We start from the raw sequence: 72,089 nt of genomic DNA on the forward strand, positions 1-72,089 counted from the left end.
ATGTCTCCGAGCGGAGAATTATGACTACACATCTCTCAAGATTAACCGAAATGTCATCAATGTACATGCATGATTGAAAAGCACTTTCATTCCATGTGATGAGGAGGCAATGTAATTAGGCATGACTTAATAGACTGACATGGGTCTCATTTCAGATCTTTAAGAACTGATAGGAAAATCACACTGAAGTTCATAAATCATTATGCAGGTCGAAACTGGCTGGCTGGTTGTTTGAGCTTTAGGTCTATTAACTGCCAGGGGTCATTAAGGCCGTCAACATCCACCAATCGAAAAAAAAAAAAATCTTTAACACCTTCTTCAGGTGGTAATGATAATTCTAAGGCCTCATACACGCTGCCTACTATTGCCCCTTGTCGAAACTGGACTTCAAGTATTCGTAGCATTGATGACATCCTGAGAATGGTCGACGTTTTCCATACTCTTGGTATGCACAGGAGTATTCAGATCCTTTGTAATAGTTGATGTTATCAATAATCATGGTATTAGAATATGCCAAAAGCATTCAGGTCCTTTACAGTTGAGAGGCTACGTAGATTCAGTCGAACTCCTTATGAATTCAAGTCCCGAAGAACTTGCCTTCAAGTATTCTTCAGGTTCGAACGTACACCTTCCTATCCTATATATCTGATTTTTATCTTCCGTTTTTTGCTGCGAAGAGCACTTATTTGAACAACATCTAAAGTCTGCTAAAGAGCATTTTGGACAACACTGAAGTAAATTTCTTTGCCTGTCTTCTTGGAAGGTTTCCAAGATCAAACTTTGTAGGTACTGCGTGTCGTAGAAGGCGACTAAAAGGGGAGGGAGCGGGGGGCTGGAAATCCTCCCCTCTCGTTTTTTTTTTTAATTTTCCAAAAGAAGGAACAGAGAATTGGGCCAGGTGAGGGTATTCCCTCAAGGCCCAGTCCTCTGTTCTTAACGCTACCTCGCTAATGCGGGAAATGGCGAATAGTTTGAAAGAAAGAAAGATGATAATGTTTCTTACTCCAGCATGGTACTGTACCGTCCATGCAAACATACTAAAGATGTCTACTGACAGCCCAATATGTTATATGATGGCATAAATTTTGCTGTAGTTACGGAAGAACCTTACATAGCAAAACTATGATAAATCTTCAACATGCAACGCCGAATTATGTAAATCTAATCTTTTATATAGAATTACTGAGGAAAAAAAACACGTTACAAGCTACTTCGATTCCCATAAACTCTTACAATCTGTATCACAATATAGTCCAAAGCACAATTCATAAAGTCGGAAATTAGATTGTCAGAATACACTCAAAGCACAAGAGTGTATAATTCTGCTTTTGTCCTGGATATGTTGGTATCAGCGGAAATGATATAGCAAGTACTGAGGCTAAAGCTACTACATATAGCAAAATATATAAGAAAATCAATCTTCATGATTATTTCATTGGCAAATAAAGTGATTACGACTTGTAAATGTCAAACTAGACAGTACTTGGAAACCCATAAAAAAAATAAACTATGCGACATAAAGAATGGTGTAGACACTTGGCCTTCCATTTCTTGAGATATTGCCATTATGAGAGACTTTTTTGCTAACTGAGGAGAAGTCATTCTGTGCTAACCCATGGTCACCTAATGGAGAGGAGACCTGCTTTACTATGACAAAACTGTAGTTGCAATAGCACCGTGGAACATACACTGACGGACTTCCAAAAAATATGAATTAGGGGAAAATGGAAATAAAACATTTCGGAAAAAGATTAAACGATACTCTTAATGTGAAAGTATTAATGAACTTTTCATAGGAAGCGAAAATATATAGTTCTATGTAATCATTTTTAGGTTCATATATATCTTTATTTTCATGATCAGGAGCGGTGCATGACCATTAGGTTCTCTTTTCTAACAATTTCCACACATTCATTCAAGTTAATCCACCACAACATTCCATAAATACCTGGTATGATACATCATAATTGGTTTCATCCAAACACAGCAACCCTCCCGCACAGTATGAGTGGCAAGAAATATCAGTAGAGTTTTCGACACCGTCCTCCGACGAATCCTCATACAGCAGTGACAAAAAGTACTTCCCCAGCTTCATATCTGTTCTCAGAGCTAGAGTGCCTCACCATGGCATCATCTCCAAAGCCTTGAGGAAAAGGTCTCTTACCAACCTTTTTCAGTCTCTTCCTACGTGACTCGGCTCCTAAAACCAACAGTATAAAAAGGACCTCTCACAGGCAAATGTCTTCACAATAATGTTTTAGCATTGTACGATGACGCAAGCATCAACTACATGGCAGTTAGTCCTCTGGTTTACCCAAAGCAGAATGTTTGCATCACTTCATAAGCTTACCGTTACTCTTTCATTCCCTGACGGATATAAATCCAATAACTTGCACCCTCCCGTCACCCTGAATGGTAAAACTACTTCCAACAGACAAAATTGTACTAATATTTGGCATCACATACGACACACATGATATTCAACCTCAAAATTACAAACGTCAGTATAATTCATACCCCATCAGAACACATACTGATACCAGATTTAGATAAGAAAGACAAACCCCTGGAAACTTCTACATACAATTTGTATTCCACCAGCCCACGAGACAATCACACACTCCTCTGACACTAAGGTCTTACGACGAACGAATTACACTCTCTCGTGTATGCTGGGGACACCACCCACGTCTCCACCAGTACAAACTCCAGGACACCACCCACGTCTCCACCAGTACAAACTCCAGGACACCACCCACGTCTCCACCAGTACAAACTCCAGGACACCACCCACGTCTTCACCAGTACAAACTCCAGGACACCACCCACGTCTCCACCAGTACAAACTCCAGGACACCACCCACGTCTCCACCAGTACAAACTCCAGGACACCACCCACGTCTCCACCAGAACAAACTCCATTTCAACATATCACAAGGGTCGTCACGCCCAAGATGCAATTTTCACCCTGGCAACATTGAATACTTGCTCATCAACTGTCTTGTCCTCACCCAAAAGCGACGTAAATACATCAGCTATTGGGTCAAGTACAAAAAGAGGATGAGAAAAAAAATCTATGGGAAACTTTCCCGAAGAAAGAGGCTGAGAAAATTAAATTTTTTTTCTTTTAAAGAAGCGCAGACTGAAAACTTTCATCAGTAAGAGCAAAAATCATGAAGATCTGTAAGAAATATAGAGCAATGGAGTTACTCTGACAGATGGATTGCAACTTAAAAGGTAAAAGAATACATTAGAAATGTTTGAAAAGTTTCTTCACAAATAAACTTCTCCAATATTGGAACAAAGTTTCCCTCAATGTTGCTCATAAAAAATTGTACCTACAAGAAAATCTGATAAACGTTTAATCTTAATGACAGTTAATGAATATAGTGATAGACAAACTGATTTATACTAATGTATTTAGAATAGAAATTACATTAGTCTTCGAATATCATTCGGTAAATAATATCTTAAGAGGACAATATGCATATTTTCAGTTTTTCTATGTATGAGAATTTACTCTCACCCATTTCTACTAACCCATGTCTACTAACTGCTTTACGATTACGATCTATTGTTTTCTTAAGGCTAGGAAGACACAAGACAGCGCAGCGAGAGGATAGTGGCTCAGTAGCACCGACCATGGCAACAGGGAAGCCGTTCCTTAGGATAGCGGCGGGAGAGGTAGGATTATCATGCACTCGCACTCGCTTTTCCTGATTATATAGATAGTACATAATCCCTCTCTCTCTCTCTTTCTCTCTCTCTCTCTCTGGAATGCTACGCCTTCTGGCAAACCCTCGTAATAGGTCCTCTGTCTCCTTTCCCCATCTGAACGAGGGACACCTGGAATACTATAAGACCTTCAGTGCAGGCTGATGCGAGCCACTGTGAATCGATAAATGCAAAACAGGGATTTGGAAGGACATGACTTTACAAAATTGGGCCATAGAAAACGCAAAACAATGGCTGTAAATATACCAGCTATAGATGCAAGTCACATTGTGACATACAGACCGCCAAAGGCTAGGATGGAGGAATCTCTTGTGCTACTAGCAAAGGTAGAGCAATCATTGAAAAAACACAGACAAAACCATATCGGATAATGATTTGTTCAACGATACACGCACGAGTCTAAAACTGTAAATATAGCATCGCAAAATGAAGAAAACGCTAACAAAGATAACAGATGTATACGAGACATTCACATCTAGTTTAAGTCATCCCTAAGCAATGAGATGTGACAATACAATCGAACAAATTTTCACATTATACCAAATGGCATTTAACCGACTGAAGTCGGTAATCCATACAAAAAGAAAGAAAACATTGATGCTGAAATATTCAATTAGTGTGATGATCATACCTTCACATGTATTAAAGAAAAACAGAATGGCACATACCTGAAGCAATTGACTGGCTGGGCCTTGATAGGAATCGCACTTACCTTTCTGAAAAGGACAAGGATTTCAATGAGACAAAGCATGGAGTCGGTTCGTTATGGCATGTGTACGCAAAAGAGGATCTAGAATAATACTAAAACTATATGGACGAGTTAGCCTTATATATGAGTATAAATAGTATATTATAGCACATGGAGCAGTGATATAGAAGCAGAGGATCTAGAATAATACTAAAACTATATGGACCAGTTAGCCTTATATATGAGTATAAATAGTATATAATAGTATATGGAGCAGTGATATAAAGAATTTCATAACTAAACTAATGATTAACAACTCTGTCAAAGTGCCAGCATGGATTCACCCTAGGTATACAAGCTCAACTAACAAGCTCACTAGTGATAGATATGAAACTGCATTATGAGGAAAGGAAAGGGACACTTTCTCCAGATTTTCTTAAATTGACGATATAAATTGTGCGATTTTGTCGGGAATGAAGGAATAGAAAACGGTCAATTTAACCTGAGAAAATGGGTCAAAAAATGTTTAGCAAAGGGAAAATTCCAAATTTTGGTAAATGAAATCGTGAAGTGTAGAACATTCTCTTGGAGTATCGTCTGGTACTACAACAGATTCAGTGATGTTCTGGATAATAATCTCAAACAGTTAGGTGGTTGCAGATGACGCGCGAGTAAGACGATGGTATCAAAAGAAGACACAATAAAACTGTAAATAGACAAATATACTCTACAGATAGGTAGACGAAAACATTTTAGAATTTAATGAATGGAACATTGAGAAAATACTTAGTGGAATGATTGACAATATAACAGCTTCTACCAGCAAAGAACCCAACGGGTAAATATATGAAGAGCGAAGAGAACGTCAAAGACCAAGGGGTTCACCATACATGAGAAACTTAGAGTGTTCATTTAGCTTACAATTAAGAGGGTACAATGATAATAGACAGCGAGTGGTATGATAAAGAGAACTTTCACAATAATAGACTTAAATCTAATGGGAAAAAGCATAATTTAGTGTATAGAGAGTAACGAATATTGAATACTGTGGCTGAGTTTTCCACAATACAACATAATAGACAACAAGGGCTTTGCCATTTCTGTAATCAGGATTCAGTTTTCCTCATTATCTATCTAGCATCGGGGAATAGTTGTTCCCTTTTTTCTTCAAGAAAGGCTTGTAGCTTTCCTTCCTGGAAAAATACATTCCCTTTTGCCTTTACCCACAAATACTGCTGGCAGTCTTATATAGAATTAAGATTACCTCTCATCATGTGTTCCCTTTTGCATTCCGTGCAAATAAGAAGTGTTCTATCCTTTAATATCAAGGAAATATTCTTACAAGCACACCCTGCATGGATGGGCAAAATCGCTTTCCATTTTGTCAAGATTTGCCAGTTGTTGTTATCTTGGTATGAACCCTTGCCTTTCAGTCAAGGCCTGTCCTTCCCCCATAACCAGAGGAGCTCTCTCCCTCCACACAGTGGGTGCCCTACTCCAAGATCACCGTTCGTGATGACGGAAGCTTCAGCATAGACGGACCAATGAAACATCTGCTCGAACTTCTTGCTGAGATGCTCAGTTTTACGTAAGTTAAACCATGACGCCATTCGTTATATGATTTCATCTAAACGATTGTCCATGTATACGAGGGCGCTTCTATTTGATGCGTGCATATCAATGATATTTCATTAATTAAACGAAGGTGCACCATCTCAATCCATTTTCAGAGTAATTCATACATAATCAGCCTTTCGGTGCATCACATCCCCCACTCATGAGATCGCTCTTTTCAGGTACGAGCTGTCCTTGGCTCCAGGTAACCTGTGGGGAGGACCGATGCCCAACGGCTCCTGGACAGGGATGTTGGGCATGCTCCAGCGACAGGTGGGTGCAAACACAAGTATTTCATGTTCACTTAAGCACTTCCTCGAAGGTACAAGAGAGCTTAGCCTCTCTACTCAAGGTCTTATCAGTCTTAGGTGTTTATATTTGATATGCATTTCGGACGCAAACCAAATATGCTGCACATCAAGACGTGATGATAAGAAGTTACACAACGGGATATAACACAGCTCAAATAGCGACAGTCGCAATGAAGCAGATCGTGATAGTAGATAAGAACAGAAGCTCATGTATTACCAGGAGGTAATAGAAAGACATACCTATGTTTTAAAGGGGAGCAAATATTTCACCGTTTAAGTCTTCATGACCTTGAATACTGATGCATAGACACACACAAACTCATTTCGATCTCATACAAGAGGTACAACGAGACACCTTCCACACTTTTTTCCCTGATAAGTACCACGATCCTGCAGTATACTTTTAGATAAGTGGTATCCAACCTTTTAAAGAAGACGCCCCACCACAACTGATTCAAAGATATAAACCACCTCTCACTCTGCTATGCTAGGGTCTGTCAAGTTTATATTAGGCTTTATGGCAAATTGTCTTTATTAACGTTTAGCTACTTATTGCCACAACAAGCAATCACAAAGTTGAACTCCCCGGGACTCTAGTATAGATGATAACATATATTGTATGTTCATATACGATGGTAACATTCTGAATCTCCATGTTCTACCTACCGACCGGATGACAATCAGTGATCTCTACCATACGCTTCGATGCCAATGCATTGGTGTCAAAGACTTTTAATAAGAGTTTCAAATCTTATGATAATCTTTCCTCAGCTTGAGTTGCTGTGTGGAGAATTAGACTACATATAGTGTAATACCAATACCTGAATAGAGTTTCATGGTAAAGATTACGTGATCTTTGAACCAAATAGGTCAAAAGGAAACAGTGCCCTCATCTTTTGTAAATGATTACATTGTTCACATAAAGCTGTAAAAGCTCCTGCATCCCAAGGTTTCATTGTTAGTAAATGCTCCTCTCTAGTTCTTACACACACACACATATATATATATATATATATATATATATATATATATATATATATATATATATATATATATATATATATATATATAGATATCTTCTTTGTCAACCTCTCCTCACTTCATCTCTCCACAAGTCTAAACCATTTCAACACACCCTCTTCAGCTTTCTCAACTACACTCTTCTATTCGCACAACCCTCTTTATCATTACATAATAGATCAACCATTTTCACATCACAAAGTGTCCTGAAACATCTTATTTCCAACCCATTTTTAATTTTCTTTTACTGTAAAACAACAGTCACGATCAAGAGTCCTCCTAGAGATCAGACCCGAAATGAAAAACAACAAAATGCTGAAGGAGGAGGGAAAGAAGAGGAGATATACCTTAAAAGTCTTTCAGGAAGACTTATTTCAGAAGTTGCCTTCTGAAATAAGACCACATAAAGGACATCAGACATTGCAACGTTCCATCCTTGATCTACCATTGCATACACAACATTCCTGTGACGCCGATTTGAAACTAAAGAATTTTTTTGTTTGTTATGATGATTAAAAGATAAATTTTTTGTTTTTTATAATAATTGAAATTTTTTTTGATTTTTCTTATAAAGATTGAAAGATATCGTTCCCTACCACGGGCAGAATGGACGAATAACCTAACTCAACTAAAGACATTTATTTTCCACGATCCATCAGGAGGTGGACCTGGCCATCGCGCCGTTCTTCGTGACACCACAGCGGGAGAGCGTGTGTGACTTCTCTGTGCCGGTCTATAGCGACAACCAGGCGATCCTGATGGTCAGGCCCAAGATACAGAGCGACGTGTCCGGCTTCCTCAAACCATTCACCACCGAGGTAGGCAGATGACAGTTTCAAAAAGTTTAATAAACGTGGATATAGTTCAGGGAGTATGGTAGCTTTACATTCTTATACTTACATAAGTATACTTATGTAAGTAGGAGAGATGGCCAGAGAGCGTTACTGGATTACGTGTTAATTGACAGGCGCGCGAAAGAGAGACTTTTGGATGTTAATGTGCTGAGAGGTGCAACTGGAGGGATGTCTGATCATTATCTTGTGGAGGTTAAGGTGAAGATTTGTATGGGTTTTCAGAAAAGAAGAGTGAATGTTGGGGTGAAGAGGGTGGTGAGAGTAAGTGAGCTTGGGAAGGAGACTTGTGTGAGGAAGTACCAGGAGAGACTGAGTACAGAATGGAAAAAGGTGAGAACAATGGAAGTAAGGGGAGTGGGGGAGGAATGGGATGTATTTAGGGAATCAGTGATGGATTGCGCAAAAGATGCTTGTGGCATGAGAAGAGTGGGAGATGGGTTGATTAAAAAGGGTAGTGAGTGGTGGGATGAAGAAGTAAGAGTATTAGTAAAAGAGAAGAGGGAGGCATTTGGACGATTTTTGCAGGGAAAAAATGCAACTGAGTGGGAGATGTATAAAAGAAAGAGACAGGAGGTCAAGAGAAAGGTGCAAGAGGTGAAAAAAAGGGCAAATGAGAGTTGGGGTGAGAGAGTATCATTAAATTTTAGGGAGAATAAAAAGATGTTCTGGAAGGAGGTAAATAAAGTGCGTAAGACAAGGGAGCAAATGGGAACTTCAGTGAAGGGCGCAAATGGGGAGGTGATAACAAGTAGTGGTGATGTGAGAAGGAGATGGAGTGAGTATTTTGAAGGTTTGTTGAATGTGTTTGATGATAGAGTGGCAGATATAGAGTGTTTTGGTCGAGATGGTGTGCAAAGTGAGAGGGTTAGGGAAAATGATTTGGTAAACAGAGAAGAGGTAGTAAAAGCTTTGCGGAAGATGAAAGCCGGCAAGGCAGCAGGTTTGGATGGTATTGCAGTGGAATTTATTAAAAAAGGGGGTGACTGTATTGTTGACTGGTTGGTAAGGTTATTTAATGTATGTATGACTCATGGTGAGGTGCCTGAGGCCTGGCGGAATGCGTGTATAGTGCCATTGTACAAAGGCAAAGGGGATAAGAGTGAGTGCTCAAATTACAGAGGTATAAGTTTGTTGAGTATTCCTGGTAAATTATATGGGAGGGTATTGATTGAGAGGGTGAAGGCATGTACAGAGCATCAGGTTGGGGAAGAGCAGTGTGGTTTCAGAAGTGGTAGAGGATGTGTGGATCAGGTGTTTGCTTTGAAGAATGTATGTGAGAAATACTTAGAAAAGCAAATGGATTTGTATGTAGCATTTATGGATCTGGAGAAGGCATATGATAGAGTTGATAGAGATGCTCTGTGGAAGGTATTAAGAATATATGGTGTGGGAGGCAAGTTGTTAGAAGCAGTGAAAAGTTTTTATCGAGGATGTAAGGCATGTGTACGTGTAGGAAGAGAGGAAAGTGATTGGTTCTCAGTGAATGTAGGTTTGCGGCAGGGGTGTGTGATGTCTCCATGGTTGTTTAATTTGTTTATGGATGGGGTTGTTAGGGAGGTGAATGCAAGAATTTTGGAAAGAGGGGCAAGTATGAAGTCTGTTGGGGATGAGAGAGCTTGGGAAGTGAGTCAGTTGTTGTTCGCTGATGATACAGCGCTGGTGGCTGATTCATGTGAGAAACTGCAGAAGCTGGTGACTGAGTTTGGTAAAGTGTGTGAAAGAAGAAAGTTAAGAGTAAATGTGAATAAGAGCAAGGTTATTAGGTACTGTAGGGTTGAGGGTCAAGTCAATTGGGAGGCGAGTTTGAATGGAGAAAAACTGGAGGAAGTAAAGTGTTTTAGATATCTGGGAGTGGATCTGGCAGCGGATGGAACCATGGAAGCGGAAGTGGATCATAGGGTGGGGGAGGGGGCGAAAATTCTGGGAGCCTTGAAGATTGTGTGGAAGTCGAGAACATTATCTCGGAAAGCAAAAATGGGTATGTTTGAAGGAATAGTGGTTCCAACAATGCTGTATGGTTGCGAGGCGTGGGCTATGGATAGAGTGGTGCGCAGGAGGATCGATGTGCTGGAAATGAGCTGTTTGAGGACAATGTGTGGTGTGAGATGGTTTGATCGAGTAAGTAACGTAAGGGTAAGAGAGATGTGTGGAAATAAAAAGAGTGTGGTTGAGAGAGCAGAAGAGGGTGTTTTGAAATGGTTTGGGCACATGGAGAGAATGAGTGAGGAAAGGTTGACCAAGAGGATATATGTGTCGGAGGTGGAGGGAACGAGGAGAAGAGGGAGACCAAATTAGAGGTTGAAAGATGGAGTGAAAAAGATTTTGTGTGATCGGGGCCTGAACATGCAGGAGGGTGAAAGGAGGGCAAGGAATAGAGTGAATTGGAGCGATGTGGTATACCGGGGTTGACGTGCTGTCAGTGGATTGAATCAGGGCATGTGAAGCGTCTGGGGTAAACCATGGAAAGCTGTGTAGGTATGTATATTTGCGTATGTGGATGTATGTATATACATGTGTATGGGGGTGGGTTGGGCCATTTCTTTCGTCTGTTTCCTTGCGCTACCTCGCAAACGCGGGAGACGGCGACAAAGCAAAAAAAAAAAAAAAAAAAAAAATTAACTATTTTTACGTAACACTACATTTCATGCAGGTATGTGTGAGCAAATGCTTATGTAGAGAAATATAATTATAGCGGCAAGCAAACTTCACTTAAAAACCTAATCTAACCGGAGCTGACCTGACCGAACATAACCTAACGTAACCGGAGCTGACCTGACCTAACATAACCTAACGTAACCGGAGCTGACCTGACCTAACATAACCTAACGTAACCCGAGCTGACCTGACCAAACATGACCTAACGTAACCGGAGCTGACCTGACCTAACAACCTAACGTAACCCGAGCTGACCTGACCTAACCTATAGTAACCTGAGCTGACCTAACCTAACATAACCTAACGTAACCTGACCTAACCTAACCTAACGTAACCAGAGCTGACCTGACCTGAACTAATCTGACCTAAACTGATCGCAATGAATAGAGCTATCGTAGTACTATACGTCGCCAGGTTTGGCTCATGATCTTTGCGAGTTTCCTGTGCATCAGCGCGACCATGGGTCTGGTGGCGAGCAGAGAGGCCAGAATCTTCAGCCTAACCCTCAACAGCGTCTGGTCTAAGGCGACGATGTGGGCCATCCAGGCTCTCTCACAGGAGAGTAAGTATTTTGAAGTAAACTTTATGAATTCTTTTGTGCTTGTGAAAACTAACAGAAACAGTAATAATACCAATTATGATAATGACAGTAATTGATCATTATCCCTGGGGATAGGGGAGAAAGAATACTTGCCACGTTTTCCATGCGTGTCGTAGAAGGCGACTAAAAGGGGAGGGAGCGGGTGGCTGGAAATCCTCCCCTCCCTTTTTTTTTAATTTTCCAAAAGGGGAGCAGAGAAAGGGGACCAATGAGGATATTCCCTCAAAGGCTCAGTCCTCTGTTCTTAGCGCTACCTCGTTAATGCGGGAAATGGCAAATTGTATGAAAAAAAAATATATATTTATATATACATATATATATATAAATATATATATATATATATATATATATATATATATAAATATATATATACACACACACACACACAACTATGCACATCTATCATCCCCGTCACAGGCTCCGAGTGGCTGCCCAGGAAGGACGGAGGCCGCGTCCTAGTAGTCACTTGGCTCCTGGCGTCCTTAGTGTTCATGTCTTCCTACAGTGGTATCCTCACAGCCATGCTCACTGTACCTCGGGTCACCATCCCCATAGACTCTCTGGAAGACCTCCTCTCACAGTCCAAACTTCCATGGCGACTTGAAGCTGCTTCCATGATGTATTCTTTCTTCCAGGTAAGAATCCACGAGTAGAATTTTGCCTCCAGTGAACTCTAGTATATTTCGAAGCTGTAGGAATCATGTCTTTTGCTATACAGTAAGCTGCGACGTGGGTCCTGTGGCCATATATCTTGTCCAGTCTGGCACAAACAGTTTCAGACAAAAAAAAAACGTACAAACCCACATATATACGCATATGTGTGTGTTTATATGTTTGTGTTTCTAGTAGTATTTGATCTTTCCAAGGAGCTATCTGTTAAGCGATTTCTCATAATTGCCTTGTCAGTCTTGATGTAATCATGCAAAAGCTCTCGACACTACGTAATTTCCTCCTTTTGGTTTTACAAGCATTCGATGCACACTCAGTACTTGTGTACTTTTTGCACGCGCATATATATATATATATATATATATATATATATATATATATATATATATATATATATATATATATATATATATGTTACTATCAAAGCCTTTTTCACCACCTGTCCTCACCCATGTAATCTCCTCTTTTCCAAAAGCCTCTACAAATCTTTACCCTTGTCTCCAACAGATAATAATCAATGTTCCACCAGCTGCCCACATTCACATCCAAGAACTTTTTTTACTCTGCTCTCAACTAGTGCGTAATCCAATAATGCCAACTGACCACCTTTCCTATTCCTTTACGTATGTAAATCCGTCCTTTTAAAGCAGGTATATCCCTCACCTGCCCCTTTTCAGCACAAAACCCTACAATCTATTCATTTCCATTCACTCTACTGAATACCCAAGGTCTCCCAGTTATACCCACAACTACCACGTTACTTTCGCATTTGAATCATCCACCACTACTGCCCAGTCTCTTGTATCAAATTCTTTATACACTTGGTTATATTCTCCCAAAACACTCTCCCTTCCACCGCTTTCTTCTCGCTGGTCAGGTGCACAAGTGCTAATAATCACTCATCTCTCGTAACTCACTTTCATTTTTACCCACACCAATCTGGAGCTCACTTCCTTCCACTCTTTCACACACTCCTACAACTCCTGCTTCAGCAGTCGTGCTACCCGTTGCTGAACTCTAGTCTTCTCATTAGCCCCGACTTTATCCCAGAGACATTCCCAAACCATTCTTCCCCCTTTGTTACACTCAAACATAGAACATCTTAGTTCCTTACCTCAAACATATTACCCGTCTCTCTATTCTCCTCATCTCTGTTACATCCACAACCATTCAGAGAACCAGTGTGAGCCTTCGAGGTGCACGAGCGCTCCCTGCCTAGCTCCTTTTCCCCGTCGCCCTCTTTGTCGCCTTCTACGAGCCGCAGGCAATACATGGGTCGTATCTTTCCTCTTATTCCTCACCCGCTCCCCTACCTAGCTTCGATCACTCTTACTTTTTGCCATTCTACCCTCAATACCTCCTGGTATTTTTTCACAGACACGCACAAATATTATTATATATATATATATATATATATATATATATATATATATACAAAATGGACAATAGGGATCAGCCTATAGCGCTCCAACGAACTTTTATCCTTCCAGTGAAATTTTTCGGCGAGAGAAGTTTTTGCTCGTCCTACGTAAACCTCTAACAAACCATTCTTAAAAAGAGAAAGTTGAGCTGTAACATGAATCACTTGGCAACAAGTTTGATATCTTTACCAAGTAGAGTTTGAGATGGACATGTGAACAGCCGTGCTAACGTTACACCTTGAACTATACATAGGAATCAGAGGACGAGACAGGCCAGCGAGTGTTCGCCGAGAAGGCTGGTACGTTTCAGGACTGTTGGGCGGCCCGAGAGAACATAGCCAACGGAGAGTTCGCTGCCATCTGCGACAGCATCACCATGATGAAGGCCATGTCCTGGGACTTCAGGTGAGCTTACACAGTAGATACGACTGTGATGATGGACGTGTTATGATACGAACTTAGAACTACTTACACGATGATGGCCAAATCAGGTGACATCTGAACTTGAAATTTATTCAACTATCAATGTGAAGAATGAACGCCATATAACGAGTCTTAAGATAATAGATTACGCGTCTTCACGTTAAGGGACATATATCATATGTGGTCAGCGTCGTGATTTTATATTATCTTCCTCATTCACGAGGTCATCATACCTCTGATTTTACATTCAGGGTTCTAAGCCCTTTCGGAGAACAGAGGATTGTTTATACTCATATGGCGGTGACTAAGCTCTTCCTTCTCTCTCTCTCTCTCTCTCTCTCTCTCTCTCTCTCTCTCTCTCTCTTCGCGGTTTATGCTACTGGTGTAAATGATGCAAACTTTTTGCAGTACGAGCGGGAGGTGCCATCTATACATCTCCAGGACAAAGTATACACGAACGGGATCTTGTCTATTGCCTTCAAGACCAAGTCCACGTACCTTCCTAAAGCTAATGAAATGTAAGTGCCTTATTTACCTTTAGTTATGTGATGTAAAGTAACTGGCTTGATAAAAAATCATTACCTGAAGTATTCACGACCTATGATAAGGCAAAGGGATTAAGGCTTAAGCTTCTATTCGTAGATGTTTAGCGATTGTATATGTACAACATCACATGTTCTACTTTCACTGGATAGGAGAGGGATTATGAAAAGACAGATTACCTTCATATTTACGACATGTTGATCACGTAGCCAATAAGCTCTAGAAATCTGATGGTGTGAGGTTCTACAATATACGCGTCCAAGGTTTGCATAGCCTCCTTTGTCCTCACAGACAGTGACCTCTCTTTCCACACAAGACCTTAGTGCGCCTAGGACCTTCGTCTTCTTACCAGCTCTATGGCTTATCTCCCATAGATCCATCCACTGCTAAGTCCACTGTGATGCATCTAAAACACTACACTTCTCACATGATCTCTCGATTCAAACCACACTCCAAGCATCCTGTCTCTTTCCTCTGTTAAACGTATCAATCTTACCTATATTCACCTTAACACTCATCAGTTTTGCATTATCTCTCTCTCTCTCTCTCTAATCTGCCACCAACACCGTATCATAAGGAAATACCAACTGACTCACCTACCAGGGCCTAGCCCCTCACTCTAATAGACTGTAGATCTGCTGCTCGCAGACCCTTGTATCTAGCTTCCTCACAACCCCATCTATAAAACTGAACAACCATGATGACAACACACACACGTGATACAGACCAAGCCTCACTTTCAACTAGTTACCCTTCTCTCTTCCTATTCACACAGACGCCATACTCACTCAGCTTTCCTCACACACCGTATATTTGTAACAATATCCACAGATCTTTTCTATTCTACACTTTCTCCAGATCCACAAATGCCACAAAAAAATCCTCCCATTTCTCTAATTGCTTCTCATACATTTTTCAAAGCAAACACCTGATTCACACATACTCTACAGTTTTTGAAGCTATATTGTTCCTCCTTGGTATGAAACTGTGCATGCCATACCCTCTAGGTCATCTCTGTTCCTTACAAATTACCCGCTACACTAAACAACACATACCTCTGTCGATTAAGCATTTACTTTTGACTCCTTTATCTTTAAACAAAGATATAATTTACGCAATTTGCCAATCCTCAGCCACATTGCCATGAACCATACGTACACAAAATCCTAATCAATAACACAGTCACTTCCTATCTTAAGAAATCCAACTGATATTTCATTCTCTCCATCCGCTTTGCCGTACTTCACCTTACATGATAATGTCACCACCGCTTCTCTTTTCACCAACTTATTTCTTTTGACTCATTTTGCATACCTACACGTCCAAAACATCCCAAATTTTAATGATCATTGCGTTGCTCTCGACAGGCGAACCTGGGATTACATGTTAAATGAAAACGACATGAACGTAGCTTGGAAAAGCTTTAGTAAAACCTTCAAAGCAGGAGGGGAAACGTACGTGACTGCATAGTATACAGTCCATTTCTAAAAGAAAGCCAAGGTGGTGAAAAGTGATATAGAAAAGTGCCTGTTGTCTAAAGAAAAGCAGCTAATTAGAAACAGACTGATAACAAACATAATAGAGCAAGTTATGTAAATCTCGTAGAGAAAATAATTAAGAGACAAAATAAACGTCAATATGAAGCGTATACTGCTGAAAGCTATAAAAGAATCCCTTGGCAAAACTCTTAAATGACATTTCTATCTATGTACGATCGAAGACAACCCATATCCCGAATCCAGGGTTATTGATAAGAGAGAACATTATTCAACCATGACATAAAAGCTTATCATCAACCTTCTTCTGGTAAGGGACATAAGCAGTGATAATCACTCATCTCTTGTTATTTACTTTCATTTTTAGCTACACAAATCAGTGGATGACTTCACGACACGCTTCCACACACTACTACAACTCTTGCTTCAGTAGCTCCTTAGCTCTTGCCGTCTCATCTAGCTCCTAATGTTACATGTTGGACATTTCCAAACTATTGTTCCCTCTTACCCTTAAGGTTTGTTTCACTCGTAGCCTGAACATACAGGTTTCTTCTCCTAAACATAATGCTTATCTCTCCTTTCTTTTCATCCGAGTTACATCTGCACACTTTCAGACATCTAATCTCAACAAGAGTATCTTAATAGGGAACGTGTTTATTAAGATGTGCTTAAGATTTAATTCTTATTGCTGTAAGTGCAACGTATATGTAAATACTTAATACCTGTGATGAAACAGTCTAAAATGCTCCTCATTCAGAATGGGAGAAAATATCCTCCAGAATATGCTTGCAACATTATTTTTTTTGCAATCAACTGCCATTTGTCCTGAAGCTATATATATATATATATATATATATATATATATATATATATATATATATATATATATATATATATGTGCTTCCCAGCATCTCTGTCCTGAAGGAGTCTGGACTTCTGAACAAGTGGCTGGGGGAACAGATCACCAACACTACCCAGTGCCTCAAGCCGCCAACAGCAGATATTGGCGAGGGCATCTCCCCTCTCAGTCTTCAATCCATTTCTGGACCACTACTTGTCCTGACGGCGGGTAAGATTTTTTTGATGTTAGCCTAGACGGCAAGGGCAACTTAGCGCATCATATACCAGGTACCCAGTAAACTGACCAACCCAGAGGGGAGGATGAAAAGCTAGGTGGACTGTGGACCAGCTACCGCAACCAGGAATCGAACCTATGCGGATCCGATACCGAACTGCCCACGCACGCATGACGGTCAGTAAAGCTACACCAGGGAGTGTGGTGTGTGTGTGTGTGTGTGTGTGTTGTAGGATTGTCTACCTAAGGTTACATACATTGCCCGTGAAAGATAATTCTTGGGGATGCTGTATGACTGCTCATCATCTGGCGAAAGAAATTACACAATCTTGTTAAAGAATGTCTCCCTTGTAAGGAGTCAGTGTTGTCCTTGCTACTGACTGTAGCGTAGCCTTGAGGCTGCAGGAGTCCCTGGATGAGGGTTACAGGGGCTTTAGTCACAGGATCCCTGCATCGAAGGCGTCTTGGTGTTGCATGATATTTCATAAATGCTCGCCATTGTCTGTGCAAGAGAGGTAGTGCCAAAAACAGATGACTGAGCCCGAGAGGGAAAGATGCTCACTTGGCTATTTGCTTTGTTCCTTCTTAGTACGTAATACAGGAAGGAAGGATTTACGGCCACTTCTTGCGCCCCCATGAGTCACCCACAACATCAGGAATATGTTGGCAATATTCTTTCTTCCCTTTCCCTATGTAGTGTATTATATATACATTATATATATATATATATATATATATATATATATATATATATATATATATATACACGGACTTCCTCCGCTCCGCTTACTTATGCAAAGCAGGACTGGGAGGCTAAAGACCTTCCAATATTTAGCAAGAAACAAGTTAGGCATGTCTTCTGTTTGTGTTGCTGGCGTTGCTCGTTCTTTGCGTTTGCTGTTTGCGTGTTACCGGGAGAGAGCTTTACGCTTGCGTTACCCCGTCTGTTATTCTTTTATATGTAACGTGTCATTACTCCAACACACACACACACGACTTAGTGGTGCAGTGGTTACTGTTACAAATTCAGAGTTAGCATGGGCCAATCCGGGTGTGGACCGCACGAGTTTGAATCCTGGGGATGGCAACCAGCCCACACCTAACCAAGGTATTCACCTTCCCCTGAGGTTTGGTCGATCAATGGGTATTTGGCTTATGTTGGGATGCATGTGTGTGTGTACACATATATGGGATTAAAGACAAGGCTTAATATATAAGGTTGAGAGACGGGACAACACGAGTGTTAAAGTTTCTTCCCGTAAACAATTATTGACACCATTTTTTTTCCAAACTATACATCATATAATATATATATATATATATATATATATATATATATATATATATATATATATATATATATATATACACACATATATATATATATATATATATATATATATATATATATATATATATACATATATACACACATATATATATATATATATATATATATATATATATACATATATACACACATATATATATATATATATATATATATATATATATATATATATATATATATATATATATATATATACATATATACACACATATATATATATATATATATATATATATATATATATATATATATATATATATATATATATATATATATATTTCATATGTGACTGAAAGTGTGCACATGCAGTATTGTCATGACATAAGGCATTATATGAAATTTATGATTAATGTATTAGAAAATTATGATGCAATTACTTATTTGAAAATCTTGGAACAAACAGTAATCATTAATGAGGAGATAAATTGTAAATAAAATGGATATGCGGGTGCTATGTATGTGTTTTGAATTTGACATTATACTGTTATTTTCATTTTAGTAATAAAATGAAAACTTTTTAGAATGATGCCTTACATATTTTAAACATACTTATTTAATGTATTCACTTAAAACCTCATAATTTTGTACAATAAAAGAGTATATCTTATAAACAGCTATGGTAATAATTTGGTAATAAAAATTTCTGAAAACATCTTGAATGGCAAAATTAATATTTTTATAAATGAACAGGATTTTTTCGAACATTAATAAAATGGTGAAACTTGTTATATTTGGTAGAGTATGAATCCACTTGTCTAAAACACCCTGCTTAGAGTGAGCTGTAAGAACATGTGTGAGGGTTTTTTCTCTTCCTTTCCCTTATATATTATTAGGGGAGAAAGAATACTTCCCACGTATTCCCTGCGTGTCGTAGAAGGCGACTAAAAGGGAAGGGAGCGGGGGGCTGGAAATCCTCCCCTCTCGTTTTTTTTTTTTTTTTTTTTTTAATTTTCCAAAAGAAGGAACAGAGAAGAGGTCCAGGTGAGGATATTCCCTCAAAGGCCCAGTCCTCTGTTCTTAACGCTACCTCGCTATCGCGGGAAATAGCGAATAGTATGAAAAAAAAAAATATATATATATATATATATATATAATGGTTTCTAATTGTTCTTCATAAATGTACCTTTATCCCTGGATTTTATAGACAAAGATACATTGTATAATCGCCAGGCTTGACATTGGCTCTGTTGATCTTCCTCATGGAGCACCTGGTTAAGGCTTTCGTCGAGGTGCCGGACAGCTAATACAAAAGCTCTCATGGCATACAGTCTCCATCTCACCAGGATCTAGCATCAGCTCTTACAGGCACAAGAACCATCTCAGATTCGTTATATCTCTTATTTTTGGGTATAAATGTTTTTCTTCGTGATTAACGGTGAAAAGGAAAATCCTTCTGTTTCCTGCCAAGTTACTGTTGATATAGCAGTCATGGATCATGGGCCTCCAAGAATATATGGGAACACACACACACACACACACACACACACGGGCCTCTGTGGCGTTGCAGTTAGCGTTGCTGGTCACGAGTCAGCACGAACCAGCACGGGATCGGACCTGCATGAGTTTGAATCCTTGTTATGGTAGTCGGTCAACAGCTAACCCAAGTGTTCATCTTCCCCTCACATCAGGTCGATATATACGAGTACCTGGCGTAGACTGGGGTGTGTGGGTGTCTGTGTGGATATATACAAGATATAGTACACACACATACAGGTTAAAAGACGGAATACAAGTACAAAGTTTTCTCCCGCAACACAATCATTAATCATAAATTGTAATCATACACACACACACACACACACACACACACACACACACACACACACACACACACACAAAGCGCCCGTTGTAAACCACTGAAAGGTTTGTGGGGCCTGGATATTGATAGGGAGCTGTGGTTCCAGTGTATTACACAAGCTGACAACAAGAGAATGGATGCGAACGAATATGGTCTTTCTTCTGTTCGGCGGCTACCTCGCTAACGCGGGAAACTGCGATGAAGTATAGCATGATATATATATATACGAACAGCTGTTTCTCCCTGGTTTACGAGGCAGCTTCAGGACCCACTCGCAAACATCCACTATTCACCTCTCATGAATAAATGCACCTAAACCAGGAACCTAGCCATCCACAGCCAAGGTGAGCAACTTATTCTATAATACCGTTACTAAATTATTATGCCATCTTGTACAATATGATTTATATGTTTTTTCTGGATCAATTGTATTCAGACTGAAGTGTAATCATTTAAATTTAGGTTACGTTTGCATACTGTCAGAGAAAAATGTATCTAGAAGTTTTTCTGTATATAATAAATTATAATAGTGAAGTATCATTCGTGTGTTCCGCTTCCTTTTACTACTCTGACAGATCGCTGCTCTGTTGTTCTGTTCAAATAATTTGAATGTGTATTTTTTTTTACATAGTACCTTCACTATCGACATATGAAAATATTTCACTTACTATCTAACAGTATCTGTCTATATATATGGTGTAATCGCTCTTCAGTAAGAGTTCATATAATTCTATCTGATATGTAACTTTTCTACACATGTGGCCTGACATGTTTCGTGGAGACAATCCACCTCATCAGGTGTCAGTGCTTAAAAAAAAATCATTTAAATCAAACCAAACTTGATTCCCGCCGTCTAGCACCAATCAGTACAGACCAACCAAGGGAAAATGATTAAAAGGGGGTTACATGGCGGAGTTGACTGGGGTACCTGAGTGTGTCTTGAACAATTTTATTTCTCGTGTTTTGCCATATTTCTCAATGGTTTGGTTAATGCTAGGATGGGCTTTAAAGTTGCCTGGGGACAAATCACAGTTCCAAGTATTAGCAATTAAGACAGATTCAATGACGTTACGTGTGGCATAATCAGCAGAGGGGTATAGAATAACAGGATTTTCAAGATTAATGGAGTGATCATTTTCATGACAGTGATCACAGTTCTGTGGTCATCCCTGCGTACTGAATGACGGTGCCAGTATCACCACTTCGTTACAGATTTTCCTATCTGGCCTGTATATATATATATATATATTCCTATGAGTCCACGGGTCCTAGCTTCGTCTCTTCGATGTATATCAACTGACTTATATTTCTCTCTTGTTTCTCCCCTGATGACGTGATTTTTACACGAAAGTGCACTTGGGAACTTATCGTGTTTCATTTTCCCTATGGACTCATAGGAATATCTTGATCACGCGCAAAATTGTGATCCTCCCCTCTCGTTTTTTTTTTTTTTTTTTTTTTTTCCAAAAGAAGGAACAGAGAAGAGGGCCAGGTGAGGATATTCCCTCAAAGGCCCAGTCCTCTGTTCTTAACTCTACCTCGCTATCGCGGGAAATGGCGAATAGTATGAAAAAAAAAAAAAAAAAATATATATATATATATATATATATATATATATATATATATATATATATATATATATGCCTTGCATTTGACGACGTAAACTCTCGCAATTGTTGCACGATTTGGCCTACTAGTTATCAAGTTATTACTAATGGCGTTATTGTACTGGAAAGTAACCGATCATATATATATATATATATATATATATATATATATATATATATATATATATATACACACGTGTGGGATCTGGGAATAGACAGGATAATTTCGCTATAATTCTTCTCGATTATACTAATCAGACTACGTTCCGCTACAAAAATTTTGACAAACGAAAAACAAAAGATTGAGCTATCAAGCTAAAAAGTTTTTGAAATTCGCAGGGGAATACCAATAACGATAACATCACGCCAGACTAAGAGGAAAGATTGCGACATTTCTTTGTTCGTTCCTTGGAAATACATATGCCAGGAGAGGATACGAGTCTGTGGCTCCAGTATTGAAACGATGGCAAATATTCAGCATCAGGTGGGTCTCGGGCATGATGGAAACCGTGCATAAACAACAATCTGGATGACGTTCGTACAATTTTGAAGAGTTTACGGATCGATGGGCGAGTGACGTCGCGTTGTGTATAAGAGGATGTGACGCGCGGATCATCTCCCACCAACCCTCGGGAGAGGACTGGAGACGAGGGGCAACAGGTGGAGGAAGGTAGTGAGGACAGTGTTGAGGAAACGTCATGAAGTGATGCGGTCATTCAGGCCTTATCACAGTGATGGCTGACATCTGGTTCTTCTTCATCATCTCTCTTCTTTGAGTTTCTTCATCTTATTCATCTTTTTCATTTTCTTTAATTTTTCAGTTTTTCTTTTTTCTTCTTCCTTTAGTTTGTTCGCTCATTATCTTCTTGTTCCTTCTTTCTTCTTATTTTTTTCTTCTCCCTGTTCTTCTTTCAGCTTAATCATTCTTCGTTCTTGACTTTTCTTGTTGGTCATCTTCCCTTTCTCCATTTTTCTTGTTCGTAATTTTATTTTCTTTTTCTCTTCTTTTTCTTCTTCTTGTCAGTCATCTGCTTTACGTGTTCATGCACAGGCAGGTGTTTTGGGTGAATGTTTACCAACTGCAGAATTAGCTGCTACCCAGTGCAAAGAAGAAGATGGTGAGATTGAATAGAATGATCAAGACAACAGTTGTGTGGGGGACAGTAACAGAAAAAAATCATACGGGAATGAGTGACGGCAAATAACCTCCCAAAAATGTAGGTTTGCGTACGGTCGTGAAAGATCGTAGTGGTTAGCGTTACCGACCATTAGTGAGACACGAACCAGCCTGGGGTCAGCCTCGTGAGAGTCAACCTACACCTAACCCAGGTGTTCATCCTCCCTTCGCGGTTGGTCGATAAATGGTCACCTGGTTTATGCAAACGTTTGTTTATGTGCATACATACATAGTAGTAAAGACATGGATAAGAAACGGGGCAACATGTGTAAAACTCTCTCCCAGTTACATACAAATATCAGTCACGAATCGTGTGAAGTGTGCGTTGTCGAGTGCAATAAGGTACGCGATGGAGAGGGATCGTATGTTTGTGGAATGGATGGATGCCAGAAGCCCAAGTATGGGCGCGGCAAAGAGAATAGACAAAAACCACCTCCGCCAAGGGAGTGAAACAGATGGGGAGAGAGAGAGAGAGAGAATAAAGAAACTGAAAGCAAAAAAGATAACTACGACTGAAAACAAAGCAGATACCTTTACATTTAAGATGTCCGAGAGAAGATACTCTGTGATTGAATGACCAGACAATACTATATAAAGAAGAGCTCTTGCCGTTATCAGACTTGACAATCTGACTTTGTAAAAAGTGCTTTCAAAAGTTCATGGGGAAACGTACCATTCGAGGAAGAGTGACGTGAAGGGGGGGTATTAGGAAAAAATAAAATATGAAGGTGGCTGGTCATGGAATGGCAGAAAAGGGAAGCGTATATGCGGAGTAGCGAGTAGCGCTAGTAACAGACGAAGAAATTCACTCATCTAGTCCCGAGCTGTCATGTTTACTGCACCAATACCACAGCCACTATCCCCAACCAAGCCTCAAGGACTTTTCCATGGTGTCTGTGTAATCTTTGTTTTGGTATAAGACATTATTTGCAAAACATCTTCAATGTCCTTTTGCAAATAGTCGATTACTTCATTTATACGATGATGCAGTCACACACTAAATTTCGTTAACACTGGTCGAAATGAAATGGATATGCGAGAGAAAATCATTGTTGTGCTAACCTTTAACCTCTAGCTAAAAGAAACCAGAAACTTGTTATTATTAGGATGTGGGATGTATGGAAAGACATCTTCGTGCCAAATCTTATGTGCTGTGGCTGAAATATGACCATCTCCTCCTCCTCAATCACACTGACAGAATTCAGATTTTCGGTCTGCATCATCTGTCTTCCTTTTAACTTTTACCACACAAATCGGCGGATCTATGGTATCGTCTGCCATCACAAAGAGCCTCAAAAAGGATCCAGTGTTCTGTTGGTGTTCCAATTCCTTTAATTCCTTTGTTTTAACTGCAAAAAGAATTTTTATTGACATTTGACCCATAAAGGAGAGCCACAAAATGATCAAATAAAAAATCTTAAGTCTGCTTGATATAGGGTAGGTAACGAGAAAAATTTCTACCAGATGTCATGCAAACTGGTTGAATTATGCCCACGATATGGTTGAGGAAATAATGTGCCTTTATAGTTGTCGTTCACCTCAAAGTAGGAAAACCAGTGGTTTAGATCTCGTTCCAACGTATACATTTTTCACCCTGTCCATTGTGCTGAGCTTGTAGAAAGGTATTTCTCAGCAGGTCCGTCTCAGTAGACTAGAATTCCAGAGAAATGCAGCCTGAATTATGGTCTTTTCCTCTGTCTGATCTTTGCATCAGCAAGATACAAATAGGAAAATAAATGACGACAGCATCATCAGACCACTCAGTGCTTTAGAGGTTTAGTCTGTTATTGTGATAGTGGTCGAGATCCACCGATTCAGTGACCTTAATGAATGAAGTAAATATGAAATGTGTCTACGACAACTGCCTATCAAGATCTGATTGCGTCAATTGACTCAGAAAAAATAAAGTGCCCAAACCTTGATTTTTGAAAATAAAAACCACAAGAAAACCTTTAGTCTCCTTTCACAGGAGAGAATTGTTTTCATTTATACTCTTATCAGATGTATCTATAAATATCAATGGTTCTGCTATGTCTGTGCTACTTCTCAAATGTACCCCAGGTGCTTGTTCTTAATGAAAAAACATTGTCTTTTACTTCCCTTTACCGGTTTGATGATTATGTCCCTCGACAGTAGGACACCAGAGACATATACATATATACACATGTACATAATTCATACTTTCTACCTTTATTCATTCCCATCGCCACCCCACCACACATGAAATAACAACCCCTTCCCCTCTTTATGTGTGCGAGGTAGCGCGAGGAAGACAACGTAGGCCCCATTCGTTCACACTCAGTCTCTAGCTGTCATGTAATAATGCATTGAAACCACAGCTCCCTTTCAACATCCAAGCCCCACAGAATTTCCCATGGTTTACCCCAGACGCTTCACAAGCCCTGGTTCAATCCACTGACAGGGCGTCGACCCCGGTATACCACATCGTTCCAATTTACTCTATTCCTTGCACGCCTTTCACCCTCCTGCATGTTCAGGCCCCGATCACTCAAAATCTTTTTCACTCCATCTTTCCACCTCCAATTAGGTCTCCTACTTCTTCTCGTTCCCTTCACCTCAAACACATATATACTCTTGGTCAATTTTTCCTCACTCATTCTCTCAATGTGACCAAACCATTTCAAAAACACCCTCTTCTGCTCTCTCAACCACACTCTTTTTATTGCCACACATCTCTCTTACCCTATTATTACTTACTCGATCAAACCACTTCACACAACATATTGTCCTCAAACATCTCATTTCCAGCACATCCACCCCCCTCCGCACAACTCTGTCCATAGTCCACGCCTCGCAACCATACAACATTGTTGGAACCACTATTCTTTCAAACATACCCATTTTTGCTTTCCGAGATAATGTTCTCGACTTCCACACATTCTTCAAGGCTCCCAGAACTTTCGCCCCCCTCCCCACCCTATGATTCACTTCCGCTTCTATGGTTCCATCCGCTGCCAAATCCACTCCCAGATATCTACAGCACTTCACTTCCTCCAGTTTTTCTCCATTCAAACTTACCTCCCAACTGACTTGACTCTCAACCCTACTGTACCTAATAACCTTGCTCTTATTCACATTTACTCTCAACTTTCTTCTTTTACACAGTTTACCAAAATCAGTCACCAGCTTCTGCAGTTTCTCCCATGAATCAGCCACCAGCGCTGTATCATCAGCGAACAACAACCGACTCGCTTCCCAGTCACTCTCATCCGCAACAGACTGTATACTTGCCCCTCTTTCCAAAACTCTTGCATTCACCTCCCTAACAACCCCATCCATAAACAAATTAAACAAACATGGAGACATCACACACCCCAATTAATGATTATAGTTTACTACACCGGTACCGAGCATATTATCTTATACAAATCAGATAATTTGAAATAATGTTGACATGCTTGGTGCATTTTTTTTTCTAGTGAAGACGATACGAGTTCATGGTGTGCATAGGTCAACGTTAGTAGAGTTGAAAGAGATTATTCAGTTCTATGGAATGACTACAAATTACCAGCTTGAAATTTTCTTACATCATTACTTTAGTCTTTAAGAAGAGGAAAGTGGTCTCTGTCAATTAAAGATCGTCCTTGCAATGTAAACTGTAATGAACACACTGAAGATAACTGCCAAGCTAAATAAGCGACTATTTGATGTTTGGATCAGTCACATCACCGCCTTGCTTGGGCGCTTGTATTACTAACATCCCTCATCTTATATACACTGTCGAGACCATGTTAAAAATTCGTCAGATTGGGCCCTTGTCTTTGGATGGCGCGTACTCAGAAAATTAGTCTCATGAATCTCTGTACTTACTAAATGCCTCCTATGTACAGAGGCTGATACTCAACTGCCCGACGTTCGAAAGGAGAACACCTGAAAATACCTAACATATCATCCAGTACGCATTTGTAACAACCTTAATGAAATTTCTATGAGCTGCTTTAAACCTAGTATACTGTGTGTGTATTGTTTCTTGGACTTAGCTTGTATTATCATTGCCGAACTATCACTCAGAATACCAAATACTTAGACTGCCTACCAAGCAGGATGGTTTTACTTATCCTTGGTGCTAGCTAGGCATAGGAAGGCCTCGCCACGTATGTAATTAGAGTATGATAACACATTAGTGCAGGAGAAGAAACCAACGGCTAAATACAAAATGCAAGAAGCAAGAGAAGGAAGACAATAGACTTCACGACGTCTTAAGAACTGCCCAGGAGGTGGAGATGTCAGCTTGCTTTTAAAGGTGCTAAATTCCAGTTCCCAGAGGAACTTAGCTTCGATAGATAGATGAAGTTATTAGAGTTTATTTCCATAAACGTAGAGATATATTCTTCGATACTTCATGACCTCAAGGGGCAGGCAGTTTAAAGTGAAAACAAGAAAGCCCAGGATGTCCTAGAGTAAGAACATCAGCTACCAGGAAAAACTATGAACTATGTTAAAGTAAACTGGGATGATTAAGCGACCAAGACGATGCGACTAGGATACACTGTGCAGAGTCTGAGTAGTGTATTAAAGAAGCTTCATGTACAGTGGGCAGAGCAAAGAACTGTGGGTAAGTAAAACATCTCAGTCATAGAGGTGATCCTCCACTGCCTCAGAGGGAGGCAGGAAAGGAAAGACACTGCCGGTATTTCAAACATAGAGGGTAGATCAATGATCTGACGAGGTGCTGCAGCTCTCAGAGGTTTGGGTATGCGAGAGCTAGATTCACTTGCAGGGAAAGGTGCGGGGTCTGCTCCAAGCAACATTCGACGGCGCACTTCTTGGAAAGGTGACCAGTTCAGAGGCGGTACAGGCCGTATGTCCCATCTCCTCAAGGAGTCATTATCCTTATGATAAACAGGAAGTTTTTTTTTCTTTTTTTTGAGACGATAGTTCATCCCTGCTCTACAGCCTCGTCCCTGTATCTATGTTCAACCGCACCAGCAGATCTTACGTAAACACGAACCACGCTAGAACTTCGTACTTCTCCCAAGGGAAAATGAGGATTCTTGAAACATCCTTGTGGATTTCGGCACTATAATCCGGGTAAAAGGTATACAAGAAAAAAGAAAATAGAAAACTTGAGGGTCATCGAGAACTAGTCAAACTACAGGTGAATTCAAGCTGCAGGGGCGTTGGGTCACAAACAAACCAGCCGACTGCAGCAGTGAAAACTAAACACCCCTTATCAACCAGGACAAAAGATTCAGCAACTTTCAACCTCGGGTTCGCATGGATTCGGAACAGGTGTCACACATGCGTGTCAACGGAATCGTCACTAACAATGATGGATGACGATGGGTGGATAAGCTCACGGAGATGACAGAGTCAAATGATCATAACTATTACCCGGGTCATTCATGAAGATCGTGCAGTGGATCAATGGACAACTGATTAGAGAAAAAAGGTTATGGAGGTGAAAGAGTTACAGTGGACAATACACGACGCTCAGTGGAACTTTCAGTGATTATGGCGAAAGACGACGGAATGAACCTGTTCACGTAGCTGACAAGAACTAAAGGATCCGACACACAATCCAATACACTTTTTAAGATCTCAAACTGGAATGATCAGCGTCAAGGATCCAACAAGCAGTGATAAAGGACGAAATAGATGTAGTACTACTGCTAAAAACAAGCCTATACATAAGTCATGTTTTTAGACTCGCCAACAACAAAAGATCTCGACTACACAGTGGACCAGGCGAGTTGGTATTCAGTCGAGCATGTCATCCCATGCGTTCATGCACAGTCATCCACAAACGTTTGCTCGTCACCTTAACGTTGTTCGCTAATCCCGTCAATCTCAAACGAGCGAATCCGAAGCAGCAGCACAATACATGCCAACCGATGGCGTAGTTCGGTATGGGTGAAGAGTTGTGAGTAAAACAACCATATGGTGTCTTCAATCCTCTGTGATCCATTGGGGAAAATAAATCTTACCCCTGTTCCACATTTTCTGTGGACGATGCAGCCCACTTGGTCATGAAGGATATCCTGTGGTAGCAGCAACACTACGTGTTCTATACTTGTCTATCTTCCTCAGTTACGGCGCAGCCTGAGGTCACGTGTTTGCTCTGGATCATGACTAGGGTGATCAAGAAGAGGACTCAGCGAAGATAACATAACTTGCTCTTTATTTGTCTAAGTCTTTCTTAGGTATGGCCCCAAGGAAAGCAAAGTCGGTTGAAGTCATCACCCAGCGAGGTAGGTGTGATGGTGTTACGGTCACTAGAGATGTTAAACCACTGTCGAAGTTTGTACGCGAACAGTTCAGAGGTGGATCCATTAGCAGGAGGGGAGATCACTAGTGTCGGAACCAAAACGTAGACGGCCTCGGGTCACCACAAACCAGGAGGTGGCCCGGTTGAGCTGTTGACAATAGACCGTTGTTGTCAGCTGTCCAGCACATAAGAGACCTGCAACTCCACTACCACTCCTAAACTAGCTTACGGTTGAAATCATATACCACACACTGCTCCATTACCACTCCTAAGCAATTAGCCGACGGCTGAAGTCATATACCATACACTGTCACACTCCAGCCAAGAACGAAAAATCTATCGAAATTCAGAGGAAATTTCTCCTACACTTCATCTTAAAACACCTAGCAGATGACCTCAGTTTCTGAAGAAATACAATGTTTCCGGAGGAAAAGTTATCCTCATCATTAGAAGTAGGGTTGCACCACTGCTGGAAACCACTCGACGCCAGTTTCATTGCCAAAACATTCAGGAAGCAGCCAGGAGTTGGTGTTAATGTGAACATGTTGGGACTGCATGTGGGCCGGGGAGCAGAGACTTCTGGTAGGTACATTCTCCACTGTAGATTACAGTCACATTATGGAAAATATTTTTACAGTCAATTAGAGCCATGTCAATCCCTCACCCTGAGCCTATTAGTCTATACCAGCGACACTGTAAGGCAGAGGTGGGAACGACATCCAGAAGTGAAACCATCAACTGGTCGACCAGAGGATGCGAGGTGAAACTAATCGAGAACTTTTGGAAAATTCGAGACTGGGACATGGGTATGGACCGAACCCGCCAAGCCAGGCGAGAAAAGCTAAAGATGGTTTGGGAATTCATAACATTTCCCTCAACCTTTGTCGACTTCCATGATTTACGAGAAAAATGATGTCATCGATACACAAGGTGACTGGCCTTCATATTAGTACATTTATTAACTGTTTACAATATACTGTAAACAACATGCTATGCTGTATACCTTAAGACAAACAAAGAGTAATGTGCTTATTTCTGCTCATGCATGTTGAGCAACAAAGTAGTAGTTTTATAACATTAAACCAAGGTAGGAAATATAACCTTGGTCATACTAGTCTAGCCGAGAATATAATGAGTATTAAAATCTAAAAACTATTTCTTTAGTAACTCAAAATAGAGAAATTTATTAATGCTATTTTTTCAGGCTTTCTTTATATATTTCCCGCGTATCACAATAGAGAAGCGGTGCATTCCAGTAGAGGTATGGTTCTGGACAAGAGGAGGCAGCGTGAGGAACAAGGCTTTGGAGGATGAAAACAGGAGCCAGCTACACGGAGCGAGGGAGACACGAAAGGTGCTGGTGTAGCCAGGTTATCAATACATGACGATCACAGGACAAATTCTTAATAATACACCATTTGGCATGATGTCAGCATCTTGGTAATCATAATGGTTCACATATTGTTAACGTGAAGCAAGAAGGATTGGCAACTGAATGCGAGAGAGATAGAGAGTGGATGACAGCAATGTTTATCAGTTTCAGGTCCCTGGAAGTTAACAACCTACGTATCCCCTGATCCTCTCCTAGGTATCTCCTGTTGCTGACCTACGATTATGCCTGCCACCACCACCAAATCTCTTCAAAATCCTTTACTGTTACAATCACATGCTATATCTATCACTCACCGTAACACCTCCAAACTCTTGTTTACTACACTGACACTTCTGTGAACCTTACGTGCTGCTGCATCTTTTTACTACCCTCAACCTCAAAAGTCTTAAGAAAAACTGTTTTCCTCACTTCAGGTGGAATTAATTGCTGTTAAGATGACTCGACCATGATACAGCTCATAACTACGAGTCATTAACACCGATTCGATACTATACCAATTCGTTATCCATGTGTTATCCTAAGCTGGATTCCTAGGTATGTAGTTCTATACGGCAATGTAGTTGCTGACAGAAGACAAACAAGGAACACTCCCACATACGGGCGAGGAAAGAACCCAGCGAGGGTGAACCAAACGAAGCGAAGGTTGAAACCTGGGTAGAGGCGTCGTCTGCTTGAACGCCACACAACACTGTGCAACTTTTCACCTTAAGCCGCCTGGTATCAGACAGTTACTGAATGGCAACCACTAGTGCTCAGCGACCGGACAACCAGGGGTGAGGAGCATTTCCACACACCTTCAACTCCCAGGCTACCCTTATGCACGAGAGCTTAGGCTGATTATCACAGTAAGACAATACGCAACATGACGCATAAAAAGTAACTAGCACAGACAACAATGTTTACAAAGAGGTACATACAGGAAAAGTAACCAGAAAAGGTCTCAACCAGATAAATAGCCCACCTGTTTTTTTTACCTTCTTTGCATTTCATATTATGGTTAACTTCCCGCTCCTTGCCCCCCTTCCCATATTTTACAGTTTGTTTAACTGAACAAATCTCTAACCTCTGACCAAACACACACACACACAGTATACGTACTTCAAATTTCTTGTTTCAGTCGTAATAACAGGATTCATTTCTGCCGTTTTATCAACCTTGAATTTTGATCCATTTACATATTTCTGTACATTTAATGAAATGGCAAAATATGTCAAGTGCAGAAAAATATTCAGTTTTCACCAAATATATACGACGTACCTATACTCAAATTCCTAATTCTTATGTTATTATCAAAATCCTTTGATGTACTTGCTTAAATTGCCTTTATAGTTTAATGGTTTATACATTAAGTTTAATTACATAATATTAGGGACAGACCTTACATAGCTAGCATATATTCAGATGAATATTTACTATGACGGTATGCAAATCGCTAAAAGACAGAAGGTGATACAATAGTTTGCTCTGCTAATACGTGGCTTATCGCACCACGCCGAGTAATTTGTTTACCCAAAAATCCTAATAATTGGCCGAAATTATTCAAATATGATTGACTGGAAACAAGTATTAATCATCTGTAGGTACAAAGATGACAAAAAGAATCATGAGCTCACCACTAATTGGCCGGGATTTTCGATCAGATAAATAGTGGGATGAAAACATATACAGTGCATAAAGATATTCAGTCAAAAATTAAGCTAATGTAAAAGAAATGTATTGTAACCTAATCAATGAATGACGTGAACTAGACCGTAGCATTAACCTAGCTATAACCTATCGTTCCAATAAACACTTACCATATTTCAGAAGACAGAACTCTGTATTAGTATGCCGAACATTGCCTTGCCAATATCAGCAGTCGTGCTAACTCCTCCATGCGAAGTAGAGAAGGGGGTCGCTCCTTGCCAGAGATCCTGTATGTTTGAAATTCCAATTAATCCACGTCTTCACTTCTTCATCACTACACAATACACAAAGTACATTACAGAATATGCCACTCGGCTTCCTCTGTCCGCTCGTCTGTGCTGCTTGCTGACGGTTGACAGACGCGAAGGACAGTGAGTGGGTGAGGCAAGCCACAACGCCATGTAAACACCTGGCATCACTGCTTCGACGGTTGAACAGTTTCCACAAGTTGAAACTCAACATTCTGTTCCCAATTATATTAGCCGTGCTTAGGATGATCTTATACAGTACCACCTAACGTCGCACAAGGGGAGTACTTATTCAATACACTGTCAAGAAAAAGAATATATATTGTTGTGGATTCATAGATGTTAAAGATATATGTTAATTATATACTTCTTTACACTTGTACCACGAGCTAAAAAAAAAAGCTGATGGTGTGACGTTTTTTGCTTAGTTGATAAGCTCGCTGCAGGATCACTTTTATAAACTTTTTTTTTTTAATCATTCAAAACAGGAGAGAAAAAAAAGGACCCCAGTGAGGTCGTTTGCCTCAGGGTCCTTGCTGGCTCTTAACGCCACTGATGGCGGTTTGCAACATCGTATTTCTACCCTAAAGCATTTTCTTCTTTTTTTTTTCGTCAACAATCGTAACCTAAAATCAAGTAAATTCGACTCAAACTAACACCAGCGTAAGCCATGTTTAAACCAGAGACCAAATTTTTACGGTATCATTAGGGTGTTTTCTTCATAAAATGTATTTACATTTCTTTTTAACAAGTACTCATAGGAGTCACGGTATCCTTAAAACATATCAAGCACTATACTCGAGGATCAGAATGTATAACAACATCAAGAAGGAAGAAGAAAGAAAACGGGATACGGAGAGATGAAAGGGGGAAAACGTAACATAATAAATCACAGACTGACAACATTTCAAAACTACACAAAAATATTTAACCAACATATTTACGTACGTCAACGATATCAGCAGTCATAGTAACGTAAGTACACATGGAACTGTTGTCACAATGTTCATAATCTCTACGTGTGTAGGTAAACAGTGAGGAACCAAGATATGTCACAGCAGCGTCGAGAACCAGCAATGGCCTGGGTCAATCTAACCTAGCCGGGCCTCTCTCTCTCTCTCTCTCTCTCTCTCTCTCTCTCTCTCTCTCTCTCTCTCTCTCTCTCTGAAAACGTAAAATTCATGAAAAATGAGATTCTTGATTAGTACAGTGGCGAGCTCATAAGCAAACGAAAATCACAACAACAGCTGTTCATGGTTTACAAGTGTGCGAAAATGAAATTCCAAAAAAGATCTTTATTACAATCATAAAGTGCCAAAGATATTTGAGTCATTGATAATCATTATCTCAGTTATTCTTAGTGAATCAAACGTTACTATGCTCTTCATGATCAAATAAAGTGTAAAGCTACTTTCTGGCCGTTACGCCATGCAATCTGTTCATTACCAAAAAAATATGACTTAACTGGTTATCATTTTCGTCATTTTCCCCGTGGACTCTTAGGAATATACTTGATCACGCACAAAATTGTGATCCTTTTCAATATATATATATATATATATATATATATATATATATATATATATATATATATATATATATATATATATATGTATATATGGGGATAGGGGGGAAAGAATACTTCCCACGTACTCCCTGCGCGTCGTAGAAGGCGACTAAAAGGGGAGGGAGCGAGGGGCTGGAAATCCTCCCCTCTCTATCTTTTTTTGATTTTTCCAAAAAAAGGAACAGAGAAGGGGGCCAGGTGAGGATATTCCCCCAAAGGCCCAGTCCTCTGTTCTTAACGCTACCTCGCTAATGCGGGAAATGGCGAATAGTTTGAAAAAAAAATAGTTTGATATATTTATATATTCTTTTTCTTTTAAACTATTCGCCATTTCCCGCGTTAGCGAGGTAGCGTTAAGAACAGAGGACTGGGCCTTTTTTGGAATATCCTCACCTGGCCCCCTCTGTTCCTTCTTTTGGAAAATTAAAAAAAAAAAGAAAAAAAAACGAGAGGGGAGGATTTCCAGCCCCCCGCTCCCTCCCCTTTTAGTCGCCTTCTACGACACGCAGGGAATACGTGGGAAGCATTCTTAATCCCCTATCCCCAGGGATAATATATATGTATATATATATATATATATATATATATATATATATATATATATATATATATATATATATATATATATATATATATGTGTGTGTGTGTGCTTTTTTCTTTTTTACTGAAGGAGGAGATTAAGATGTCGACAACTGATTACCTAGCTGTCACAATGTTGACTGTTCTATATCTCAAAAATTAAGCCATTAAAATAAATGCTCGCCAGCTAGTCCAAACAAATTGTCATCAATACGTTACACCTCAAGCTGCGTAATACCTATCCACACCTCATCTGGTTCGTTATTTACGGTTGAACGAATATTCATTGATAGTCGACGACCAAGTTCATTGAGACGCTCGTCCGAGGATTAACGACATTATGTTCGTGCATTGTTAAAATTCACTTTAGATCTAGTCTCGTAAGGGGCTTATAAGGACGAGACCGACGTAATTCCACATTGTTTCCCAGTGGAAGCTCCAGGAAGGTAAGCGCTTACACTAGGCTTAATGCTCACAAAGGCTACAAAGCATCTTGCTTTTCTTCCTCTTTCCTCATTGGCCTCACGAAAGATCTGAGTCTTTCTCGAGGCGAAAGCCTTACTCGAAAAGTGCGAAGGGCTCTGGAAAGACAGAGCGGCAACAGAGAAAAGAGAGTTTAGGTCGAGACTTATTGAAATAGCTTTTCCCTTGCAAGGTGTGTATTGTTCGCGAAAAGAAATGTAGATTTACTGACCGCGACATTAGTGTACCCGGGAGACGGGATCATCCAAGGAGATTTAGGAAAGTCTTATGTGATCGGTATCCAGATGATCCAAATATTTTGCTAATCCAGCAAAAAGTCGATGGTTACTATTTAGCGATCTTAAGGTTAGGTGCTGATGCCACGAAGAAATGTAATTCAGACAAACTTACGAGATTTTATGATACATGAGATTTTGACGATTTTAGTCTTGTTCATATTTCTTTCGCTAAAAACAGCGTCAGTTGAAGTAATAGTTCGGAACCATGGTCCTCAACTACAATTTAGATATAAACGAAAGAATTAACGATAAAATTATGTTTTGTTATACAGCCACGCTCGATGTGAAAGTGATACGATGTTTATGGAGTATATCCAATACATGAAAATCTATCTTGAATTTTCAAAAGATTTTCGCATATGTATTTTAGTTTATCAGCGTATAGTACGCGAAGAAATGATAATAGAGCGGTATATATCATACTACTTTTCATATTGATTAACGAACATATAACCAGTTAAGTACGGGTAAAAGTAAGTGTTTTGTAAGAAACTGTCTTTTAGGTACAAATTCCGATCAAGATTATTGTTTCAGACATCAAAAAATCAAAGAATAAAAAACAAGAATGGGAAATAACGCGAAGTGCATGTGGTTGGATAATATCATATTTACTTGCTGCACACACACACACACACACACACACGGATTACATATATATATATATATATATATATATATATATATATATATATATATATATATATATATATATATATATATATATATATATATATATATATATGTGTATATATATATGTATACTCGATCGCCGTGTCCCGCCATAGCAGGGTACCGCCAGGAACAAAGAAAGGTCGCATGGCACAAGGAAAGGCCGCATCTGCTTACATCCATGTTTACCCAGAAAGCTTCACATACCCTGGTTTATTCCACTGAGAGGACGTCGACCCCTGTATAACACATGGCTTCAGTTCACTCTATCCTGTGCAAGCCTTTCATCCCCTGCATGATCAGACCCCAGTCGCTCAAAATCTTTTTCACTCCATCCTTTATATTTTTACCAAATCATTTTCCCTAACCCTCTCACTTTGCACACCACCTCGACCAAAACACCCTATATCTGCCACTCTATCATCAAACACATTCAACAAACCTTCAAAATACTCACTCCATCTCCTTCTCACATCACCACTACTTGTTATCACCTCCCCATTTGCGCCCTTCACTGAAGTTCCCATTTGCTCCCTTGTCTTACGCACTTTATTTACCTCCTTCCAGAACATCTTTTTATTCTCCCTAAAATTTAATGATACTCTCTCACCCCAACTCTCATTTGCCCTCTTTTTCACCTCTTGCACCTTTCTCTTGACCTCCTGTCTCTTTCTTTTATACATCTCCCACTCAATTGCATTTTCTCCCTGCAAAAATCGTCCAAATGCCTCCCTCTTCTCTTTCACTAATAATCTTACTTCTTCATCCCACCACTCACTACCCTTTCTAATCAACCCACCTCCCACTCTTCTCATGCCACAAGCATCTTTTGCGCAATCCATCACTGATTCCCTAAATACATCCCATTCCTCCCCCACTCCCCTTACTTCCATTGTCTCACCTTTTTTCATTCTGTACTCAGTCTCTCCTGGTACTTCCTCACACAAGTCTCCTTCCCAAGCTCACTTACTCTCACCACCCTCTTCACCCCAACATTCACTCTTCTTTTCTGAAAACCCATACAAATCTTCACCTTAGCCTCCACAAGATAATGATCAGACATCCCTCCAGTTGCACCTCTCAGCACATTAACATCCAAAATTCTCTCTTTCGCGCGCCTGTCAATTAACACGTAATCCAATAACGCTCTCTGGCCATCTCTCCTACTTACATACGTATACTTATGTATATCTCGCTTTTTAAACCAGGTATTCCCAATCACCAGTCCTTTTTCAGCACATAAATCTACAAGCTCTTCACCATTTCCATTTACAACACTGAACACCCCATGTATACCAATTATTCCAACTCCCACATTACTCACCTTTGCATTCAAATCACCCATCACTATAACCCGGTCTCGTGCATCAAAACCACTAACACACTCATTCAGCTGCTCCCAAAGCACTTGCCTCTCATGATCTTTCTTCTCATGCCCAGGTGCATATGCACCAATAATCACCCATCTCTCTCCATCAAGAGAAGAGGTAGTAAAAGCTTTGCGGAAGATGAAAGCCGGCAAGGCAGCAGGTTTGGATGGTATTGCAGTGGAATTTATTAAAAAAGGGGGTGACTGAATTGTTGACTGGTTGGTAAGGTTATTTAATGTATGTATGACTCATGGTGAGGTACCTGAGGACTGGCGGAATGCTTGCATAGTGCCATTGTACAAAGGCAAAGGGGATAAAAGTCAAATGCCAGAGGTATAAGTTTGACGAGTATTCCTGGGAAATCATATGGGAGGGTATTGATTGAGAGGGTGAAGGCATGTACAGAGCATCAGATTGGGGAAGAGCAGTGTGGTTTCAGAAGTGGTAGAGGATGTGTGGATCAGGTGTTTGCTTTGAAGAATGTATGTGAGAAATACTTGGAAAAGCAAATGGATTTGTATGTAGCATTTATGGATCTGGACAAGGCATATGATAGAGTTGACAGAAATGCTCTGTGGAAGGTATTAAGAATATATGGTGTGGGAGGCAAGTTGTTTGAAGCAGTGAAAAGTTTTCATCGAGGATGTAAGGCATGTGTACGTGTAGGAAGAGAGGAAAGTGATTGGTTCTCAGTGAATGTAGGTTTGAGGCAGGGGTGTGTGATGTCTCCATGGTTGTTTAATTTGTTTATGGATGGGGTTGTTAGGGAGGTGAATGCAAGAGTTTTGGAAAGAGGGGCAAGTATGAAGTCTGTTGGGGATGAGAGAGCTTGGGAAGTGAGTCAGTTGTTGTTCACTGATGATACAGCCCTGGTGGCTGATTCATGTGAGAAACTGCAGAAGCTGGTGACTGAGTTTTGTAAAGTGTGTGAAAGAAGAAAGTTAAGAGTAAATGTGAATAAGAGCAAGGTTATGAGGTACAGTAGGGTTGAGGGTCAAGTCAATTGGGAGGTAAGTTTGAATGGAGAAAAACTGGAGGAAGTAAAGTGTTTTGGATATCTGGGAGTGGATCTGGCAGCGGATGGAACCATGGAAGCGGAAGTGGATCATAGGGTGGGGGAGGGGGCGGAAATTCTGGGAGCCTTGAAGAATGTGTGGAAGTCGAGAACAATATCTCGGAAAGCAAAAATGGGTATGTTTGAAGGAATAGTGGTTCCAACAATGTTGTATGGTTGCGAGGCGTGGGCTATGGATAGAGTTGTGCGCAGGAGGATGGATGTGCTGGAAATGAGATGTTTGAGGACAATGTGTGGTGTGAGGTGGTTTGATCGAGTAAGTAACGTAAGGGTAAGAGAGATGTGTGGAAATAAAAAGAGCGTGGTTGAGAGAGCAGAAGAGGGTGTTTTGAAATGGTTTGGGCACATGGAGAGAATGAGTGAGAAAAGATTGACCAAGAGGATATATGTGTCAGAAGTGGAGGGAACGAGGAGAAGAGGGAGACCTAATTGGAGGTGGAAAGATGGAGTGAAAATGATTTTGAGTGATCGGGGCCTGAATATGCAGGAGGGTGAAAGGTGTGCCAGGAATAGAGTGAATTGGAACGATGTGGTGTACCGGGGTCGACGTGCTGTCAATGGATTGAACCAGGGCATTTGAAGCGTCTGGGGTCAACCATGGAGAGGTGGTCTGTGGGGCCTGGATGTGGAAAGGGAGCTGTGGTTTCGGTACATTATACATGATAGCTAGAGACTGAGTGTGAACGAATGTAGCTTTTTTTTTTTGTCTGTTCCTAGCGCTGCCTCGCTAGAGGGGTGGGGGGGGGGGGGGGGAATACTATTTCGTGTGTAGAGGGGTTGCGACAAGAATGGTTGAAGGCAGCAAGTATGGATATGTATATGTGTATACATATATATGTCTGTGCATGTATATGTATGTATATGTGCGTGTTTGGGCGTTTATGTATATACATGTGTATGTGGGTGGGTTGGGCCATCCCTCGTCTGCTTCTTTGCGCTACCTCGCTAACGCGGGAGACGGCAGGTTAAGTGCAAGTATAATATATATATATATATATATATATATATATATATATATATATATATATATTGGAACCATGATGAATAAATCATCGACAACACTCAGGAAATGGATACTCAAGAATTCCAAGCTTTCATCTATAAAGTGAATGTGTAAAGTGTTTGGGTACAACTCAGAGTCAGGCATGTCATATGCTGCTCGCTCAAAGCTGCCCTCCACACGGTGGTCATAGCCATAACCCTCTGTGAGAATGAGGACAATTTTAACGCGTCTGTGTGTACTTCTTTAATGGGTAACCGACCTCAGTTTCTGTAAGGTTTAGCTGACAGGAGATACGTCATTATGGATTATTTTTTCAGTCCGAATGTACAATGAACAATGAATGTACAGAGGTCTATTGTCATGACCGGAACCATGCTACCGAGGAAGGAGGAAATTATGTATTGTGAAAATGGCCAGGTCTCTGCTCGATGTGGTCCCTTGCTACACCTACGGACCATATTGTTACTGAGAGGCATTTAGCGCTACATGCGGCGTGATGTCTTGGATGAAGCTTATCATGTAGTGGCGCCCGCGTAGGAATATTAAAAAATGTGACGTGTTAGGTCAGGATATGTGACAGGTGGCTATCAGCGTGATTTCTCAAGATGCCATTTTCTGGTGCATGGCTTGTAGCGAGACATCAGTAATGACATCCTTAATAGATCTTCATCCTGATAGATGGGCTCGTGAAAGTCGTTTCTCGAGTTTCTCAAGCATAGGTGTGTGTGTTGAGGGCCAACGTCTACTGAGAGTATTAGACTTTACAGTACAAAAAAAACTCTCTCTCTCTCTCTCTCTCTCTCTCTCTCTCTCTCTCTCTCTCTCTCTCTCTCTCTCTCTCTCTCTCTCTCTCTCACACACACACACACACATACGCATGTGCAAGAGATTTATCAATATGCTGAACTCTAATGTGAAATCAGTACTTTTTCGTGACACTAGAGTTCAATTGTCTCAACGTGTTACCGAAAGTGGAACTTGTTCACAGAAGGTGGATCATTTCATCCTTCAATCAAGGGTTTCCTAACATCAAGGAATTGATTAAAAGAACTTTTCTCAATCAAAAAAGCAATAAACTTCAGTGAGATGTGACGACATAGCAGGTAAACTCTTTTCAGCACATGGAAAGTCTCCAAATGAGATTCGAAGAGAAAGTACCTCACAACAAGAACGAAGATCTGAAAAAAAGGTTCAGATGATCCTAAATATGAGCATCGTAGTATCTAGTCCCTTCTGTTTTCTTACGGCTGGCAAAGGTTTAAGACTATATCAATATAGTAGTGGAATTCTTTTTCATCTCTCAACATGCAACGTATCTGTCATCAAACGCTAAAATTCTGTAACTAATGAATCAAACTCCAGTTTATGATATACAATGGTGATGCTTTTAAAGTCTGATTATAGTAAAATCAACTCATAAACACCAGTTAGTACTAGGATGCAAATGCTAGTCTGTGATACTTAGACAGCAAAGTATATCAAAGTATATATGTATTTTCCTTAGAGGTAGCATATGTATCTCATCCACAACATCCACCACACAGACAGTGTACCCCTCGACCCAGCCCTACTCGTGGACGAGCAGAGGGAATCCCATGTGACACCATCAACATGGCCTCCGCCAGACCCCTCATCAAGGTAGCTGCTGAAGAAGTAAGTGCAAGTGTTTGGTTGCGTGCGATAATGTTTGTGCGCGTGTGCGTTTGTGGTATATACATATATATATATATATATATATATATATATATATATATATATATATATATATATATATATATATATATCTAGTTCCTTCTTGTTTTCTTACGGCTGGCAAAGGTTTAAGACTATATCAATATAGTAGTGGAATTCTTTTTCATCTCTCAACATGCAACGCATGTTGATATATATATATATATATATATATATATATATATATATATATATATATATATATATATATATATATATATATATGTATATATTCTTATGAGAGAGTATCATTAAATTTTAGGGAGAATAAAAAGATGTTTTGGAAGGCGGTAAATAAAGTGCGTAAGACATGGGAACAAATGGGAGCTTCAGTGAAGGGGGCAAATGGGAAGGAGATAACAAGTAGTGGTGATGTGAGAAGGAGATGGAGTGAGTATTTTGAAGGTTTATTGAATTTGTTTGATGATAGAGTGGCAGATATAGGGTGTTTTGGCCGAGATGGTGTGCAAAGTGATAGGGTTAGGGAAAATGATTTGGTAAACAGAGAAGCGGTAGTAAAAGCTTTGCGGAAGATGAAAGCCGGCAAGGCAGCAGGATTGGATGATATTGCAGTGGAATTTATTAAAAAAGTGGGTGACTGTATTTTTGACTGGTTGGTAAGGTTATTTAATGTATGTATGATTCATGATGAGGTGCCTGAGGATTGGCGGAATGCTTGCATAGTGCCATTGTACAAAGGCAAAGGGGACGAAGGTGAGTGCTCAAATTACAGAGGTATAAGTTTGTTAAGTATTCATGGAAAATTATATTTGAGGGTATTGATTGAGAGGGTGAAGGCATGTACAGAGCATCAGATTGGGGAAGAGCAGTGTGGTTTCAGAAGTGGTAGAGGATGTGGGGGTCAGGTGTTTGCCTTAAAGAATGTGTGTGATAAATACCTAGATTTGTATGCGGCATTTATGAATCTGAAGAAAGCACATGACAGGGTCGATAGAGATGCCTTATGGAAGTTTGAAAATATATATGGAGTGTAAGGAGAGCTGCTAGAAGTAGTGAAAAATTTTTGTCAAGGGTATAATGTTTGCTTACGGGTAGGAAGAAAGGAGAGTGAGTGGTTCCAAGTGAAAGCTAGTGTGCGATCCTTCTGTATATGGATAGGCTGATGAGAGAGGCCGATGGAGAGAGGGGCGAGTATGCAATCAGGAGGGGATAAAGTGACTTGGGAAGGAAATCAGTCGTTGTTTGCCCATGACATAGTTGACAGATTCGAGCGAAAAGCTGCAGAAGTTGGTGAATGAGCTTAGAAAACTGTGTGAAAGTAGGAAGTTGAAAGTAAATGTGAATAAAAGCAAGGTCATGATGTTTGCCATAGGAACAGGTTAGCTGGTATGTGAGTCTGAATGGAGAAAATTTGAGGAAGTGAGGTATTTTAGATACCCGGGAGCAGACTTTGCCGCACATGGAACCATGAAAGCGGATGTGAGTCGTTGGATGGTGAGGGGGAGAAGAATCTAGATGCACTGAAAATTGTGTGTAAAGGGAGGTCGACATCTTAGAGGGCGAAACAGAGTATGTTTGAGGTATGGTTGTCCCAACAATGCTGTGTTTCAAGGCATGGGCCATAGATAACGATATGAGGATGGTGGATGTGCTGAAACTGAAAAGTTTAAGGACAATATGTGGTGCGAGGTGGTTTCATTGAGGATATAGTAGTCCCAGCAATATCACTTCGATGTGAGGCATGGGTTATATACGAGGATGTGCGAACGAGGGTGGATGTGTTGGAAATGAAGTGTTTGAGAATGATATGCGTTGTGAGCCGGTTTCATTAGATAATTAATAAACGGGTAAGACAGAGGTGTGGGAATAAAAATGTGTGGTAGAGGGAGCTGAAGAGGGTGTGTTGAAATGGTTTGAACATATGGAGAAAATGAATGAGGAAAAGTTAACAAAGAGGATATATGTGTCATACTTGCAGAGAGCTAGGAAAATTGTGAGAAAAAGTTCTTGAGTGATCGGGGCTTGAACATGCAAGAGCGTAAAGAGCGTGCATGGGATATGGTGAATTGGAACGATACAGTAGACAGGGGTCAACGTGCTGTCAATGGACTAGTTTGTGAAGCCTGGTTGTTTATAGGGAGTTGTGGTTTTGGTATTTACACATGATAGTTGGAAAATGGATGTGAGTGAATATGGCCTTTCTTCGCCTATTCCTTGTGCTAACTCGTTAACGCAGGGAAATGGAAACTGAGTATGAAAGAAAAGAATGAAAAATGAATATGATATAATCAATGACCTTTCCTATTCGCTGAAAAGTTTGAATCCCCTCCCTCCGTTCTCCCTCACTCAATAAGAACTTCGATATCATATGTTCTTTTTGTTGCCCTGGAATGAGAACCTCACATCTGCCTTGCCCCTAGTGGGTGCCATGGACCAAGCTGTCCACCGATCAGGAGGGAAACCTTGTCTTCAGTGGATTCATGAGGAACCTTATGACATTTTGTCCGAAATCATTGATTTTGAGTAAGTAGCTTTTGGAGTTTACGTACGTAATTCTAAGATTCATTATACCTTAGCTCTGATTCTTCTTCACTATGAGGTAGACAAGAATGTCGGTACTTATGTAATTAGTATTTCAATCTTCACGTGATACTGAAGGAATCAGAAAGATTTTGCAAAACTCGGTGATAGTATGTGTACCTTATCATATAAGTCAGATATTAGCAAAGAAGTTATATTTCATTCTTAAAAATTAAAGATTATGAGAACCCTGGCAGAATGATTTTGCTAATAATTCTCTTATTTAATGATTTCTTCATTCACTTATCTATTCCTTCATTTATCTATCTATTCATTTTCTTTACTCTCTATCTCATTAAGCTATGAACTGCTGCGACCTCCCGACGGAGCATGGGGCTCGAAGTCTGATAACGGGTCGTGGTCCGGCATGATTGGCATGGTGCACAGGGAGGTAAGTGTCAGGTGAAGGACTGGTGGATTTTTAGGCAACTGTACTTGGGGCAGGTGCCAGGTGAAGGGACAGGTGGATAGCGAGGCAACTGTACGCACTGGAAGGTAGGTGCCAAGTGAAGGGCTGGTGGATGTTGAGGAAACTATAATGGGGATAGGTGCCAGGTGAAGGGACTTGTGGATAGTGAAGCAAATGGACTGGGAGGTAGGTAGTAAGTGAAGGGACTGGTGAGATGACCGAATAATGGCGAACGGATGCTTAGATGATGAACATCTGTGGCTAAAGAAAATCATTGACTTGAGAGATGACTGGATACCGATGAAGTAAATGCTACAATTGATGATAGTCAAAGCTACTTTAGAATATCTGTTTCACATTGAAAGAAAACGGAGACTTTGTAGTAAGGTGGCTGAACCCGCCATCATAAAAGCAATAAAGGTAAAGTTTGTGTTTATCAGGAAAACAGTTAAAGAAAAAAAGTAGTGAAGCTGATGCAATCGACGGAGTGGGGAGCGAGATGGTGAATATATATATATATATTTGTATGTAGCATTTATGGATCTGGAGAAGGCATATGATAGAGTTGATAGAGATGCTCTGTGGAAGGTATTAAGAATATATGGTGTGGGAGGCAAGTTGTTAGAAGCAGTGAAAAGTTTTTATCGAGGATGTAAGGCATGTGTACGTGTAGGAAGAGAGGAAAGTGATTGGTTCTCAGTGAATGTAGGTTTGCGGCAGGGGTGTGTGATGTCTCCATGGTTGTTTAATTTGTTTATGGATGGGGTTGTTAGGGAGGTAAATGCAAGAGTTTTGGAAAGAGGGGCAAGTATGAAGTCTGTTGGGGATGAGAGAGCTTGGGAAGTGAGTCAGTTGTTGTTCGCTGATGATACAGCGCTGGTGGCGGATTCATGTGAGAAACTGCAGAAGCTGGTGACGGAGTTTGGTAAAGTGTGTGGAAGAAGAAAGTTAAGAGTAAATGTCAATAAGAGCAAGGTTATTAGGTACAGTAGGGTTGAGGGTCAAGTCAATTGGGAGGTGAGTTTGAATGGTGAGAGGCTGGAGGAAGTGAAGTGTTTTAGATATCTGGGAGTGGATCTGTCAGCGGATGGAACCATGGAAGCGGAAGTGGATCATAGGGTGGGGGAGGGGGCGAAAATTTGGGGAGCCTTGAAAAATGTGTGGAAGTCGAGAACATTATCCCGGAAAGCAAAAATGGGTATGTTTGAAGGAATAGTAGTTCCAACAATGTTGTATGGTTGCGAGGCGTGGGCTATGGATAGAGTTGTGCGTAGGAGGATGGATGTGCTGGAAATGAGATGTTTGAGGACAATGTGTGGTGTGAGGTGGTTTGATCGAGTAAGTAACGTAAGGGTAAGAGAGATGTGTGGAAATAAAAAGAGCGTGGTTGAGAGAGCAGAAGAGGGTGTTTTGAAATGGTTTGGGCACATGGAGAGAATGAGTGAGGAAAGATTGACCAAGAGGATATATGTGTCGGAGGTGGAGGGAACGAGGAGAAGAGGGAGACCAAATTGGAGGTGGAAAGATGGAGTGAAAAAGATTTTGTGTGATCGGGGCCTGAACATGCAGGAGGGTGAAAGGAGGGCAAGGAATAGAGTGAATTGGAGCGATGTGGTATACAGGGGCTGACGTGCTGTCAGTGGATTGAATCAAGGCATGTGAAGCGTCTGGGGTAAACCATGGAAAGCTGTGTAGGTATGTATATTTGCGTGTGTGGACGTGTGTATGTACATGTGTATGGGGGGGGTTGGGTCATTTCTTTCGTCTGTTTCCTTGCGCTACCTCGCAAACGCGGGAGACAGCGACAAAGTATAAAAAAAAAAAAAAAAAAAAAATATATATATATATATATATATATATATATATATATATATATATATATATATATATATTAATATTATATATTATATATATATAACCTTCACTTCACCGCGAAGAGATATATGCACAATCACCTCTGGAAAGAGAAATAAGAGACGTTGAGTGCTTTTGTTTATTACGTCCTCAGACGGAGCTGGGGTGACGCAAGTGGTGAGGTCCTTAAAATCACATAGGTAGCAGTGAAGCGGGGTTTCATAATCCCCGTGGAGTGTAGGTGGGCACTAATTATGTGTCCTGCCATATGACCTCCTTACATGGTATATAGACTGGGTTATTTTGGTGGACACTTCTTAATAACCATTTCAGTTAACAGTCTGTCACATTTGAAATGGCCAAAGGACATATTGTACATTATGATCAAATGTTCCAAAGATTAAACATGATTCAATCACATTTCTTTCGCTGAAACAATTTGACCTAGATATGGTCTTAGCTCCTTCCCAGTCGATATGGTGATCAAAGGCAGCTCTATGTTGAAATAAGCCATTACTCTGTTGGTCTATCCTAACACTATACTTATGTTGTGAGATTCTTGTGTCCAAATCTTTCCCCGATTGTCCGATACATAATTGGTTACAATCTTTACATGGGACTTTATAAACAACACCTGTATCATTTGATGGGTTATTTTTGATGAAGGCTTTCTTGATGGTGTTGTCATATCTGAATACTAATACTAGTATTCTTTGAATACTGATACTAGTATTCAATTCAAGGACTTAAGTCATCGTACTGGCGCAGAAGGGAGGAGCATCAACTTTTTTTATCTTTCAGGAAGTTGACTTTGCCCTGGGTCCCTTCTCAGTGACTCCTGACAGGAAGTCGGTGAGTGATTTCTCAGAGCCTGTACACGTCGACAACCAGGCGTTGCTCATGATTCGACCAGGCCTGAAAAGTGACGTCGCCGGCTTCATCAAGCCATTCACAACAGATGTATGTCAGAATCCAATCAAGTGTGTCGATTAAATTGTCATATCTATTCATTATGACTGGTAAAATGCTCGTGAGTTTTTTTTCCGTTATGTCCACATAGCATCCGGTGGTGTACAATCACTTTACAGTTCAGAGAGGTGAATATTTCACCGGAGATGATCCACTATCACCTCGGCTATGTGACTGCAGTGAGCTGTTTAAGAATGATTCACATCACGGAAGACAAGGGTCTGAAATTGAGTTATATCGTGTTCTCTTCCTAGTCTTAATCACATCAGCATTTACTTAATTGTTCCAGGCTATAAATTTCTATTGAAACTTTGAGTTCAAGAAATAAGCGCTTTTATTTGTTTTCTTATTCCAGAAACTATGAACCTGCATTTCATTTATGTTTGTATCACCATAACACTAATAATCAGCAATAGCTAATTGCTCATTAAGCATTTTCATGAGCAATGTCAACAACATCTGTACCAAAATAATTATCCAATAGGCCAAATGTTTTTTCTTTTTTTCTGAGTTGACAGCTTGCAATCTTTTTGTCTCGTGTGTCACTTTCAAACTTTTAGAATAAATACTTTCCCATTCTTTTTATTTACTTAGTCGTATCTGTGGAAGCAGCCTTAAGGACCAGATTTCCTTGACTACGCAGCATTATACATGCTCTCCGCTCCTTCCTCCTTCCTACAGGCACTTGAGTGACTACCTGGAAAAGACGAAGGATCACGAAGACGTGGTTCTCAACACCCTTAGTTCTGATGTCCTTCTCGAGAGATTATCCTTGCGACCTTGTTCTTTACCCACAGGTTCTCACTGGCTGCCTAGGAAGGACGGAGGCCGCGTCCTAGTGGTCACGTGGCTCCTGGCGTCCCTAGTGTTCATGTCCTCCTACAGTGGTATCCTCACAGCCAAGTTAACGCTTCCTCGTATCACCATCCCCATCGACTCCCTGGATGACCTCGTTGAACAATCGGATCTTCCATGGCGTCTCAACTCTGGATCACATAGTGAGTCAGTCCTGCAGATGTTCAGTTGCATCAACTGTACGATTTTGCCACTTTTTTCCCAGGATAAGATTATCAAAATCAATGTTAATCACCATTGTCGAGAATCATTGTAATATGCCACAACTTCCAGCCTCGATTACGTTGGCGAACGTGAGCTTTGTATTCCAAAATGCGTAGTACATGCTTGAATGATCAGAATAGCTAATGTTAGTTAAGTTTTTCGCCTATACGAGTCCGGTGACCCGATACGGGAGAAATTGGTGAAGGGAATGGCCGGCACCTTCAAAAACTGCTGGCGGTCGCGAGAAGCTATCATCAGAGGGGAGTTCGCTGTCATCTGCCATGAAATCAGCATTAAGATCATGTCTTGGGATTTCAGGTGATCCCCCTTACATTTCCTACGTACGATGTGAGCGTTTAGATGCAGGCTTTTGAAATACTGAACACAAGATGTAGATATGTAGAATAGTAAACAAAAAAGAAAAAAGGTCAGGGAGAAACAGCTACAAAAAATTTTGCTTTAAGTCTTCTACCCCCTCAAAAAAAATATAGTAATCTTACCTATCAGCATGTTTTACGGGTGCATGTTGCAAACGATTAGTTAGATAGACTCAATCTAGACAGCACAAAACTGGCAAAATGACTCACCCAGAGCAAGATATCTGCATCTCCACAAAAGTCTGCAGTCACTCTTTCAATCTTAGAGACGCAAGAACAGCTCATACTCATCAGTCACCTTGAAGAGATTTTTACTCCCACTAAACAAAACGCCAATACCTTGAGCAGTTAGAATCCCCAAACTTAGATACTATGTGGCTCCTAACTCTCACATTTTCCTTTGTTTCCCCCACTGTTTTCCTGACTTTGCAAATTCTATAGATTTCTTGACCAATCTGAATTCATTCCATGAGGCCGTGACATCATTTCATCCTCGAGCTGAGGTCCTCTACTAAGAGGCTTCAGTCTCACCATAGAGAATGGGCTGAACTCCTCATTTGGTTTTCGATCACCTCCCCTTACTCCTTGTTTCCTTCACTTCTGACACGTATAGCCTCTCAGTCAGTCTCTCTCTTCACTCATTCTCTCCCCATGTCTGAACCATTTCAGCACACTATGTTTATTTCTCTTAAACACACTGCACTTTCTACCATACCTCTCTCTTATCTTGTAACTTTGTACTCGATCAGTCCTACTTCCAAAACATAGTGTCGTCATACATGTCATTTTCAGCATGTATACCCTCTGCTTTATTTTTTACCAATAGGCCCCATGACTTTCAGCTACATGAAAACCGTAATTCATTTTCGACAATCTGAAATAACACGGTTGTCCTTTGAATATCTCTGAAAACGTTAAAGGAAACTTCAAATATAGAATGAATGGTTCTTCTAAAATCTTATCCTTAGAGAATTTTATTTACAAAGATGATTCTTTTTACTGGAAACTTAACTGTATTTCCATAATCTAAAGCAGAGTTGCAAGTATTGAAGTACTGTTTAATTCTGGATTCACTTAGCTATTTTAGACTAATTGGGATATATATAGTAAAATGATTTGATATGTCTTATAATATCTTTCCAGTACTAGCGGGGAGTGTCATCTATATATTGGCAGGAAAAGGGTTTACACCAACTTTATGTTGACACTGGCTTTCAAGAAAAACTCGACCGTTCTTCCCAAAGTTAATAGAATGTAAGTTTTATAGCTTTTTTAAGAGCAAAGTGAGATGAAATTTATGCTTCTTATGATATCTTATCTGCAGTCTAGTTTACGTTTAGACAAAATATATATATATAGTGCTCAAATTACAGAGGTATAAGTTTGTTGAGTATTCCTGGTAAATTATATGGGAGTGTATTGATTGAGAGGGTGAAGGCATGTACAGAGCATCAGATTGGGGAAGAGCAGTGTGGTTTCAGAAGTGGTAGAGGATGTGTGGATCAGGTGTTTGCTTTGAAGAGTGTATGTGAGAAATACTTAGAAAAGCAAATGGATTTGTATGTAGCATTTATGGATCTGGAGAAGGCATATGATAGAGTTGATAGAGATGCTCTGTGGAAGGTATTAAGAATATATGGTGTGGGAGGCAAGTTGTTAGAAGCAGTGAAAAGTTTTTATCGAGGATGTAAGGCATGTGTACGTGTAGGAAGAGAGGAAAGTGATTGGTTCTCAGTGAATGTAGGTTTGCGGCAGGGGTGTGTGATGTCTCCATGGTTGTTTAATTTGTTTATGGATGGGGTTGTTAGGGCGGTGAATGCAAGAGTTTTGGAAAGAGGGGCAAGTATGAAGTCTGTTGGGGATGAGAGAGCTTGGGAAGTGAGTCAGTTGTTGTTCGCTGATGATACAGCGCTGGTGGCTGATTCATGTGAGAAACTGCAGAAGCAGGTGACTGAGTTTGGTAAAGTGTGTGAAAGAAGAAAGTTAAGAGTAAATGTGAATAAGAGCAAGGTTATTAGGTACAGTAGGGTTGAGGGTCAAGTCAATTGGGAGGTGAGTTTGAATGGAGAAAAACTGGAGGAAGTGAAGTGTTTTAGATATCTGGGAGTGGATCTGGCAGCGGATGGAACCATGGAAGCGGAAGTGGATCATATGGTGGGGGAGGGGGCGAAAATTCTGGGAGCCTTGAAGAATGTGTGGAAGTCGAGAACATTATCTCGGAAAGCAAAAATGGGTATGTCTGAAGGAATAGTGGTTCCAACAATGTTGTATGGTTGCGAGGCGTGGGCTATGGATAGAGTTGTGCGCAGGAGGATGGATGTGCTGGAAATGAGATGTTTGAGGACAATGTGTGGTGTGAGGTGGTTTGATCGAGTAAGTAATGTAAGGGTAAGAGAGATGTGTGGAAATAAAAAGAGCGTGGTTGAGAGAGCAGAAGAGGGTGTTTTGAAATGGTTTGGGCACATGGAGAGAATGAGTGAGGAAAGATTGACCAAGAGGATATATGTGTCGGAGGTGGAGGGAACGAGGAGAAGAGGGAGACCAAATTGGAGATGGAAAGATGGAGTGAAAAAGATTTTGTGTGATCGGGGCCTGAACATGCAGGAGGGTGAAAGGAGGGCAAGGAATAGAGTGAATTGGAGCGATGTGGTATACCGGGGTTGACGTGCTGTCAGTGGATTGAATCGGGGCATGTGAGGCGTCTGGGGTAAACCATGGAAAGCTGTGTAGGTATGTATATTTTGCGTGTGTGGACGTATGTATATACATGTGTATGGGGGTGGGTTGGGCCATTTCTTTCGTCTGTTTCCTTGCGCTACCTCGCAAACGCGGGAGACAGCGACAAAGCAAAAAAAAAAAAAAAAAAGAAATATATATGCGAATATATTGCATATGAACGCCCTCCTTCAGGGAACACATAATGCCCTCCAACAACAAGGATTCGAACCCAGGACCTTTTGCATGGTATTCGAGAACGCTAAACGCGAGGCTATGATAGACTCTAATAGGGAAATGACTATTCAATTACAAGTAATCGAATATCCTTGGTCTCACATCCATGAGCAACGGGGTCTACACCTTTCAAATTCCATCAGGCTCACATTACCAGCAGCTAACATTTTACACAACCTTATAGTAAAGACACGGACGTGAATGAACACGACCATAGTGCATATGGATTTGCACTTTCATAGAACATGTAATACCCTCCAACAGGCGGGATTCGAACCCATACCCTTTTGCGTGGTATTCGGGAACGCTAACTGATAGAGTATGATCACCCCGAACAGGGAAATGACTGTTCAATTACATGTAATCGAATACTCTTCGTCTCACATCCATGAGCAACAGGGTCTACACCGCCGGCTGTATTTTGGTAGTATGGGTTCAACTCTCGGGTGCACAATGGTAAAACTGTTTAGACTGATTTGTTATGTGAACAATGTATGCTTTGATGTACAGACGTGACCGAGATGCCCGGAGATCGATCTGCGACGTCCTTAGGATCAGGGAATGGGCGTCCTGTCACACCCTGCGGGCCTACAGTGATGGGCCGTAGAAACCAGTTCCAGAATGTCAGGTTATTGTTCTATTGGTGGTCCAGTAGTTTGGTGTACGCTTTCTGATCTCGGTACCCTGGGAGAGAAAGATAGATAGATAGATAGATAGATAGATAGATAGATAGATAGATAGATAGATAGATAGATGTAATCAATTGGCGTTAACGTAATTCGTTTGCGTTTGGTTACGACACGAGTAAGAAATCGCTAGACTACTACAATCTCGTCGAGGAATTTCTCACTCCAGAGGAGTCCATCCTCTCCCTCCTGCTGTGGTCATGATGAATGATATAACGCCTCTTTATCCTCAGCATCCGAAGGCTTATGTGGTCAGGCATCCTGGATCATTGGCTGGAGTCTCAGTTCACCAACACTTCACATTGTCTCCGGCCCCCTGGCAGTGGCCGTCGGGAAGGTGTTTCTCCCCTTAATTTCCAAGCAATCGCTGGTACACTCTTCTTCCTCTTGGGAGGTAAGGTGATATTGTTATTCACTTCCTCACAAATCCTTACATGATCCTATGCAATTAATCCCTCTGAATCCACGAACCTGATGAGCTGCTCTGTTGCTGACAAATGTCTCCTAATGAATCTATGCAAAAGTTTTAGACTCTCTCCTGTTTTGTCCAGAATATAATCTTCAAAGTCTCTCCTTTCTTTCATACATATAATTCGCCATTTCCCGCGTTTGGGAGGTGGCGTTAAGAACAGAGAACTGAGCCTTAGAGGGAATATCCTCACTTGGCCCCTTTCTCTGTTCCTTTTTCTTATCTTGCATTCTTTTATCTTGCAAAGGCTAGCTGGCTGGGGAGCCATCCATATCTTCCTCACTGCAAATCTTTGAAGTTCCTTACTTTTTGACATCTTATATCAAACCATTCTTCCTCTATCTTTACATATCTTCTAAATTTGAGGCTAGAAATACCAATGCTCCTATTCCTTCATTGTAATTTTATGAAAATTTCCCATCACAGAATTCTAGTTCCCGGCTGTTCAACTCCATTTTCCATTCTATATATCATAGACGTCATCATGGTTTATGTTGTGTCCATGATTATACCTCCTCTTTAGGTCTTGTCTCACCTCTCCTCTTCGAATATTCTCATTTGCCAAATGATTAAACTCGATCATTACGTGACCACATTGTTTTTCCTACTGATGTATCATATGCTCCATATCCATCATTGTATGTGTGAAGATAAGATCTAGCAATGATGGTGTTTTCAGTCCCTCTCATCCTAATTTGTTCTTCGACAAGTTGGTATAAGAATTCTTCTTGTACACACTTTTAAGACTAGTGTCTCCATGATTTCCTATCACCAAACGTGTGTGTGTGTGTGTGTGTGTGTGTGTGTGTGTGTGTGTGTGTATTCTTAATGAAGATTGAGAAAACAGAGATTAAAAACCATCCAAATTGTAGTCAACTCAGACGAAGTGAGAATTAAGGAGTATAAGAAGACACAATATAAAGGATGTCAACCCTTTCTATTCATAAAACGTCTATTATTGGTCTGTCTATTCCTAACAGGACACGACTTTCATGGTTTTAAGCTTTGCACTTTTAAAAATAAACATACCTCACGGTTTGCTATGATAACCATAAGATGCTAAGGGCCATAATACATTTACTACTCTATCTGAAAACCTCATTGCTCCTCCGCTACTCAAGTTTTACGTCTTATTTATAGCATATCACGCGAAGATTTTACGAGAGTTGCGGTACATCGAACAACCGCATATAGCGTCGGGGAGAGTAATATTATCTCACTAAGATTCTGTAGTAGGTTGGTGGATTGGTTGGTTGGACTTTGGATTAGCAACTGCCAGGATCATCAAAACCGTCAACGTAAACTACCTCCACCAAACGATAAATCTTTAACACCTTCTTCAGGTGTTCAAGACAATTCTAAGACCACATACACTCACTCACTATGGATGTGACCTACGTGTTCGCAGTGACAACGTATCTACAATACGTGCAGTGGTTCTTAAGCAGAGAGTTGGATATATGGAAATTTACTACGTAAGATTCATTCGTTCACCGTCTCCAGTACCAACCAAAACCGGCAATATAGTAATTTGGTATCAGTTTCTTGGAATTGTTTCCTAGTTATTAGGTTTTATATTCCTGGTGATATAATGGTATGATATAGGCCACCAGGGGATTTTAGATATACTGGATGGTTGGCTGGTCAGTGTGTAGAAGATAAACGTCAGCGGAATATCCTCTCCACTGCCCACTCCAAAGAGTGATACATGTTTTTGGTTTTTTTCTGGAGCTTATAGAAAAAGGCATCATTATATTTCTTGTCTATGTATTTTTTTCTTTAGATTTTCATTGTTCTTGCTAGCGTGTTTATCATACTTTCTGGATGGCATTGAACAAAAATTCTGACTTTTGTTTGTCTGATCCCAAGCTGCACTGGGGAAGGTGGCTGGAGACGCTACGCGCCGCAGAGAATGGTTTCAGGTATACTCCTTAGGTTTTTGTTGACCTGAGTCATAGTCATGGCCGAGGAAAAGATTAGAATAAAGGAATTTCCACGGCTTCATTGTTTAAGGAAAGAAGCAGGCATCACAACAGCCACTCCTCGTGAACCTGGTCTGCAAACATAAACTATGGGAAGCAGCAACCAGTCACATGCAGTGGGTCAAGGCCCCTTTAGGTGGGACATGCGCAAACACTTCAAGAAGTCTGTGGCTCAAATGATATGCACAGAATAAAGAGAAAACAGCAACACTTCTCTTCAAGACGATTGAAGAGAAGTGATAGCGGGAGAGGTAAGTGAGCGGAAGGAATTGAATCCACTCTGGCTAAGAAAGAAGAGGAGGAAGTGCTACGTCATATATATTAGTTCTGGAGTGAATAAAACCCCTGTAGGTGTGTAACAGCTGCTCACTAGGCAATAATTTCAGCATCTATGCAGCAACTCAGCTTCTAGGAACAAGAATTTGTGATACTGAGAGTTTCCAAATTGGAGCAAGGAATTTCATTATGCCCGATATGTTTATGATATTGTAAAGTTGATTTACTGTACTGCTTTGAAATTCATATTGGGAAACGAATGAGGTTTAGAATGAGATATAGGCAGCGATTGTGCATTCTCATTTTCATTATTGAATTTACTCAGTTATTGGTATTTCATTTTAAGGGGCTGCGTAAATCCATGTCAAGAGACGACATATGTTTATAGCGAAAAGAAAAGAATGAACGTTGGAGTGAGGGGTGAAGGAAAGTAAGCTGAAGTGTGTCGAATGGAATCACCAGCGTAAGAACGCGTCAAACCCTATCAAATGCTTTGATGTCGAGAGTCTTGACAAAAGATTGACTCAAATCCTTCAATAACATAGTGAGTAACGTACGAGACAAGATGACCTGCAGACCTTACACTACGAAAGTTGTATTGCAGGCCCGAATGAAGTAAATGGCATTTTAAACATTCAAGAAAGAGAGCTGAAGGAATCTTTCAAAGACCTTGGAGGTAGCAGCAATGAGAATGATTGGGAGATAAAAGGATTAGATCAGTTCTACACTCTAGGGGATGGCCTTCACCAAGATATGCATCTAAGATGAAGGAAAAGCTTGGAACAGCGGCAATGATCTTATTAGAGAGTATGGGTTACAGCTAACCCAGAGGCACACTAGTGCCCTTAGCACATAAGGAGATGAGAAATCTGGACCATGCGCTTTCTCCACTTGGAGCCAAAGGAATACTCGAAATATGTGTTGTTTCTTTGTCTGTCTTTATCTTCATATGTTTGAACATTTCATTTGCACAAAAAGTGTTTATGTTTTTGCTCTTATATCGCCAGCTGCTGCTATATCATATCTGCTGTTATATCACAGGCTGCTGGTATATTAGCAGTTGCTAATATATCACCAATTGCCGTTACAACACCCATTGCATGTATTATATCAACCACGTAATAATTCCAGGCCTGTTACTTGGTGCGTTAAGCTTCTTGTGTGAGCATGTCATCTGGTGTGTGTAGGAGGAGGAGGAGGAGGAGGAGGATGGCGCCGACACTGGGGTACAGTCACGGCTGGGGAGAGTCACACTGCAGGTAGGTACTGACGCCTCTTGACTGGCGTCGCACATTCAATACATTGGTCTTCTCCCTCTACCCTTCTCCTTCTTCTTCTTCTTCTTCTTCTTCTCCTTCTTCATCATCCTCTTCTTCATCCTCTTCTTCTGTCTCTTCTTCTTCTGTCTCTTCTTCTTCTTCTTCTTCTTCTTCTTCTTCTTCTTCTTCTTCTCTTTCTTATTCTTCTTCTTTTTCCTCTTATCCTTATTCATATTTTTCTTTCTCTTCTTCTTCTTCTTCTTCTTCTTCTTCTTCTTCTTCTCTTTCTTATTCTTCTTTTTCCTCTTATCCTTATTCATATTTTTCTTTCTCTTCTTCTTCATCTTCTTCTTCTTCTTCTTCCTCTTCTTCTTCTTCTTCTTCTATCTATATATTTTCCAGAGATATGTCGACAACAAATCGCTCTATGACGCTGGTTCCATCACACATCAGCAACTATCCAACTATCACATAACCCATTAGCTAAGTGTGGCTTTTGTCATAACCTTGTGCCTTAGGCCTGATAAGCAGGAAGCAGACTGGAGATGCTAAGCTGAGGTCCCTACCTCTTGCTTCATCTATTTCTCCTTATTTTCTCCTGTGGTAACGCACAGAGTACATGACTAAAGACAGCAGTGATTAGTGATAATTAAAATGTATTTCATACATGTAGGATACTAACTTAGGCGATGGAAGTGTCAGCAACTACGCAAACAAGAACAGGGATGATAAAAGTATGTAGGAAAATTATCCCTCCAGGAATTTCCAAAGAAAACTGGTTGTTAAACTGAAGCATATTTGCTGTAGTTTGCATTCCAGCTACTCAGTTGTTAATGTGACGACAGTCATAATTGATATAGGGTTATAAGCTCTGCCTAGACATGACCGTGTAGGTAGTATAATAAATTACATATACATATAGCCTATCGCTGTAAACTAATGGAGTAAGGGAACTCTTTGTAGTAGCTAGGCATATGTATGGTCTATATATGTTGCGGTTTGATATACCAGAAATACTATTTGTCTGCAAGTTTACAGAAGACTATTACTTAAGATGTATTCTAGAATGACCACCATCTTATCATGCTGGCAGTGAGGAGAGAATATAGCCAATTACCATCAAAAGTTATGGAGACAGTGTCTGTCTGCAGTTGTGTTATCCCTATCATCTATGAGCATGTTGTTTGGCACTTTCAACCCTACACCATCTTACTCTTATGAACTACATATATAGCAAACTTCCATAAAAACGACCCTTATTAACATGATGCTATTCCACATGATATCTTGACATTTCATAACTCGTAGCTTGATATATTTATCACTTCGTAAATAATCTATTGTCAGAGTGTACACACATACCTTGAGTATATAGTGTAGAGAGGTGAACAAATGTGGATAAGTGTATGATATGCACTTTTTTCTTTCAGGTGCCCAGTCTATCCATAAGCAACGCCACCCAAAATAATACTGTATCAACAAAACACACACACACACGCTCTGTCTCAACCCAGCACGACTATATAGAATTCTTCGTCCAGTAACAACCAAGACGCAGCAAATCATAGGATATAAGGAATTTAATCAGGTGATAAACCGCTTTCTCTTCAATTCAGCATCGGACACACCTCTGTGAAGATGTTCCATCACTCGTACTCAGATGTTGGAACAGAGATATTATTACGTTTGCATACATCAGTCATACAGTTTAGTGCTGTCCATAATACAGGCAACGAACGAAGGTGTACGTGTTTCATAATTGTAATAATTCCGGTTATAGCCTATGTGGTAATATCTATTCAAATGCTATGATTAGTGTTATCGGAAAGTACTTAGTAACTCATGATATAGGAAAATGCTGTAATAGAGACTATTGGCAGTTAGTTCGTTAATGCTGTTTAATGCAGGTTCATACGACTAATTATGTTGTTACCGTTATATAGAAATATAACTGTTCAGTGATTAAAGTAAAGGTACAAGAGAATGTCGTGACAGACAAAGTAATGCTAAGAAAGATTTCGCTATTTTTTTCTTTCAAGTCAGACGTGAAATTTAAGATCGATGTTGTGTCCTCAAAATTAGTGGCGTATGATGGATTTTTGAAGTCGAGAGTTTTTCCTTTCTGGTTAGAATTGGTAGATGAAGTGCTTCTACTGCTCTTCTAGCAAAATCATCCCACAACTTTTATAATCAAATACAACCGAAGTATAGAAATTAGATATATATATATATATATATATATATATATATATATATATATATATATATATATATATATATATATATATATGTATACATATATATATATATATATTCTGAGATCCAAAACCAAAAATCTTCCTACGAACTTCAGTTCATTTATTAATCATTGGCAGGTCCATACCCTTTCCTTCTTGAAAGAGAAAATTTGTGTTAAACTTAACGAAGAGAGAGAGAGAGAGAGAGAGAGAGAGAGAGAGAGAGAGAGAGAGAGAGAGAGAGAGAGAGAGAGAGAGAGAGAGAGAGAGAGAGAGAGAGAGAGAGAGACAGAGACAGAGACAGAGACAGAGACAGAGAGAGACAGAGACAGAGACAGAGAGAGACAGAGACAGAGACAGAGAGAGACAGAGACAGAGACAGAGAGAGACAGAGACAGAGAGAGACAGAGACAGAGAGACAGAGAGACAGACAGAGAGAGACAGAGACAGAGAGAGAGAGACAGAGACAGAGAGAGACAGAGACAGAGAGAGACAGAGACAGAGAGAGACAGAGAGAGACAGAGACAGAGAGAGACAGAGAGAGACAGAGAGAGACAGAGACAGAGACAGAGACAGAGAGAGACAGAGAGAGACAGAGACTGGAACATAAAAATAGTGTTATTAGCAGAGGCACAGAAAATGCCACAAAAAAAAAACTGACACCATTTCCCGTCTACTGTACAAGGAAAAATCAACGTCTCTTACTAAAACATGTTTCCCACAAAAATCAAACCGGTGTATCAACTCTCCGTAAGGACTTACAATTCTCCAGAGAACATCAATAGCCATGTAAAGCATCTATAGCTAGACACAAATGCCTCTAAATCTACATGAACTGTAACAAGAAGCATCTTGAAGTTCCTTACAGAGCTCAAGTGCCTATTACCCATCCATAACTAGACACCGATCCCCAGGAAACAGCCATAGATGAATTCAATATATCAATAATTTCAAATTCTTTCTTAAGGAGCAAAAGGACCCACTTCAGGAACACTAAACAAGATATAATTTCTCAATATTTTTCCTTACCTTCTTACTCCTGAGTCATAACGAGATGTTATAGCATATTGGAGTAATGTTTCACCACATAAAATCATCCTACAAAACTATTGCAACTGAATCCATTATGCCTAACTAAACATAACTAAAGGTCCTTGGAATATCACGGTCCAGATGGCATTTTACACAGAACTCTGCCCTACACAACTTTTCAATCCTTGATATTGAAAGCGCTTTATCAAGTATCCAGAGCCAACTATTGTTCCCCTACATAAAGGTGAAAAGTTCATAAACAAGTAAATCAATATATGAGCCAATCCCAATGTTTCCCAGTAATACTAGAGAGAAGTCAGAATTACCCTTACCTTTCAGATCCATTACCATTGGGACGAATCTGTGACATATAGTTTCCATGAGTCGAGGGAGGTAAACACCAGCTTAATGTACACCATGTAACAATCGCTCTTGACATTTTCTTTCCGCTAAATCTAGTACTGTAGTGTCTATAAAAACACTCGAGAAAAATAGTGAGTTATCTTCCATGCCAGCCAGCCAACTTTCCTGCACCAACTGTAATTAGGATACAGAGCTTATCAGGACTGTTACAAACCCTTCACTTTCTTTCGTAATCACTTAAATAGTATGATATGATATAGATGCAGAACTTACCTGCTTTACAACACTAATGAAAGACGAGTGCAGATTGTCAGTGATCACAAAACCTATAGCGAGAGGAAAGTGAAGTATATCAATCAAGAAGTGACTGACAGCAAAGCGAAATAAATCAAGAATAAATGTTTTCAAGAACAAAATGGCAGCAAACTGAGATGAAAAAAAAGTCAAGGATCCCTTTGTGGTGAATGACAATATAGTAAACAAAGACTCAGATGTACTATTATTCTACCTGCAGTGAAAAGTACTTCAGCAGACCACATATTAATACCCACCAGAATATAACCTTACATGATAATACCACGATAATTTTCTACATTCTAAGTCAAAGACATTGAGGAATTACATTGCTTTTCATCTCCAGAATTTGAACTCGTTTTAAGATCCTATACCTCAGAGACTACATAGTATGTATGTATCATACAGATGTTTCTCTACATATACTTCGTAATTCCAGTGTTTGATAATTCAAAAGTTTTACGTTATCAATATGCCAAATTAAAACCAGCAAAAACAGCACATTGTAATCTAAATCCTAAAAATTCCCTCAGTAGCCTCTGTATTCAGCACTTTTAAGCCATGGACATAAATCATACCAAACGTGTCATTCACTATACACTTCCTACCTCAAGCTGTGCGCAAGGTGGATGTCGTTCTCAATTTCTGCGTGAATGGATGAAGGCGAAGTACGACTGATACTAAACATGCTATCGTCAACACAAACAATGTAAAAACCTCCACCTTGCTTTTATATATATATATATATATATATATATATATATATATATATATATATATATATATATATATATATATATATATATATATATATACATATATATATATATATATATATACATATATATATATATATATATATATATATATATATATATATATATATATATATACATATATAACATACTAACCTCCAACAGCCAGGATCGAACCCGGGTCTCCTGCGTAGGAGGCGGGAGCACTACTGCTAGGAGGCTAGTATGTTATATGGTAGTGCGCGTACATACGCATTATTTACGTGTAAAATGCTATCTGCTGGTTGTGTGAGCCTATGGGAGATGACCCAGTGGAGACGCAGAGTGAGACGAAGGGTATTCGATTACGCAGTACTCGAATAGTCGTTTCCCTTTTAGGAGCGATCTTAGTCTAACCCCGTAATGTTCCCGCCTCCTACGCAGGTGACCCGGTTTTGATCCTGGCTGTTAGAGGTTAGTATGTTAGTATGTTATATGTATATATATGTATATATATATATATATATATATATATATAGAGAGAGAGAGAGAGAGAGAGAGAGAGAGAGAGAGAGAGAGAGAGAGAGAGAGAGAGAGAGAGAGAGAGAGAGAGAGATAGAGAGAGAGAGAGAGAGAGAGAGAGAGAGAGAGAGAGAGAGAGAGAGAGAGAGAGAGAGAGAGAGAGAGGGAGGCATATGTTTGTGTGTTTGCATGTATGTATATGCTTTAGTGTCTCTGTCTAATGTCCTCTTTCATTATCAATTTCGCCACTGTGTATCACTCTCCACTAATTAGCTCTTTTGTCATTTAAAATAGATATATAACTGTAGCTTAGATCATCATCGTATTCTGTCCTTATATCACAAAGGTAATGTATCTTTCTGAATTCTATGATGCAAGCTAAAAGCCTTCATTCACCTGTGTATATTTCTTTCATCTACGTTACTCTTCAGCGTCGACAAAGAGTTGTTGTGCTACTTTACCAAATTTACTTTAGGCCTAAAAGAAAAATCATATAATCACCGCCGATGATATTGATAATTTTCTTTTCCTGTGTTCTCGGTACATATCTTGAAAATCCCAGCTTGCATATAGGCAGTTATGTACCATGCAGATGCATTTGGTCCTCTGTTACAGTACCCAGCATGGGAGCCGCCCGTTACCAACAAGCACCAATGTTGTGACGTGGAGTACAGGTGGACACTAATTATGTGACCTGAAATCTGACCTTCCTCACCTTACATTGTGTGTGGACAGGTTTATTCTGGTGGATACTCCTTAATGATTATTTCATTTAAGAGTTTGTCACATTTAAGATGGCCAGAGGATATATATACATCATGATCATATGTGCCAGAGAACAAACAATGATGAGATAATTTGATTTAGCTATGGTCTTAGCTCCTTCCCAGTCGATATGGTGATCGAAGGCAGCTTTATGTTGCAATAAACCGTTGCTCTGTTGGGCCATCCTAACACTATACTTATGCTGTTAGATCCTAGACTCTAAATCTTTCCCCGATCGTCCAATATAAAATTGGATACATTCTTTACAAGGGACTTTATAAACAGCACCTGTATTACTTGAGGAACTATTTTTGATGAGGGCTTTCTTATGGTGTTTTCATATTTGAATGCTACTTGTACATTAAGTTTTTTAAGAATGTGAACACATTCGAGGGAAAATTCTCATGGAAGGGAAGAACAAGGGTTCTTTGGTAACTTTTACGTTCTGGCTTAATATTTTAGCCACTATAGAAACGTTTCCTTGCTGTATCCTGACACTGGTTAAGTACATTTATTGAGTATTTTAGCTTCTGTCCACAGTGTTGAATCATTTTCAGTTCATCATCTAAAAATTCAGGATCTGAAATCCTATATGCTCTCAGGTACATAGATATGAAAACCGATCTTTTTACATTAGTATGATGATTTGAATGATAGTGGACATGAGACAGTACATTCATAGATTTTCTGTAAAACTTGGTTTTCAAGATACCTTTATCTCCGTTGACTTCTACATCCAAAAATGGTTGCTTATTATTCATTTCGACTTCATGAGTAAATTCTGTGGAGGGAGCTAACGAGTTTGAATTGTGGAAAAAGTCTTCACTGGGTATATCATTACACCAGAAGCAAAGTACGTCGACCACATAGTGGAACCAAGCTATGTTTTGTTCTATTATAGTCTTTAGCAAATGGCTTTCAAAATACTCCGTGCAAATATTACCTAAGGAGATAATTAAGAGTAATGTAAGTTATAGCAAAAAATAAAACCTAAGGAGAAAATCAAGAGTAAATGTAAATTATAGCAAAGTTATTTGGTTTAATAGAGTAGAGAGACAGGATAGTTGGAGTGTGAGTATGAACGGCGAAAAATCATGAAAGCCAAGCGTTTTAGATACCTGGGAGTGGACATGGCAGCTAATGGAAACCATAAAAGCGGAGCATTAACGAATGTGTGAGAAGTGAGGTACTGGTATGTTTGAATGTACAGTAGTGCCAATGACGCTCTATAGATGTAAGGTGTGGACTATAGATGACGTGCGGTGGCGAATAGAGGTGATGGAAATGATATGCATGAAAACATGTGTTGTGAGGAGGGTTGATCAAATGAGGCGCATCAGATTAGGAGGGGGTTGTGGTGATAAGAGAAGTATAAGAGACAGAACTGAAGAGGATATGTTGAAAAGGTTTAGAGATATGGAGAGAATGATTAAGGAGAGGTTAACCAAAAAAAAATATATGTCAGAGGTGGAGGGGACAAGGACAAGAAAGAGGCCAATTTGGAATGAAAGGATGGAGTAAAAATATTTGAAGTACTCGGGGCCTGAACATGCAGAAGGGTAAAAGGCGTGCACGGAATGATGAATTGGAGTGATTTGATATACAACAGGCGCAGTGCTCTCAGTGGCGTGGAGCACGGTATCTAAATCGGCCGGGAGATACCACGAAAAGGTCCGTGGGTCCTGGTTGTGGACAGAGCTGTGGTTTCGGTATGTAGGCAAGTGAGGCATTTGTTCCTGGCGATACCTTACTAACACGAGACAGCGAACAAATGTGAAAGAAGGAAGATAATAAAGAAAACACACACACACACACACACACACACACACACACACACACACACACACACACACACACACACACACATACACACACACACACACACACACATACACACACACACACACACACACATATATCACACACACACACACATATATATATATATATATATATATATATATATATATATATATATATATATATATATATATATATATGTTTACCAGGAATACTCAACAAACTTATACCTCTGTAATTTGAGCACTCACTCTTATCCCCTTTGCCTTTGTACAATGGCACTATGCACGCATTCCGCCAATCCTCAGGCACCTCACCATGAGTCATACATACATTAAATAACCTTACCAACCAGTCAACAATACAGTCACCCCCTTTTTTAATAAATTCCACTGCAATACCATCCAAACCTGCTGCCTTGCCGGCTTTCATCTTCCGCAAAGCTTTTACTACCTCTTCTCTGTTTACCAAATCATTTTCCCTAACCCTCTCACTTTGCACACCACCTCGACCAAAACACCCTATATCTGCCACTCTGTCATCAGACACATTCAACAAACCTTCAAAATACTCACTATATGGGAGGGTATTGATTGAGAGGGTGAAGGCATGTACAGAGCATCAGATTGGGGAAGAGCAGTGCGGTTTCAGAAGTGGTAGAGGATGTGTGGATCAGGTGTTTGCTTTGAAGAATGTATGTGAGAAATACTTAGAAAAGCAAATGGATTTGTATGTAGCATTTATGGATCTGGAGAAGGCATATGATAGAGTTGATAGAGATGCTCTGTGGAAGGTATTAAGAATATATGGTGTGGGAGGCAAGTTGTTAGAAGCAGTGAAAAGTTTTTATCGAGGATGTAAGGCATGTGTACGTGTAGGAAGAGAGGAAAGTGATTGGTTCTCAGTGAATGTAGGTTTGCGGCAGGGGTGTGTGATGTCTCCATGGTTGTTTAATTTGTTTATGGATGGGGTTGTTAGGGAGGTAAATGCAAGAGTCCTGGAAAGAGGGGCAAGTATGAAGTCTGTTGGGGATGAGAGAGCTTGGGAAGTGAGTCAGTTGTTGTTCGCTGATGATACAGCGCTGGTGGCTGATTCATGTGAGAAACTGCAGAAGCTGGTGACTGAGTTTGGTAAAGTGTGTGGAAGAAGAAAGTTAAGAGTAAATGTGAATAAGAGCAAGGTTATTAGGTACAGTAGGGTTGAGGGTCAAGTCAATTGGGAGGTGAGTTTGAATGGAGAAAAACTGGAGGAAGTGAAGTGTTTTAGATATCTGGGAGTGGATCTGTCAGCGGATGGAACCATGGAAGCGGAAGTGGATCATAGGGTGGGGGAGGGGGCGAAAATTTTGGGAGCCTTGAAAAATGTGTGGAAGTCGAGAACATTATCTCGGAAAGCAAAAATGGGTATGTTTGAAGGAATAGTGGTTCCAACAATGTTGTATGGTTGCGAGGCGTGGGCTATGGATAGAGTTGTGCGCAGGAGGATGGATGTGCTGGAAATGAGATGTTTGAGGACAATGTGTGGTGTGAGGTGGTTTGATCGAGTAAGTAACGTAAGGGTAAGAGAGATGTGTGGAAATAAAAAGAGCGTGGTTGAGAGAGCAGAAGAGGGTGTTTTGAAATGGTTTGGGCACATGGAGAGAATGAGTGAGGAAAGATTGACCAAGAGGATATATGTGTCGGAGGTGGAGGGAACGAGGAGAAGAGGGAGACCAAATTGGAGGTGGAAAGATGGAGTGAAAAAGATTTTGTGTGATCGGGGCCTGAACATGCAGGAGGGTGAAAGGAGGGCAAGGAATAGAGTGAATTGGAGCGATGTGGTATACCGGGGTTGACGTGCTGTCAGTGGATTGAATCAAGGCATGTGAAGCGTCTGGGGTAAACCATGGAAAGCTGTGTAGGTATGTATATTTGCGTGTGTGGACGTGTGTATGTACGTGTGTATGGGGGTTGGGCCATTTCTTTCGTCTGTTTCCTCGCGCTACCTCGCAAACGCGGGAGACAGCGACAAAGTATAAAAAAAAAAAAAAAAAAAAAAAAATATATATATATATATATATATATATATATATATATATATATATATATATATATACATATATATCCCTGGGGATAGGGGATTAAGAATACTTCCCACGTTTTCCCTGCGTGTCGTAGAAGGCGACTAAAAGGGGAGGGAGCAGGGGGCTGGAAATCCTCCCCTCTCTTTTTTTTTAAATTTTCCAAAAGAAGGAACAGAGGGGGCCAGGTGAGGATATTCCAAAAAAGGCCCAGTCCTCTGTTCCTAACGCTACCTCGCTAACACGGGAAATGGCGAATAGTTTATAAAAAAAAAAAAAAAAATATATATATATATATATATATATATATATATATATATATATATATATATATATATATATATATATATATATATATATATATATATATATATATATATATATTCCTCTGAGTCCACGGGAAAATGGAACACGATAAGTTCCCAAGTGCACTTTCGTGTAATAATCACATCATCAGGGAAGACACAAGAGAGAAATATAACAGTCAGTTGATATACAACGAACACACGTAGCTAAGACGCCATTTGGTAAGCATACGATTGTCCAAGACAGACAACGAGCGTATCATAAACTTATTATGTGGACAAGAAGGTGAATTGTTTACAAATTTTATCAACAATAAAGTTATCCAATATATTTCTATCTATATATATATATATATATATATATATATATATATATATATATATATATATATATATATATATATATATATATATATATATATATATATATATATATATATATATATATATATATTCCTCTGAGTCCACGGGGAAAATGAAATACGATAAGTTCCCAGATGCACTTTCGTGTACTAATCACATCATCAGGGGAGACGCAAAAGAGAAATACAACAGTCAGTTGATATACAGCGAAGAGTTGTATATACAACATGACAGAGTTAAATCATCATCATTTCAATCTATGTTCCTTAGGGCATTACGTATTTGCAGTCCAGAGTTTATTGATGATGAGTTTGAGAAGATATACTCTACTGGATCTAAGTTAAAGTACCCTAGATCTTTCATTGAAAAATCCTTAAGTTAGCAAAGAAATCATTTTATAGAGATGAGCCCGAAACTCCCATTGACACCAAGAATCTTTTAGTTCTCTCTTTTAATTATAATTTTACTTTACTTTCCATGTTGCTTAAATCTTTTAATGTAAATGTTGCCTTCAGCAACAATAACTCTATAAAGAATATCTTCATCAGGAATTCACCAGAAAATTCTCCTGGGTGCATCTATAAAGTGCCATGTAGAAATTGATAAGTTTTATGATGGGCAGACTGGTAAGGATCTTTCTGCTAGACTTAAGCAGCATAAGTATAGCATAGGAACGGGACAAGAATCAAATGCCTTGTTTAATCACGTTAAAAACTATGATCAATGTATTGATTGGAGTAATGCTATCTCAATTATCAACTCTAACTCCATTACCACGAGAAATATCATTGAATCTTCTATTATTAAATACACAAAGAATTTTAATCTTAATATTTGTGATTAGATAACTTTATTGTTGATAAAATTTGTAAAATGATAAGTTTATGATACGCTTGTTGTCTGTCTTGGACAATCGCATGTTTACTAAATGGCGTCCTAGCTTCGTCTCTTCGTTGTATATCAACTGACTTATATTTCTCTCTTGTGTCTCCCCTGATGATGTGATTATTACACGAAAGTGCACTTGCGAACTTATCGTGCTTCATTTTCCCAGTGGACTCATAGGAATATCTTGATCACGCGCAAAATTGTGATCTTATCCAATATATATATATATATATATATATATATATATATATATATATATATATATATATATATATATATATATATATATATATATAGATGTGTGTGTGTGTGTGTGTGTGTGTGTGTTCCAGACTCATAAATGTCTTCACTAAGCAGACGACACGTATTTGGAACAAATAATTACCCTGTTGTCACAGTCCCTGGACTGTTCTTAAGCAGTCAGCCATTAATATGAACACAAGCAAGCCAGACAAAAGTATCGCGATCAATATCTTATATCTCAGGCTATGGATTGCCCAGCTGGAGTTTACCAATTTGTTATTTATGGTTTAAAGAATATTCATTGATAACCCACGACGATCTTAGACACTCGTTCGAGAGTTAACGCAATTTTCTATCGCCGATTTCTTCATTTTCTTTGAGAAATGAGCTTCTCTTGGTGGTATATAAATAAGAGTGGAAAGATATCGTTCCACGTTGTTCGCAGTCGAAGCTCGAGGAAGGTAGGTACGTAAGATACTTGGGAGTTTAACAATAATCTAGACTACATTGCTACAGAAAAAGTTGTCTTGTAACGGTGGTTCGTGGCTAAATGTTTTACTTGACTGCCTCCGAGTCATTAGTCTATCTCCAAAATACTATCACTGAGGGACAATGATGACACATTTGTGACTTACTTCCAGATAATGGAAGACTATTCCGTGTAATCTACAGAAATCCCGCAAACATAATGAAACTTTTAAACCATATTTTCCCTACGATGTATTTGATTGCCAGAAACCTGTAATATCTTTCATAAGTAAGCTTAATCGTTTTTCGAGTCAACCCACTAACGTGTAAGATACTAACTTACCATGATAACGGTTTATTATAATTCATTTATACTTTAAAGAGGGTAACCCATTATAGAAAAAAAATTGTCATTGACACATTAGATTCATTTGTCTATTAATGATTATTGAAGCTTATTAGAAAGAAAAATAATGTTAGTTTCCTGTTTTTTACGTTGGATGCTCCAGGCGCGGACAAAATTCCACATCAAAGCCGAGCCTTAACTGAAATATAGAAAGGATGATGAAAGGTTAAAAGAAAACACAAGAGAAAACATTGACGAATCTTGAAGGAAGTGAAAAACTTTCCTTGTAAAATGTGCCAGTTCATAGTTATTGGGAAAAACATGAGAGAATAGAAATTTCCAAAGCTTTGAGGTGTAGGGATAGAAACAGTTATCAAAGAGGCCCACCCAGTGAGTTGCCAATGGCCACACAGTAATGATATAGCGCAGCAGCTTGCCAAATATTGCGTGGTCTACTGAATGGTAGGGGCACACAAGCAACCAGCTCTCGGAAGCAAAAACCAAAGTAATACCAACAGCAGAGGAAAAGTGGACCAACATCAAAGCGTAAGGTAAGCGGGTCAAGTTTTGAAGTTATCCTGGGAAATTTTATGAGTTGGACCGCTTTTGATTCAACTCTGCCAAGTTAGGATGCAGATCTAGAACCAATGCAGATGTGAGAGCGGTGCTTCATACAAGGACGGATCAATCATTTACATAAACGGAGCAACTGTTCGGAAAAAAAATCGACATCTAAATAGGATTCGTAGTTTCTTTGAGGCAGACTTTGCTATTCCCACAATATGGGGTTTCCATGAAAGAATGGATGTTACGGTAACACTAGGTGTGCGCAGTGAGTCAAGAGGTAGAATTACAGAACCAAAGGAGAGAGGAAAGTTATGAGGAAAGAAAGATTGGTAGAAACTGGGTCTTAGAGGCACTAAACTTAACCAGATTTCATCTACCCCACTGAGATATCCTGTCCAAATTTATCAAAGAGGGTGTTTATCAAAGAGAGTGTGTTGAGACGAGATGCAGATCAACTGCGAAAAGAAGTAGCAGAATTGAAGGATGTGGAGGAATGCAGAGTTGAGTCGTCAGCGTATGAGTGCATTTGGGTATATGTGGAAGAGAGGAAATCAATGATGGAAAAAAGAGAAAAAGTATAAGAGACAGGACAGAACCTTGAGAGACACCGCTGTTGATGGAGAAGAGCGGAGAGGCTGATCCATCAACAACCACGGAAACAAACCGGCCGGAGAGGAAGCTAGATATGAGGTAGCAAAGTGAGGGAGGGAAGTCAAAAGAAGAGAGCTGAAAGATGAGACCCCCGATGCCACACCGTGTCAAAAGCCTTAGATATGTCAAGAGCAACAACATAAGACTCCCAGAAATATTTCAGGGACGATAACCAGACATAGTAAGATAGGAAAGAATACCACAAGTGGACCTCGCCATACGGAAGCTTAACTGGTGATTAGAGAAAAGACTGTAAGGTTGAAGAAGTCTAAGGAAATGGGAGTGGAGGAAAGATTTCAAGAATTTGGAAATGGCAGATGTCAAAGCAGCAGGACGATAGTTCGAGGGATTAGAACGGTCACACTTCTTAGGGATGGGATATACCAACGCATGCTTCCAGGAGAAAGAAAAAGTTCTTGTCTTTAAACAGAAACGGAACAGACGAGCAAGCGCAGGTGCAAGTTCAGATGCACACTCTTTCAGTGCACGGGGATGGATGCCATCAGGCCCATAAGCTTTGCTTGTGTCCAGAGAGAGAGAGCTGCTTTGTGAACAGTTCGAAAAGAGATTATAGCACTGTCTGAACTGAAAAGTGAATGATAAGTAAACCGACAGAAGTTGTTAGAGATGCCCTTAGCAAAATATATAAAGACCTATCAGTGAATGACGAGGAGTGGTTAACGCACTTCCTTTTATTAAAGGAAAGTATAGAGTTACTAAATGCAGTTGATAGTGTGTGTGTGTGTGTGTGTGTGTGTGTGTGTGTGTGTGTGTGTGTGTGTGTGTGTGTGTGTGTGTGTGTGTGTGTGTGTGTGTGCAATTGAAACCCAATATAAGTAACGATCCCAATGTCTTTTGACATCACTGATAACTGTGTGTGACGAAACGCCAGAGGCAGGATTGCATCTCGGATAGGTTTTCCTCCTTTTGATTGTTTTGAAGATTCAAGGACAAGTACGTGCAAGATTTTCCCTTAAATAACACGTAACGGAGAACTGGTCTTGAATTAGATAATAGAAAAAAGGAAAGAGTCACAAGATTAAGCCACGCTTACGTGTGCAAAACATTGTAGTACTGCCTTGAAATACTAACAATAAGGGGCACACACACACACACACACACACACACACACACACACAAAGAAATTAATAGAAATGAGTTATAGGTAAAGGTTTCAGGCCATAACTTTCCTGGCGATGGAAAAGAGAAGAGTGAGGGGTGACCAAATCTCAAGTATTAGATTTTTCAAACCAGTTTGGTGAACAGTTCTTTGAAAGACGTTAAGAACCAGAGACCATAACATGATACAAAGCAGTCAGCTTATCAAAAAAACAAAAAAAAAAAATGGAGAAAAATACTTAGACTAATATTTGGGGATAAAAAAAAAACTGAAAAGAGTGATGAAAATGTAAAGGCGGACAACATACAGAGGTTTAGAATCTTAGTGAAAGAAAAAACAGTTCAAGAATTACAATTTTACGCGTGATCAAGTATATTCCTATGAGTCCACGGGGAAATGAAACCCGATAAGTTCCAACTATGATCATTGTATTGACTGGAGTAATGCCATCTCAGTTATCAACTTTAACTCCAGTATCACGAGAAATATCATTGAATCTTCTATTATCAAATACACAAAGAATCATAATATCAATAGTGAAGGTCTATACAAATTGGATAGCTTTATTGTTGATAAAATCTTTAAAAAATTCCCCTTCTTGTCCACATAAGTTTATTATACGCTCGTTGTCTGTCTTGTACAATCACTTGTTTACCAAATGGCGTCCTAGCTACGTCTCTTCGTTGTATATCAAGTGGCTTATATTTCTTTCTTGTATCTCCCCTGATGATGTGATTATTACACGAAAGTGCACTAAAGGACTTACCGTGTTTCATTTCCCCGTGGACACATAGGAATATATATATATATATATATATATATATATATATATATATATATATATATATATATATATATATATATATATATATATATATATCTTTTTCTTTCTTTCAAACTATTCGCCATTTCCCGCATTACGAGGTAGCGTTAAGAACAGAGGACTGGGCCTTGAGGGAATACCCTCACCTGGCCCAATTCTCTGTTCCTTCTTTTGGAAAATTAAAAAAAAAAAAACGAGAGGGGAGGATTTCCAGCCCCCCGCTCCCTCCCCTTTTAGTCGCCTTCTACGACACGCAGGGAATACGTGGGAAGTATTCTTTCTCCCCTATCCCCAGGGTTATCCATTGCCATACCAAATTATATATAT

At 39.8% G+C, this 72,089-nt stretch overlaps 2 protein-coding genes across 2 annotated transcripts; both read left to right on the plus strand.

Moving 5' to 3' along the window:
* The first annotated feature begins 3,642 nt into the window (after positions 1–3,642).
* LOC139755785 (glutamate receptor ionotropic, kainate glr-3-like) lies at positions 3,643–19,936 on the plus strand. The gene is given in 11 exon segments (XM_071674407.1): positions 3,643–3,684; positions 5,908–6,011; positions 6,220–6,310; positions 8,028–8,186; positions 11,292–11,439; positions 11,896–12,113; positions 13,822–13,973; positions 14,400–14,431; positions 14,434–14,509; positions 16,939–17,099; positions 19,627–19,936. Coding segments are annotated over 11 exon segments (1,257 nt in total). The 3' UTR covers positions 19,701–19,936.
* Positions 19,937–41,229: 21,293 nt separating this feature from the next.
* Positions 41,230–55,691, plus strand: LOC139755717 (ionotropic receptor 93a-like). The gene is made up of 7 exons (XM_071674354.1): positions 41,230–41,271; positions 46,955–47,133; positions 47,804–48,137; positions 48,351–48,499; positions 49,702–49,812; positions 52,430–52,590; positions 55,528–55,691. Exons 1-7 carry the CDS (start codon positions 41,230–41,232, stop codon positions 55,689–55,691), a joined length of 1,140 nt encoding a protein of 379 aa, XP_071530455.1.
* The last annotated feature ends 16,398 nt before the right edge of the window (positions 55,692–72,089 follow it).

Source organism: Panulirus ornatus, chromosome 20 (assembly GCF_036320965.1).
Source record: "Panulirus ornatus isolate Po-2019 chromosome 20, ASM3632096v1, whole genome shotgun sequence".
Taxonomy (NCBI): domain Eukaryota; kingdom Metazoa; phylum Arthropoda; class Malacostraca; order Decapoda; family Palinuridae; genus Panulirus; species Panulirus ornatus.

Coding starts and splice junctions, on each gene's coding strand:
- LOC139755717 (XM_071674354.1), top strand. CDS start 41,230: ATGGCCTCCGCCAGACCCCTCATCAAGGTAGCTGCTGAAGAA. Junction 49,813..52,429: donor CTTCCCAAAGTTAATAGAAT/GTAAGTTTTATA, acceptor CTTTATCCTCAG/CATCCGAAGGCTTATGTGGT. Junction 52,591..55,527: donor ACTCTTCTTCCTCTTGGGAG/GTAAGGTGATAT, acceptor GTTGTATTGCAG/GCCCGAATGAAGTAAATGGC.